At 33.6% G+C, this 72089-nt stretch overlaps 2 protein-coding genes and 1 long non-coding RNA gene across 5 annotated transcripts; 1 reads left to right on the plus strand and 2 right to left on the minus strand.

Annotated features, from left to right (window-relative positions):
* Window positions 1–36152: 36152 nt before the first annotated feature.
* Window positions 36153–37599, minus strand: LOC139882968 (uncharacterized). 3 transcript variants are annotated; one of them, XR_011771826.1, is made up of 3 exons: window positions 37487–37599; window positions 36646–37401; window positions 36153–36574 (listed from the first exon to the last, which is right to left on the minus strand). It is a non-coding gene; the product is annotated as an uncharacterized lncRNA (long non-coding RNA). The 3 variants fall into 3 exon arrangements; XR_011771827.1 differs by having other exon boundaries at window positions 36646–37404; window positions 37487–37519; XR_011771825.1 differs by lacking the exon at window positions 37487–37599 and having other exon boundaries at window positions 36646–37480.
* Window positions 37600–39535: 1936 nt separating this feature from the next.
* Window positions 39536–41301, plus strand: LOC139846428 (heat shock 70 kDa protein 3-like). The gene is made up of 2 exons (XM_071835956.1): window positions 39536–39755; window positions 39877–41301. Exons 1-2 carry the CDS (start codon window positions 39536–39538, stop codon window positions 41265–41267), a joined length of 1611 nt encoding a protein of 536 aa, XP_071692057.1. The 3' UTR covers window positions 41268–41301.
* A 1787-nt stretch (window positions 41302–43088) lies between these two features.
* LOC139846444 (uncharacterized) lies at window positions 43089–45332 on the minus strand. The gene is made up of 2 exons (XM_071835957.1): window positions 45247–45332; window positions 43089–44028 (listed from the first exon to the last, which is right to left on the minus strand). The coding sequence occupies exons 1-2, from the start codon at window positions 45330–45332 to the stop codon at window positions 43089–43091; spliced, it is 1026 nt and encodes a 341-aa protein (XP_071692058.1).
* Between the last annotated feature and the right edge of the window lie 26757 nt (window positions 45333–72089).

The following is a 72089-nucleotide window of genomic DNA, read 5'->3' on the forward strand; positions in this document are numbered from 1 at the left end:
TACCTTTAATAGGATCTGTACTCTATTTAAAATAAGAGAAGTGGAGGATGAACAGATATATCTCATGTTATTTCCCTGGACTTTAAAGGGAGAAGCCAAAGATTGGTTAGAATCGTTATCTGAAGGGGCGAATGATACATGGGATGTTTTAGTTGAAAATTTTCTTAAACAATTCTTTCCGGCATCTAAAGCCGTGAGACTTCAAGGAGAAATTGTTACGTTCACCCAAAAGCCAAATGAAATTCTATATGAAGCGTGGACAAGATTTGAAAAGTTATTGAGAGGATGTCCGCAACATGGTTTAGACACTTATCAAATAGTACAAATATTCTACCAAGGATGCGACATCACTACACGAAAAGACATCGATATAGCAGCTGGTGGTTCCATTATAAAGAAAACCGCAACTGACGCTTACAAAATTATTGATAACACTGCTTCCCACTCACATGAGTGGCATCAAGAAAAAGATATCGTTAGATCATCTAAAGCAGCTAGAGCCGATTCTAGCCATGACTTTGATTCCATTTCTGCAAAGATAGATGCTGTCGAGAGACAAATGGAAAAGATGACTAAAGATATCCACTCAATACGAATTAGTTGTGAGCAGTGTGGAGGACCACATTTAACAAAAGATTGTCTCAGTATTGAACAAACAATGGAACAAAGAAAGAATGTTTCATACATGAACCAAAGGCCTGGAAATAATTATCAAAATAATTATCAACCGCCAAGATCAATTTACAATCAAAATCAGAATTATAACCGAAATGTTCCATACAACAACCAACAAGGTCCTAGCAATCAACAAGTATCCAATAATACTTACAATCAGCAAAGACCTATTTTTCAAAACAAACCACCACAAATCGATGATAAAAAGCCAAATTTTGAAGATATGATGTCTAAGCTAGTTGAATCTCAAACGCAGTTTTTCACATCTCAGAAACAAACCAATGAACAAAATGCTCAAGTATTTAGAAATCAACAAGCTTCTATTCAAAATTTGGAACAAGAAGTAAGTAACCTAGCAAGGTCAATAGGTGAAAGAAAACCGGGAAGTCTACCTAGTGATACAAATGCTAACCCCCGGAATGAAACAGCTAAAGCCATTACCACAAGAAGTGGTATTACACTTAAACCACCTGAAATACCTGTAATTTCTGATGATTCTATTCCTAATCCACAAGAACCACAACCTGAGCAAGATAAGGAAACAAAATCGGTAGTTGAAAAGGTTAATGAAGATAACACAGTTAAGGCTAAACCTTATGTTAAACCATACCAACCACCACTTCCTTACCCGAGTAAAATGAGAAAAGAGAGACTTGAAGCCGAGCAATCCAAATTCTCGGATATGTTTAAACAAATAAATGTACATCTTCCTTTCATTGATGTGATTTCTGGAATGCCTAGATATGCTAAATTCTTGAAAGATCTAATCGCAAATAGAAAGAAAATGGAAGAACTCTCGGCTGTTACTATGAATGCTAATTGTTCTGTAGTACTGTTGAATAAGATACCTGAAAAATTATCAGATCCAGGAAGTTTCACAATTCCATGTTTTCTGGGTAGTCTTAGTTCAATAGAAGCATTGGCAGACTTAGGTGCTAGTATAAATTTAATGCCATATTCAGTATACGCTAAACTAGACCTTGGAGAATTGAAACCAACACGAATAAACATACAACTAGCCGATCGTTCAGTAAAATATCCTAGAGGAATAATGGAAAACATGCTAGTTAATGTTGGTACTTTAGTATTTCCAGTAGATTTTGTTATTCTGGACATGGAAGAAGATTCTCGAGTTCCTCTCATATTAGGAAGACCATTCTTAAACACGGCTAAAGCAATAATAGACGTGTTTGGTAAGAAACTGACCCTAAGTATAGAGGACGAGAGTGTTACCTTTTCTGTTGATAGAGCCATGCAACAACCGCAATCTGCAGATGATACATGTTATTATATTCAAACTATAGATTCACATGCAGAATTGTTAGAAGAATTTCCAGAATTACAAGGAACAGGAGAATGTTCTTTAGGAGAAGGAACTGAACCAATTGATGAAACTAAAATGTTAGCTACACTTATGGCTAATGGATATGAACCAACAACAGAAGAAATTCAAATGCTAAAAGAAGAATACAGATATCGATATAAATCATCGATAGAAGAACCACCGACATTAGAGTTAAAGCCACTTCCAAACCATTTGGAATATGCTTATTTACATGGTGAATCTGAATTACCTGTGATAATATCGTCTTCTCTTACTGAAAATGAAAAATCTCAACTCATTTCTGTGCTAAGAGCTCATAAACCAGCTATTGCATGAAAGATTCATGATATTAAAGGAATAAGTCCTTCATATTGCACACATAAAATCCTTATGGAAGAAGGTCATAAAACGTATGTGCAACGCCAACGAAGACTAAATCCTAATATGCAAGATGTTGTTAAGAAAGAAATAATTAAACTGCTAGATGCAGGTTTAATTTATCCAATCTCTGATAGTCCATGGGTAAGCCCAGTTCAATGCGTACCTAAGAAGGGTGGCATGACTGTCATCACAAATGAGAAAAATGAGCTTATTCCTACTAGGAATGTAACAGGATGGCGTGTTTGTATTGATTATAGAAAATTAAATGACGCCACCAGAAAAGATCACTTTCCCTTACCTTTCATTAATCAAATGTTGGAAAGATTAGCCGGGAATAGTTACTATTGTTTTCTTGACGGTTTTTCCGGATATTTTCAAATTCCAATAGCACCCGAGTACCAAGAGAAAACCACGTTCACGTGCCCTTATGGTACTTTTGCTTATAAACGCATGCTATTTGGACTTTGTAACGCCCCTGCAACCTTTCAAAGGTGCATGATGGCGATTTTTCACGACATGATAGAAGAATGCATGGAAGTTTTCATGGATGACTTTTCAGTTTTCGGTGATACATTTGAATTATGTCTAGTTAATCTTGAACGAATGTTTATTAGATGCGAACAATCAAATCTAGTACTTAATTAGGAGAAATGTTATTTCATGGTTAAAGAAGGCATCGTTCTTGGTCATAAAATTTCAAAGGAAGGAATTGAAGTGGATAGAGCTAAAGTAGATGTAATTGCAAAACTTCCACATCCCACCAATGTTAGAGGAGTTAGGAGTTTTCTAGGGCATACCAGTTTTTACTGACATTTCATAAAAGATTTTTCTAAAATTACCACTCCTATGAATAAACTCCTAGAAAAGGATGCTCCATTCATCTTTTCAGATGAATGCATCAAATCTTTTAATATTCTTAAAGAAAAACTCACTAATGCGCCGATCATGATAACTCCAAATTGGAATCTACCATTTGAACTTATGTGCGATGCAAGTGATTTTGCAATGGGAGCCATTTTAGGACAAAGGATTGAAAAACGATTTCAACCTATTTATTACGCTAGTAAGACATTACAAGGAGCACAAACAAATTACACAACTACTGAAAAAGAAATCCTTGCTATTGTCTTTACTTTTGACAAATTTCGTTCATATTTCATTTGTAACATCCTCAATCGGGCCTAGATGTAAGATTGCTAGATTGCCCTTAAGTTTGTTTTGTGTTATTATATGCTTATATTTTTATTTAATATTTATTATCATTTAATGATGTGGTTAGGACCAGTTTGTGACAAGGGTCACAGAACATGTTTGTTTATTTAATTTGGACTTCGTTTGGGTTGCCAAATGATGTACGAAAGATATCAGATAACTGATAAATACCCGTGTGTTGCACAGTGTAGGATTTAACCCACTTTAAGTGACTAGTGCTCCCATTTTCTTCTTTTGGTTTCCAGAAATTTCTCACACACAAACACACCCGTACTTCATCTTCTTCATCTACCAAAATCCTAAATTCTAATCCTTGTTCTTGAGCTCAAATCTTTTACATTATCTTGTTCCTTTAGATTTACTGAGTCTATCAAGGTAAGATTTGTAGCATTTCATGCTTTAATCATTGAGAAAATTGAGTTTTTGTGTTAGTTTTTACAAAGTGTGTATTTTGGGTCAAAAGATTTAGATTTGATGTTGTTTGAGTCTAAATCTTGTGGGTTTATGTTTCTACGTGCTTAGTGTCTTTGATTTGGTCAGTTTTGAGGTCGTAATCGAGCTCTAGAGCAAGAATTGGTCGATTTTGGGTGAAACCCGTCACTTTGTCTCCAGCTTCTGCAGATGAACACGGTCGGCCGAGTGTCTCCTGACACTCGACCGACTGACTCGACCATCGACCGAGTGTGTATGACCCACGGCCGAGTGTGTCTGCAAGAGACCATCGACCGAGTGACTAGACACTCGGCCGAGTGAGTGTAGACAGTCGGCCGACTGTCTCTGACAGTCGACCGAGTGTCTTGGGCAGTTAATATTTTACCAAGTGTTGATTTCTAGCCGTTATGCTGCCCGTTTGTATTTTGATGGTCAGATGTAAATTTTGAAAGTGCACAAGTGTTAAGCAAAAATTTTTAGCGGATACTTTTTCTGACAAAAATTTCAGTATTGTGCTGTTTTGTGCTATCGGATAGAAACTAACTTGTGTATATGTTTTCTCAGGAGAAAAGGAGAAAGAGAAGGTTCAGTGATTAGATAGCTGAATACCTTCTCGTTTGCTGGTAATTGGTGAGTGGGACTAACTGGAGAATATAGTATATAGAAGCATGTTATATTATGATTGCCATACTTGTTAGATATACTTATTGTTGTGTTTAGTTAGTTGTTGTGATGACTGCATGTTAGTTGATGCTTGTCCGCTGGAGCCCAGTGCGTCCCTATTGTATGGTAGCCTCGGTAGGAGAGATCAACCTGCGGGTTGGGTTCCTCTGTGGTAGCCTAGACAGCCGTGGTGTATATATATGTGAATGACGCGTCCGTCGCGTGTGGATTATGTATATACATACGGTGGTGGAGGAACTTCTGGTAAGCCCTAGTCTGATCAGCTAGTGGTTAATGGTTTGGCCGAGCCGCCAGAGTCTCTGTACACGGCACTTGGGTGATGTTTGTGTGTTAGGCTATGTGACATGATTAGTATAACACTTGTGTATGCTATGGCCTGTAGTTAGTTGTACTCACTTAGCTTCGTGCTAATTCCCCTCCATCTCCTCCCTGCAGGTTGTTAGCTTTTGTAGATAGTGCTTTTGGGAGAAGACGGGCATGATGATGTTATGTTTGACAGGTTTAACTATGATGTGGTCGTTTAGAATATGAACCGTGTACTTTTGAAAACATAATATATTTACGTCTCTTCCTGTTAATATGTAAATTGTTTTAATGACACGTGACATCGGTTTGTACAAATGTCGATATGATATTTAATTAATATTATGCTTCCGCCACGTATTTATTATATAAAAAAAAATTAGCGGTGTCACATCGTTCTAGCTAAAACGGTGGTCTATACCGACCATTCTGCTCTTAGATACCTATTTTCAAAACAAGATGTTAAACCAAGATTAATCCGTTGGATCTTACTCTTACAAGAGTTCGATATTGAGATCCGAGATAAAAAGGGAGCAGAAAATCTCGCCGCTGATCATCTTTCTCGTCTTGAAAATCCTGAATTAGAAGTTCTCAATGAATCAGCCATACAAGATAACTTTCCTGATGAATATCTATTGAAGATAGATTATAGTGAAATTCCATGGTTTGCAGACTATGCAAACTACTTAGTATGTGGATTCCTCGAAAAAGGGTTGTCGTACCAAAAATGAAAGAAATTCTTTAGTGATATAAAACACTATTTTTAGGAAGATCCACATTTGTTTAAAAGTTGTCCCGATGGAATAATACGCCGATGTGTATTCGGGAAGGAAGCCAGTCAAATCTTAAACCATTGTCACACAGGACCAACAGGAGGGCATTATGGGCCTCAACTCACAGCAAGAAAAGTTTACGATGCTGGATTCTATTGGCCAACAATTTTCAAAGACGCACACCTTCTTTGCAAATCCTGTGATGCTTGTCAAAGGGCCGGAAAAATAAGTCAACGTGATGAAATGCCACAAAATGTCATTCAAGTATGTGAAGTATTTGACGTTTAGGGTATTGACTTTATGGGTCCATTTTCAAAATCTCATAATAATCTCTACATTCTCATTGCCATTGATTATGTATCTAAATGGGCGGAAGCACAAGCTCTCCCAACTAACGATGCACGAGTTGTAGTCAACTTTTTAAAACATCTTTTTGCTAGGTTTGGAACACCGAAAGCTTTAATAAGTGATCGGGGTACTCATTTTTGTAATAATCAACTTGAGAAAGTTCTTAAAAGATATGGAGTAACTCATAAAATCTCAACCGCTTATCATCCACAAACAAGTAGACAAGTTGAAAATACCAACCGAGCATTAAAACGTATTCTAGAGAAAACCGTAGGATCAAATCCAAAGAAATGGTCCATGAAATTGGAAGATGCACTCTGGGCTTTTAGAACAGCCTATAAAACTCCAATTGGAACCTGATAATGCTAAAAAGAAACATATATTTAGTATCAATATCCTTCCAATATGTAAAGCTTTTAGTAGCAATTGTTCTATTTTTATGTAATATTCGTTTAAATAAATAAGTGCGAAGACAAAAGAAGAAAACGACGATTTGAAGACGCAAATGACCAAAAAGCTCAAATGTACAAGATATAATTCAAGTGGTTCAATTTATTGATGAGAAACGTCTCAAAATTACAAGAGTACGAGCCGCAAAACGCAAAGTACAAGATATTAAATTATACGAAAGGACGTTCGAAAAACCGGAACCGGGACCTGAGCCAACTATCAACGCGCGATGCAACGGAGCTAAAATTACAAGTAAACTATGCAAAAGAATATAATATAATATTTAAATAATTATATAAATTATTTATATATTATATATTATATTAAATAACGTCGACAAACTAGCAAACAAAAAATATGTGAGCTGGATCTGACGGCCATGCGATTGCATGGAAAATAGGCATAAAACTCATGCGAGTGCATGAGCCCATGCGAGTGCATGAGATTTGCACTAAAATCTCATGCGACCGCATGAGTTACTGTAGCAGGCCACATCCTATAAATTCGCAAGTTTTCTGCGAGTTTTAAAACATCTTTTTCTATTTTCTTTCTCTTATCTCTCAATTTATATTTATATTTATATTTATATTTTAATTATAATTTTAATTTAAATTAATAATAATAAGGTTATGGTAGTGAATGTTGTAAGTTTGTAAGTCGAAACTCTGTCCGTGTAACGCTACACGATTAAATACACTGTAAGCTATGTTCTTCCCTTTTAAATTAATGTCTCGTAACTAAGTTATTATTATGCTTATTTAAGCCGAAGTAATCGTGATGTTAGACTAAAAATTAAGATTGGGTTATTGAATTTTGTACCATAATTAAGGTTTGGACAATAGACTACACTTGTGGACATTGGACTATTGACTATTAATAGATAGGGGGTATTGTCTAATCGAATGACAAATCATTAGAATCTGTCGAACCTATCTTCAAATTAGTTAATCTAATAATTATTAAAATGATTATGTATGTTCTATTTAGTGACGTTTATACAACATCTTTTACGATCATTTAATTAATTATTCGGGTTGGGTAATTGATTATTCATTCTGATCAAGTGGGTAAATTAATATTCATATCTCATTAAAACAGGGGTGCATTACATACAAGGATAATTGGTGTAATTGTTAACAAAGTATTAAAACCTTGGATTACATGCAGTCGATAACCTGGTGTAATTATTAACAAAGTATTAAATCCTTGTTACAGTTCGAATCCCTAATTAGTTGAAATATTTGACTTCGGGAATAAGGTTAATTTGACGAGCATTTTATAATTATGACCGATGGACTATTATGGACAAAAACCAGATAGGTATCAAATAAACCAGGACATAGGACAATTAACCCGGATAATAAATTAAAATCAACACGTCGAACATCATGATTACGGAAGTTTAAATAAGCATAATACTTTTATTTCATATTTCATCGTACCTTTATTTACTGTCATTTTAATTACTGCAATTTACTTTATCGAAATTTAAATTCTGTCATTTATATTATCGTCATTTATCTTTACGCTTTATTTAAAATCGACAAACCGGTCATTAAATGGTAAAACCCCCATTTATAATAATATTACTATATATAATTATATATATTATAGTTGTTAAAAATATAGGGTTAAACTCAGCTAGCTCCCTGTGGAACGAACCGAACTTACTAAAAACTACACTACTCTACGATTAGGTACACTGCCTATAAGTGTTGTAGCAAGGTAAATAACTTGTGTAAATTATATCGTATTTAGTAGTAAAAATATAACTATTTCGTATACACCTCGCATAACATCAGTACATCTCTCTCCGTAAATGATCAGTGGCTCACCGTCTTCGTGTGGTATACGAAGAGCTTTATCTCCACAGTTAATGTCGGCTCTTACTTTGGCCAACCAATCCATACCGACGATCACGTCAAAACCTCCCAATTTAATGGGTATCAAGTCAATCTCGAAATCTACACCAGCTATGCTGATAATGGCTCCTCGACTAATATGGTCAACTTTCTCAAGTTTTTCATTGGCTACCTCTACAAGCATACTCTCCTTTAAAGGAACATACGACCAATTAATCTTATCGCAAAAGTGTCTACATACTACCAATTAATCTTATTATACGGGCCGAAGCTGTTCGAAGCCTGAATGAATTCTGGAATTGTTGGGCCATGCGATCGCATGACCCAGAAGACAAAAACCCATGCAGTCGCATGAGCTGTTCTGACAGGCCAAATCAGAGGCATTTATTACGCAGCTAGGGTTTTAAATTTATTATTATTATTTAGTTTTTAGGGTTTAATTAAAATATTAATTAGTAATTTAGTTTTATTTTTAGTATTAATTAGTTTTATTAAGTTTAATAATTATTATTAACTATATAAATTAATACTTTTATAAAATAATAATATAAAAATAATATTTTTATAAAAATAAGTGATTTTATCATTTTTTTTGTTTCTTTTTATAATTTGTATATTTTAAACATTTAATTCGTAATTTTATAATTTTTCATTCGTAATTAGTTTTAAGATTAGTATTTTACCGTAGTTAATTTTTATTTCTAGATTTTAAGACTTTGCCGTAAAATCCCTTAAGTGCTTTTTCTTTAGATTAAGATTTAGGCGCTTTAGAATTTTGCGACGCCGTTTATATATTTTAGTGCCTTTTAAGTTATTACCGTTTTGGATATAGAATTTCTTTTAAGCTTTAATACCTTTAGATCGCATGACCCAGACGACGTTTTTAGATGCGCTCTTTTTCTTTCTTATTTCTCGACGCTCTAGTTTTTAGGACATAGATTTTTATTTCAAAATTTCGACGAAAAATTGCTTTAAGTGGTTAAATTGATAGACATCCAAAATTTTCTGGTTCGTAGTAATAGTTGGATTTGGTAGTGGCGAGTTGTGGGCTTCCGATTTAAAGGGTCCTGGCTACCTGCTGCATCTATTGGCTATTCGAAACGTGGACAAAATTAGAAAAGTCTATTAATTTGATAACTTATATAATTTTTTTTTTATTTTTATAACTAATAGGATATTCAGTGAATGTACCGAGCAAAACGTTCACCACCTTTCATACGTTCACCACCTGTAACTCGATCAAGACATCTAGCCAATATTATCGCGGTTTATTTTTCTTTAGAATCATCATCTAGTCGACTAAGTACTCAAATTCAAATTTCCGATAATCCATTTTTTGAATCCGACCTCACAATTAACTCGGAGGATATTCAAGGACAATTCAGAGATCCTGAACCATTAATCATTCCTCCTGAACCACAAATTATACAACCAGAGATTGTCGAGGAAGAAACCATTAATTCAGAATCCTCTAGTGATTCAGATTCAAGAAATTCAATCATGGAAAATCCGGAACCTCTAAGTATGAAAGATCGAATGAGAGCTTCACGCACTGGCCAAGGACACGCCATTATTAAGCCAGACATTAATGCGCCAGATTATGAAATCAAAGGGCAAATCCTACACATGGTAACTAATCAATGCCAATATAGTGGTACGCCAAAAGAAGATCCAAACGAACATCTTCGAACCTTTAATAGGATTTATACTCTGTTCAAAATCAAAGAAGTTGAGGATGAACAGATCTATCTTATGTTATTTCCCTGGACTTTAAAGGGAGAAGCCAAAGATTGGTTAGAATCATTACCTGAAGGGGCGATTGATACATGGGATGTTTTAGTTGAGAAATTTCTTAAAAGATTCTTTCCGGCATCTAAAGCCGTAAGACTTCAAGGAGAAATTGTTACGTTCACGCAGAAGCCAAATGAAACTCTATATGAGGCGTGGACAAGATTTGGAAAGTTGTTGAGAGGATGTCCTCAGCACGGTTTAGACACTTATCAAATAGTACAAATATTCTACCAAGGTGTCGACGCTACACGAAAAGACATTGACACAGCAGCTGGTGGTTCAATTATGAAGAAAACCGCAACTGAAGCTCACAAAATCATTGATAACACAGCCTCCCACTAGCATGAGTGGCATCAAGAAAAAGATATTTTTCGTTCATCTAAAGTGGCTAGAACCGATTCTAGCCATGACTTTGATTCCGTTTCTGTAAAAATAGATGCTTTCGAGAGACGAATGGAAAAGATGACTAAAGATATTCACGCAATACGAATCAGTTGTGAGCAATGCGGTGGACCACACTTAACGAAAGATTGTCACATTGAGCAAACCATAGAACAACGTGAGAATGTTTCCTACATGAACCAAAGGCTGGGAAATAATTATCAAAATAATTATCAACCTCCAAGGCCAAACTTCAATCGAAATCAAAACATTCTTTACAATCCAAATGGGCCAAACAATAACTCGTACAACCAACAAGGTCTAAATAACCAACCAACTCAAAACAACACTTTCAATCAACAAAGACCTAGCTTGTATAAACCACCACAACAAACCGAAGAGAAAAAGTCAAATCTAGAAGAAATGATGGCAAAACTAATGGAATCTCAAACACAATTTATTACATCTCAAACCCAAACAAATGAGAGGTTTGATCAGTCATTAAGAACTCAACAAGCTTCCATTTTGAATCTAGAAAAACACGTAGGTACTCTTGCTAGCATGATGAGTGAGAGGGAACAAGGAAAGCTACCAAGTAATACTAAAGTAAATCCTCGGAATGAGAATGTTAATATGGTTTCAACAAATTCTGAAAAACCAGCATCAGAAGATGGGAAGGTTTTAGATGTGAGTAACAATGAAGAAGTTACAACACCACCACCACCCGAGTTTGTAAAGCCAGTGGTGGCACCATACAGACCACCTATCCCGTTTCCAAGAAAAGGAGTTGAGTATGAGCAAGTGATAGGTAATAAAGTTTGTGATACCTCTGGAAAGAAGAAGAAGAATAAGAAAGTGCAAGAAACAAAAATTGTAAAAGTAAACCCGGTGAAGACAGTTCCACCAAAACCTCCACCTAGGTTGGGTGATCTGGGTGAATTTATTGTTCCTTGTCTACTTAGTGATTGTGTCATGTATGATGCACTAGCAGATTTAGGTGCGAGTATAAGTGTTATGCCTCTTTCATTATATAAGAGATTAGGAGTAGATGAGTTAAGTCCAACAGAGATGAGTGTTCGACTCTTTGATCAAACCATTAAGCACCCAGTTGGAATTATTGACGACCAACCCTTTCAAGTGGGTAATTTAACCTTTTTAGTCGAATTTATTGTCATTGACATAGAAGAGGACCCAAACATTCCTCTAATTTTAGGTCGACCATTCTTAGCATCTACCGGGGCGTTATTCAATGTAAGAGAGGGTAGAATGACACTTAGTAATGATGAAAAATCGATCACCTTTGTAAGTCGAAAGTCTAAATCTCCACCAACCAAAATCGTTGAACCAACAAAAATGATTGGTAAGAACCATGTTGTTTTACCAACTCCAACGGTAGTGCTTAACAATAATAAAATGCCTAAGTGTGTGGAAGATGAAGTAACGCCTAATGATGACCTGATAACAAAGAACCCCGTTGTTGGTACGAAATTAAATGATCCCATTATTAACAGTTCAATGAAGAAACTTATTAAACGGATTCGCGATGCTAGAACCAAGGGGAACTTTAAGTTATGTAACCGGTTAGTATCCAATCTTTCGCCTAAAGAAAAGGCGAAACTAATTGAATTTGTGGATATTACACATGAATCCGACCAATGGCTTAAAGCAAAAGTCACAGATATGCAAGTTGATTATGGTCCAAGAGAAACTGACAATGAAGTTAATCACAATTTCGACACCACAATTACCTAAGTGTGGAGAGATTCAAATGTTCTAAAAAGAATACGTTGTCTAGAGTTAGTTATTATGTTCTCGTGTAGTTCCGAGAATGGAATCCGATTGGTCTTTTCTACTAGCAGACACTAAAGAACTAATTTTCTCCTTCCATTCTGAATTTTTGTTTTGTAGGTTTTGTATGAAATTTATATGCATTTTTAAATTTAATTTTTGTGTGATTTTTAAAAAACAAAAATTACTTTATTTCATTAAGTTTAAAAAATGATTTCTAAAATTCATTGTAAGTTGAAGACTAGGTCATGGAACCGAAATTGCTTTACCCAAGGACGGGGCGAAAAATTTTGTTATCATTATTTTTAATATTATTGATCTAAAGTATACCAAAAAAATTAAAAAACCCAAAAACCTTTGCTTTTAAAACAATCGCTTTAAAAACGACAAATTATAAATTTTGTCGAGGGACGGAATAGGTAAACATACAGAAACTACCTAAAGTAAAAGGAAACAAAATTTTAAAAAAATTATTCATTTAAATTGTTTTAATAAATAAAGGTTTATAAAAAAATAATAATATATATTTATATATATATTATATATATGTTTGTAGTTTATCTTATATACAAAATAGGGTAAAACAGCGCACTTTCAAAGACTGACATTAAGTTCAGCAAAAGCTACTAATTTTGACGACAAGACGCAAAATATCAAATGTGATATAAAATAATATGTTGCAAACTCGTTATTTTTAATCACTTTTCTACACTAATCACCCTCATGAATTTATAATTATAGTCTGATTTCATGCAAATGAGGGCATTGCATGATCTCAAGTGTGGGGAAGGGTTATAAATTCTCTCAGGTTTACACTTAGTTAAATCGCCAAATTTTGTGAAAATTTGAAAAATTTTCAACTAAATGAATTCAAAATCATGTTTATACATATTTATGAACGATAAAACTAGGTGTTAATGCCGAAATTATTGTTACCTCGGAGAGAACATAAATGGAGAAACAATCCAAAACGTTAGAATTCATTTAAAATGGAATAGAGGAGAATAAAAAGGCAAAAGAAAAAAAAATAATAAATAAAAGCTAAGTGTGGGAAGAATTTACCAATTTCTTGAAAACACATATCACATATTTGTTACAGATTATTGCAGGTACTTTTGCTTTGGACTAAACTAATTAGTTTTACCCAATTTATTGTAATACCTTTGAAAGAATAGATGGATCTACACGATGAATCAATTCCATCATTGAAAGGAAGTAAAGTCTTCCAAAAAAGACACGCACTTCTGGATTTAGGTCAGGAAGTTGTCGTCCAGGCCAGCTGTAGGTTGACAAAAAATCTAGAAAAGTCATCTCTAAAATCAGCAGGAAATCCACGGACCTCAGCATCAAACAGGGTCGCCAAGTGGTCAGACTTATCCTAACCTTGAGAGGATCTGTCTCGTAAAATGGGGAGGGCGCCGTGCAAATTAGCTTTATAAGACTAATGAATCAGACCCCCAGAAAGGATAATCTCCTTAAAGATTAAAAATCAACTTTTAAGACTGATATTACTCAATCCTTGAGATTGAATTTAAAGATTGAGAATTACAAACTCATGGAATTCAATGATATCTAAACTCGAACTTGAACGAGAAAATATTTTGATCAAAATTAAAACCGATTTGTTTTCTGAAAACCCATTTTCAATGCGTTCATTACCATTGAACGTAAAATCCTAGGAATTCACCTGGAATTCATTAGGTCACCTGAACCAAATCGGGTGTCAACCGTAAGAACGGTGGTTGCATGGCATGGTCGAAGACAGGACCTTGTGCCAGACCGAAAAATTATAGGGTGATCTTTACTATTGCTCCTACAAAGGATAGTAATTGCATCCGACACGTTTTAGACCATGAACAAAAGCATGTCACGGGACATTGCCTTAACAGTTGCTTGTTCAACGCTTTCCTTTACAACCGGACGGTAGTTTACCGAAAGGTAATATACGGAGCAAGTATACTGGACGTGTTGCTTTCCCAATACAAGGTTAGCAAGTGGGTGACACAAAACCATAAGTTTTGAGCTAAGATTTTCAAATCTGAAACCCACCAAACCCACAAAAATAATTTGCAAACACCGGTGAAGGGTTATTCCGGAAAACTTATCTAGGGTAAAATCTAGAATGAATTTTCAAAAGATCAAATGTTGTCATAAAGATACAATTTCCTTAAAGGATCTAAATTTTCATAGTCATGTGGGACTGTAAACCACATCGTTACTATCATTGTTCATACCACCGTATCAAAATCACTGATGTATAAAGTGTGAAAATAAAAAAGTGATTCGAGTGAAGTGTGATTTAATTTCAAATTCTGTATTGCTTGAGGACAAGCAACGTTCAAGTGTGGGGATATTTGATAATGCTAAAAAGGAACATATATTTAGTATCAATATCCTTCCAATATGTAAAGCTTTTAGTAGCAATTGTTCTATTTTTATGTAATATTCGTTTAAATAAATAAGTGCGAAGACAAAAGAAGAAAACGACGATTTGAAGACGCAAATGACCAAAAAGCTCAAATGTACAAGATATAATTCAAGTGGTTCAATTTATTGATGATAAACGTCTCAAAATTACAAGAGTACGAGCCGCAAAATGCAAAGTACAAGATATTAAATTATACGAAAGGACGTTCGAAAAACCGGAACCGGGACCTGAGCCAACTATCAACGCGTGACGCAACGGAGCTAAAATTACAAGTAAACTATGCAAAAGAATATAATATAATATTTAAATAATTATATAAATTATTTATATATTATATATTATATTAAATAACGTCGACAAACTAGCAAACAAAAAATATGTGAGCTGGATCTGACGGCCATGCGATCGCATGGGAAATAGGCATAAAACTCATGCGACTGCATGAGCCCATGTGAGTGCATGAGATTTGCACTAAAATCTCATGCGACCGCATGAGTTACTGTAGCAGGCCACATCCTATAAATTAGCCAGTTTTCTGCGAGTTTTAAAACATCCTTTTCTATTTTCTTTCTCTTATCTCTCAATTTATATTTATATTTATATTTATATTTTAATTATAATTTTAATTTAAATTAATAATAATAAGGTTATGGTAGTGAATGTTGTAAGTTTGTAAGTCGAAACTCTGTCCGTGTAACGCTACGCGATTAAATACCACTGTAAGCTATGTTCTTCCTTTTTAAATTAATGTCTCGTAACTAAGTTATTATTATGCTTATTTGAGCCGAAGTAATCGTGATGTTAGACTAAAAATTAAGATTGGGTTATTGAATTTTGTACCATAATTAAGGTTTGGACAAAAGACCGACACTTGTGGACATTGGACTATTGACTATTAATAGATAGGGGGTATTGTCTAATCGAATGACAACTCATTAGAATCTGTCGAACCTATCTTCAAATTAGTTAATCTAATAATTATTAAAATGATTATGTATGTTCTATTTAGTGACGTTTATACAACATCTTTTACGATCATTTAATTAATTATTCGGGTTGGGTAATTGATTATTCATTCTGATCAAGTGGGTAAATTAATATTCATATCTCATTAAAACAGGGGTGGATTACATACAAGGATAATTGGTGTAATTGTTAACAAAGTATTAAAACCTTGGATTACACGTAGTCGATAACATGGTGTAATTATTAACAAAGTATTAAATCCTTGTTACAGTTCGAATCCCTAATTAGTTGGAATATTTGACTTCGGGAATAAGGTTAATTTGACGAGCATTTTATAATTATGACCGATGGACTATTATGGACAAAAACCAGATAGGTATCAAATAAACCAGGACATAGGACAATTAACCCTGGTAATAAATTAAAATCAACACGTCGAACATCATGATTACGGAAGTTTAAATAAGCATAATACTTTTATTTCATATTTCATCGTACCTTTATTTACTGTCATTTTAATTACTGCAATTTACTTTATCGAAATTTAAATTCTGTCATTTATATTATCGTCATTTATCTTTACGCTTTATTTAAAATCGACAAACCGGTCATTAAATGGTAAAACCCCCTTTTATAATAATATTACTATATATAATTATATATATTATAGTTGTTAAAAATATAGCGTTAAACTCAGCTAGCTCCCTGTGGAACGAACCGGACTTACTAAAAACTACACTACTCTACGATTAGGTACACTACCTATAAGTGTTGTAGCAAGGTTTAGGTATATCCCATCTATATAAATAAATAAATAAACTTGTGTAAATTATATCGTATTTAGTAGTAAAAATATAACTATTTCATTCCCTTCTGCTTTAACATCAGAACCACACCTTTTAGACTCGTTTACGGAAAAACATGTCACATTCCAGTAGAAATTGAACACAAAGCATTTTGGGCTTTGAAGACATGTAATCCTGATTTACATGAAGCCGGACGTCTACGGTTAAGTCAACTAAACGAATTAGAAGAATTGAGACATGAAGCATATGAAAATTCATTAATCTATAAAGAAAGAACGAAGAAATGGCATGATAAAAGAATCAAAAGTTCAAAAAAATTTAAAAAAGGAGACAGAGTTCTTCTTTTCAATTCCCGATTCAAGCTATTTCCTGGAAAAATGAAATCAAGATGGTCTGGACCATTCATAGTCAAAAGAGTTTTCCCATACGGAACAGTAGAATTAATAAATTCAAATGGGGTTGAATCTAAGGTTAACGGTCACAGAGTTAAACATTACATAGATAATTCAATGGAAGTTGAAGATGAAGTTAATCACAATTTCGACACCACAACTAACTAAGTGTGGGAAGGTTCGAATCTTTTTAGGGTAATATGTATTTCTGTTAGAGTTAGATATTCTGTTTTCATGTATTTTTCGAGAATGGAATCCGAATGGTCTTTCCCTAGCAGACCCTAAAGAACTAGTCTTCTCCCCCCATTCTGAATTTTTATTTTTTTAGGTTTTCCGAGATGAAGAATTCCTTTTATCTGAACCATGGTCTAATGCTACACGCTATGATTACTAAACGTAATAATGACACCCTTCCGAGTGAATTGGTATCATTCATAAGAAGCAAAATGGAAGGAGTAAGAAAAGAACTCAGAAAAGATCATCATAAGATACATTTTGGTAAAGGAAAATCAAAATCCGCAACAAAAAGAAGAGTACGACACCTTGAAAGATGTTATAAATGCGGAAAATGGTGACACGAAGGTAAATGTTCAAATAATCAAACATATTCAAATACTGAATTTGTTACTCTATGCAGAGAAGGACCGTTCATATGTTTAGAAGAAAAGATATTGAAGAATCGAGGTTATGCTTATGTAGCTATGGAGATCCAAATCACACAACTCTCCTATGAGTCGGCTAAAGCAGGTCTCTGAGAATTCTATCTCACAGGTTTTATTTTTATTTTTATTGCTTTTAACCTTTTAATAATAAACGCTGAATCGTTCGCTATAAATTATTAAATTGGTATTCAATAAAATTAGGTATGCGTAACCGAAATTATTGATATCATACAAAAATTTATTACATCACTGCGAAATTTACCGTTTATTCTTAAGGTATAAATATCTTTAATCAATCAACCCAAAATATTTCAGAAATTCGTCAGGAGTAAAGCTAGGTCGTTGAACCGAAATTACTTTACCGAAAATAGGGGCGTATATTTTTGATAATATTTGATTGATTAAAGTGGGATAAAAGACCAAAAAGATTTTGAATTTTAATTTTTACCTTGTTTTTAAAATTAATATATAAATATTAAATTATTATTGTAAACTTTTTAAAATCAATATATTTAAGTTTGTACCTATTTGAAAAATTAATATTTTTAATATAAGTGTATTCGAGACCCAAGAGGCTTTGTTAATATCCCTTACTGTGTTAGTTTTTATTTGTCTAAGATGGTGGAAGGAATACAGGAAGGGGGAGTAATAGGAGGAGGTATTTTTGTTACTCTCATTGGAGAGTATTTGGGTGTAGATAGGGATCAAGGGAGTCCACTTTTGGTATGTAGGGAACATGTTGAGCCTTTAGGATTGAGGGTCTATCAGGGTGCTAAGGTATTAAAGAGCAGACGCAACCAGGCAGTACCCTATGATGGTAATCATCCAGAGGTAGAGAGAGGTTCAGATGAGGAAATGGAGGAAGCGGATGACATGAAACAACCCAACCCGTATTCCATACGATAATTTTTTTTTATATAATACACATTTACGCGCCAATTAAATATGTAAACCATTCCACAAGTTCCATTTAAACGTACATCAATTTAAATGTTTACAAAAGACAAGAAGGCCTTTAATTAAGTTTAATACAAGTTTTACCCACTACAATGATAGTTTATAATCCAAACGACACTCGAGTATGGTTTGGGGCTAAACTACCCAAAACGTTAGGCCAACTTCAAAGAGTTAACACCAAAAGCACCCCCCGACAACATAAGTGGAGACCACTAGTCCAAACGTATGCCCTTACCCTTGTCCAAGCCGGAACCTATAAAATGGTAAACAACGAGAGGGTAAGCAATGCTTAGTGAGTGCAACAATTATGCATACATATATATAACCTATCCATTTGCAATCACATTACCAAATACCTCATACGAACTTGTGACTCAAATAACATGTCAACATACCCGTAACACTAACAAGTCGTACATTATCACACCACTTCATTAGCATATACTCAACTCAATATATTATATGCTAAACAAACAACAATCTCAATATGGTTAACCAATAACGCTATGGTGCTACCGGCTCGTGGTTCACACCATACGCTTTTGAGTCATACTCGTTTATAGTGCTACCGGCTCGTGGTTCACACTCGATGCTACCGGCTCGTGGTTCACATCTTAGTTTATAGTGCTACCGGCTCGTGGTTCACACTCGATGCTACCGGCTCGTGGTTCACATCTTATCGCACACATGTTATGGCACTACCGGCTCGATGGTTCACACCATAACACCCACAAATAAACACGTCATATACACATACGTATAATTACTCCACTCACCTTGTCACAAGGATGATGATTTAGCACTTCCGAGCTTCAACGCAATGTATCTAAATCATTAAGTGCACATTCAATTTCACAACTAGTGGGATTAACCACAATACTCCCACTTGAGCATTTAATGTCCCAATTTGCATTAAATGACTCAACTACTCACGACCGCCCATAAATAGCCAAGACTCGACTTTAATCACTAAGACTAGTGAATTAAAGTCTATTAACCTTAATTAACACAAAACTTAGGGTAATCCATACCCATTTCATCTAATTAGGTTAACTAGTACATTTTGACCCATTTTATATTACTTAGACTCACAATCAAGTCAACTTACCCATTAACACTTCTTTCATAAATCTTAAAGTGCATTAGTGACTAACAACACCAAATGACACTTACAACCTCAAATCACAAGGCCAAAACCCTAGATTGTGGCTATTAAGGTTTCATTACAACAACATAACCCAAACTCACCCATTTTACCCTCAAATGGGTCATACAAATCTCTAGTAACCAAAACCCTAGCCATTAACCAATTAAAACTTAAATCATAAGGTTAGAACTTACTGAGACTACCAACGCGTAGCTAGAGACACAAGGAACAACTTTAATTCTTGCTCCAAAGATCAACCCTCAATCCTTCACTCTCAAATCTCACTTTTAATCCAAATGGGTTTTAAGTTTTGGGAGAGAAATTGGAAAGAAAAGAGAAAAGAAATTAAATGAAATGGATAAGTGGTTGGGATTTAATGCTCCCATCAGATTTATACGCCAAATTACCACTTTGCCCCTTAAAGTCATTTAATTTGAGCTAAAACCGGAATCTGTCCAGCAGATTTGCCGCGGCGCGGCCCAAATGTCGCGGCGCGACGTATCGAAGGAAAAACAACCCCATTTAACCCAACTTTTGATCCAGATTTGCTTGATATGCCGCGGCGCGGACCCAATTGTCGCGGCGCGGCCTAAGGCTGTATCTGAACAGCTCGACCAACTTAAACAATTTTCGATTTTATTTAATTTGTACATTCCAAACCCGCTTCCTATATTCACCTAGCCTTCAACAATAGTCTCACAAGACTTAATGCTAACCAAACCCATGTTTAAAGTTATAAATGCACACATTATCAAGTATACATATATGTATATATATATATATATATATATATATATATATATATATATATATATATATATATATATATATATATATATATATATATATATATATATATATATATATATATATATATATATATATCTACACATATATTCATACATTTACGCATAAGCTAACGAGTTATAAACGTACAAATGATTAAGTAAGTACCTTTCGATACGTACGGGAAAACGGGATGTTACAACTCTCCCCCACTTGAATCGGAGCGCGTCCTCGCGATCCAAGCCGCATGACAAGAAGGAAGATAAACCAACACAAACTCTTCGGGCTCCCAAGTAAACTCGGAACCCTTACTACGACGCCATTGAACTTTAAAAGTCCTAACCTCTTTATGTCTCAACCTTTTGACCTTCTCATCAAGTATGGCAATCGGTTCCTCGATATACACTAACTTATTATTTAGCTCAATCTCGTCTAATGGCACCCAAGATGATTCATCCGCAAGACACTTACGGAGGTGGGAAACATGAAATGTATTATGGATCCCCGCAAGCTCTTCGGGCAATTCCAAACGATACGCGACTTCACCAACATGAGCTAAAACCTTAAACGGCCCAATAAACCGAGGAGCTAACTTTCCTCGTTTCCGGAATCGAATAATACCTTTCCATGGCGAAACCTTAAGCATCACCATGTCACCTTCTTGAAATTCGATCGTTCGTCTACGCTTGTTGGCATACGACTTTTGCCTATCTTGAGCCTTTTTCAAATGTTCTCGAATCATATCAACTTTGCTATTTGTCTCTAAGACCAAATCGGTACTCCCGATTTCCTTTTGTCCTACTTCACCCCAACAAATCGGGGTTCGACATCTACGCCCATAAAGCATCTCATATGGTGGCATCCCAATACTAGTATGGTAACTATTATTGTACGAGAATTCCACCAAAGGCAAATGCTCATCCCAACTACCACCGAAATCAATAATGCACGCACTTAACATATCTTCCAAAGTTTGATTCGTACGTTCGGTTTGACCGTCCGTTTGAGGATGATACGCCGTGCTCAACTTCAATTGCGTACCCATATCTTCATGAAACTTTTCCCAAAACCGAGATGTAAAGCGAGTATCTCGATCCGAAATAATAGATATAGGAACACCGTGTCGAGAGATGACTTCCTTGATAAACAACTTAGCCAAGGTCTCCGACGATATCGCTTCCTTAATGGGAAGAAACAAAGCGCTCTTCGTCAGTCGATCAACTATAACCCAAATCGAATCAAACTGGGTTCTCGCCGTTTTAGGTAACTTTGTGATGAAATCCATGGTAATGTGCTCCCATTTCCATTTCGGGATTTTCAACGGTTGTAACTTACCATACGGCTTTTGGTGCTCGGCCTTAACTTGCAAACACGTGACGCATTGCTCAACATACTTCACAACATCACGTTTCATGCCCGGCCACCAATAATCTTTCCTTAAATCAAGATACATTTTCGTAGCGCCCAGATGAATGGAATACTTTGACTTATGTGCTTCATCGAGTAGCACTTGTCGGTAATCACCCATCTTAGGCACCCACACTCTTCCTTGAAAAGACAACAAACCACGCGAGCCCATAGTAATGAACTCCGATTGCCCCACAATTCGCTCCGCATGCTTGTTGTGAATGTAAGCCTCTATTTGAATCACACAGAGTTTTTCAAGAAAATCGTTAGTAATAATCATACGTAACAATCCCAATCGTAACGCCGGGTGATGACTCTTTCAACTTAACGCATCCGCGACCACATTCGCCTTGCCCGGATGATAAAGTATTTCACAATCATAATCTTTCACCACATCCATCCACCAACGTTGACGATAATTCAAATCTCGTTGATTAAAGAGATGTTTCAAACTCTTATGATCCGAATAAATCGTACTCTTGACACCATACAAGTAATGGCGCCAAATTTTCAACGCATGCACAACCGCCGCCAACTCAAGATCATGAGTCGGATATCTCGTCTCGTGTTCCTTTAATTGTCGAAAGGCATAAGCGATGACTTTACCTCTTTGCATTAGAACACACCCGAGTCCATTTAACGAAGCATCACAATAAACCGTCATGTCTTCCACTCCTTCAGGTAACACTAACACCGGAGCTTGACACAACTTCTCTTTTAGCAATTGAAAAGCAATTTCTTACTCGTCCTCCCAATTAAATCTCGCGTTCTTCCTCGTCAACTTCGTCAATGAAGAAGCGATTTTAGAAAAGTCTTGGATAAATCGACGATAATAACCGGCCAATTCGAGAAAACTCCGGATTTTCGAAGGCGTAGTCGGTTGTCTCCAACTCTTCACCGTCTCTATCTTCCCCGGATCCACTTGAATGCCGTCTTTGTTCACAATGTGGCCAAGGAATTGAACTTCCCTTAGCCAAAATTCACATTTGGAGAACTTAGCATACAACTTCTCCCTTCGTAACGTCTTCAAAACTTCGCGCAAATGGCGTTCATGTTCGTTCATACTTTTCGAGTAGACAAGTATGTCGTCAATGAACACAATTACCGACTTGTCCAAAATAGGTTGGCACGCTCGGTTCATAAGATCCATGAATGCCGCCGGTGCATTCGTAAGACCAAAAGGCATAACTACAAACTCAAAATGCCCATAACGTGTTCGAAAAGCCGTTTTCTCAATATCTTCCTCACGGACCCGCATTTGGTGATAGTCGGACCGTAGGTCGATCTTAGAGAAATACGTCGCACCTTGGAGTTGGTCAAACAAATCGTCAATCCGAGGCAATGGATAACGATTCTTGATCGTCACCTTATTCAACTCCCGGTAATCGATGCACATCCGCATGCTACCATCCTTCTTTTTCACAAATAAAACCGGAGCGCCCCATGGCGAAGCACTCGGTTGAATAAAACCCTTCTCGAGCAACTCTTGGGTTTGATTTAACAACTCTTGCATTTCCGTCGGTGCTAAACGATAAGGAGTTTTAGCAATGGGAGTAGCTCCCAGAACCAACTCAATACGAAAGTCAACTTGTCTTTCCGCCGGAACACCCGGTAACTCGTCCGGAAAAACGTCTTCGAATTCACTAACCACCGGAATTTCACGAATAGGTGGTGACTCATCGCGAGTATCAACAACATGGGCAAGAAAAGCCATGCCATCACTAACAAGAAAACGGCGTGCCCGTGCAAAAGAACATATCGGCACAAGTCTTCTTCGTTTATCGCCGTGAATAATTAACTCTCCCCCACATGGGGTCTTCACACGGATAAATTTCTCATGGCATGCAATATCGGCTCTATTTCGATCGAGCCAATCCATACCAATAATGATATCAAAGTCGCCCAAAGTCATCGGGATAAGATCAATTTGAAAGTTCTCGGCACCAAACACAATATCACAATTTTTACACACATCAACCACTAGCACCGTCTTGCCGTCTGCTATTTCGACTTCTACCGGACGACTTAACTTAGCTAACGGTCTATCAAGTTTAGGCACAAATTTTGGAGACACACACGACAAATTTGCACCGCTATCAAAAAGAATCCTTGCCGGATTAGAATTAACCAAGAAAGTACCTGAGACAACTTCGTTGGATTGCTTGGCTTCGTCGTTAGTCATCAAATAGTTGCGACCCCTAGCCGTACCCGCCGCTTTCTCTAACCGCTTAACGTTATCATTATTCAAATCGGGGCATTCCGGCCTCTTGTGCCCCTCTTTACCACAATTAAAGCAAGTGACTTTGGTCGACGTCTTGGTGCAATCACGGGCCATGTGCCCTCTTTGGTTACAATTATAACATGTGGGTCCGAAACCCCTGAAAGTACCCTTCTTCACACTATTAACGCTCTCGGAGCCTTTCTTGTTCTTTTTATTTGAAAAATTCGAATGACTCGAACCTTCAAACTTTCTCTTTGAAAAAGTGAAATCACTCTTCCTTGGAACCTCCGGCTCAAAACCCCGAGCCAATTCAAATAACTCCTCAAAAGACTTAGCCATACCCCGACTAATCTTACCCTTTAACTCATCATTCAAGGTACGGTAGAAATCTTTCATTAGCTTGTGATCGTCACCAACATATTCCGGGCAAAAACGAGTCTTTGCCAAAAAGGTAGACTTGAGAGTAACCAAGTCCATTGAACCTTGTTGCAAATGATGCAACTCATCCCGAATTCTATCAAGGTCGGAAGAAGTTCGGTATTCTTGGAAGAATTCCTTCTTAAACTCCTCCCATGTCAAGCTCATGCATTGCTCTTCACCATATAAATTGATTTTATCGTCCCACCACAACTTGCCTTCTTCACATAACATGCTAGAACCATACCTCGTCTTCTTCTCAGGAGGACACTCCGAGGTACGGAACGCCCCCTCGATATCGGAAATCCAACAAGTGCTTTTCAGTGGATCCCTCACCCCATTAAACATCGGAGGTTGAGTATCCTTGAAATTTTTGTAGTGGAAGTCCCGTCTTGCTTCACCTCCTTCACCACGAGGATAAATGTTTCTAGCTTCAAGAGCCTCATCGACAGTGGCCTTCATTCATTCATTAATTAAATTGGTTATTTGCTCGTCAACCGATTCCTTGAAAACCTTTCTCACGCTAACAAGAAAATCCTCCTTGTAGTTCTTCAAGATGGCCTCAACTTTGGCCGTGAAATCGGGGTCCTCGCTTGTACCACCGATATCATTATCGTGTCCGTTTCTCGTCTTCATTCTATAAAACGAAAAGGGTTAAACCATGGACAAAAGGCATAACTCGTAAGTATATACATGCGTACCACACTACCCCATCTTGCTCAACAATCATCGTACATTACTTGTTTGACACGATTTGCACCCGTAACAACGGTAGCTAATCGTTGTTACGCGAGCACGTCGCATTAACTTGCTAGTACAACGTCTGTCTTGCTTGATGATAGCTAAACACAACACAAAACAATTAGCACAAGGTTAGTTCACATAAACCAAAGCACTAACAGTTCCCGATTAGACCCAAAGTCCTACAAGTCCCGCATAAAGCGCTCACACAATAAAGTCTAAGTCTAGGCACCTATCTCGAGTCGCCTAAATTCCTTAAACCATGCTCTGATACCACTTGAAACAACCCAACCCGTATTCCATACGATAATTTTTTTTTATATAATACACATTTACGCGCCAATTAAATATGTAAACCATTCCACAAGTTCCATTTAAACGTACATCAATTTAAATGTTTACAAAAGACACGAAGGCCTTTAATTAAGTTTAATACAAGTTTGACCCACTACAATGATAGTTTATAATCCAAATGACACTTGAGCATGGTTTGGGGCTAAACTACCCAAAACGTTAGACCAACTTCAAAGAGCTAACACCAAAAGCACCCCCCGACAACATAAGCAGAGACCACTAGTCCAAACGTATGCCCTTACCCTTGTCCAAGCCAGAACCTATAAAATGGTAAACAACGAGAGGGTAAGCAATGCTTAGTGAGTGCAACAATTATACATACATATATATAACCTATCCATTTGCAATCACATTACCAAATACCTCATACGAACTTGTGACTCAAATAGCATGTCAACATACCCGTAACACTAACAAGTCGTACATTATCACACCACTTCATTAGCATATACTCAACTCAATATATTATATGCTAAACAAACAACAATCTCAATATGGTTAACCAATAAAAACGCTATGGTGCTACCGGCTCGTGGTTCACACCATACGCTTTTGAGTCATACTCGTTTATAGTGCTACCAGCTCGTGGTTCACACTCGATGCTACCGGCTCGTGGTTCACATCTTAGTTTATAGTGCTACCGGCTCGTGGTTCACACTCGATGCTACCGGCTCGTGGTTCACATCTTATCGCACACATGTTATGGCACTACCGGCTCGATGGTTCACACCATAACACCCACAAATAAACATGTCATATACACATACGTATAATTACTCCACTCACCTTGTCACAAGGATGATGATTTAGCACTTCCGAGCTTCAACGCAATGTACCTAAATCATTAAGTGCACATTCAATTTCACAACTAGTGGGATTAACCACAATACTCCCACTTGAGCATTTAATGTCCCAATTTGCATTAAATGACTCAACAACTCACAACCACCCATAAATGGCCAAGACTCGACTTTAATCACTAAGACTAGTGAATTAAAGTCTATTAACCTTAATTAACACAAAACTTAGGGTAATCCATACCCATTTCATCTAATTAGGTCAACTAGTACATTTTGACCCATTTTATATTACTTAGACTCACAATCAAGTCAATTTACCCATTAACACTTCTTTCATAAATCTTAAAGTGCATTAGTGACTAACAACACCAAATGACACTTACAACCTCAAATCACAAGGCCAAAACCCTAGATTGTGGCTATTAGGGTTTCATTACAACAACATAACCCAAACTCACCCATTTTACCCTCAAATGGGTCATACAAATCTCTAGTAACCAAAACCCTAGCCATTAACCAATTAAAACTTAAATCATAAGGTTAGAACTTACCGAGACTACCAACGCGTAGCTAGAGACACAAGGAACAACTTTAATTCTTACTCCAAAGATCAACCCTCAATCCTTCACTCTCAAATCTCACTTTTAATCCAAATGGGTTTTAAGTTTTGGGAGAGAAATTGGAAAGAAAAGAGAATAGAAATTAAATGAAATGGATAAGTGGTTGGGATTTAATGCTCCCATCAGATTTATACGCCAAATTACCACTTTGCCCCTTAAAGTCATTTAATTTGAGCTAAAACCGGAATCTGTCCAGCAGATTTGCCGCGGCGCGGCCCCAATGTCGCGGCGCGACGTATCGAAGGAAAAACAACCCCTTTTAACCCAACTTCTGATCCAGATTTGCTTGATATGCCGCGGCGCGAACCCAATTGTCGCGGCGCGGCCTAAGGCTGTATCTGAACAGCTCGACCAACTTAAACAATTTTTGATTTTATTTAATTTGTACATTCCAAATCCGCTTCCTATATTCACTTAGCCTTCAACAATAGTCTCACAAGACTTAACGCTAACCAAACCCATGTTTAAACTTATACATGCACACATTATCAAGTATACATATATGTGTGTGTATATATATATATATATATATATATATATATATATATATATATATATATATATATATATATCTACACATATATTCATACATTTACGCATAAGCTAACGAGTTATAAACGTACAAATGATTAAGTAAGTACCTTTCGATACGTACGGGAAAACGGGATGTTACATGACATTAGGGATGTCATTAGGGAGGCTATGACTGACGTCTACCAGCGTATAGATGAGGTAGAAATGACAAACGAGGATAGATTTAGTCGGTTAGAGCAGTGGCAAGCCCGGAATGAGTACGAGCATTCTAGGCAACGACAGCATGATAGATGGGACTATCATCGGCGTCAGATCATGAGTCGGCTATCACCTCAGGATCACTACGTACCGACCTGACCCGCTTACTATCCTCCACACCAGCCCGAGATGAGACCACCATTTACTCTCTACGACCCTAACCAGGCCTACCAGTACACCAGTACACCAATCACCAACCATGGAACCCGACCGACGACATGAACTGGAACCCCTATCCAGATTGATATAGTTCCCGTTGGTGATTTCTATGATTTTTATTTTTTTATTATTTCTATTTATTTATGTTTAAACCTATGATATTGTGATACTTTTATTGTAATGTTTAATATTTTTATTATATTGTACTAATATTTCATATTTGATTTGAAAGTGGGATGTTAAGTCCCATTTTAAATTACCATGCATGTTATTATTTGTATGTATGTATATTGTCAATTGTACACAACAGGGTAAAACAGCGCATTTTCAAAGACTGGCATTAACTTCAGCAAAAGCTACTAATTTTGACGACAAAACGAAAAACAAATGTGATGTAACAACAAGACGGAATGAACAAATGATGTGCACCATTTATCATTCAGCAAACAAACGCCAATATGTTTGAAAACTTTGATAAAATTTAATCATTTTTCTACGCTAATCACCCTCAATAATTTAAATTGTTACTGATTTCTTGCAAATGAGGGCATTGCAAGATCTTAAGTGTGAGAAGGGGTTAAATTCTTTCGAATTTTTAAAATTTTAAATTTAAACACTTGGTTACCATTAAAAATACTAGTAACGCAGTAGTTGTATTAGAATCTAGTGCTCTCTGATAATAAAGAACAGCCCTAGTCTTATATACTGACTACCCAATTCTAGTAAAATTTTTTAAAACTTTCAAATAAATGAATTCAAAATCATGTTTATACATATTTATGAACGATGAAACTAGATGTTAACACCGAAATTATTGTTACCTCGGAAAGGACATAAATTGAGAAACAACCCAAAATGTTAGAATTCATTTAAAATGGAATAGATGACAATAAAAAGGCAAAGAAAGGAAAATAAAAGCCAAGTGTGAGAAAAATTTACCAAGTTATTTAGAACATATGTCACATATTTTTGTACAAATAATTGAAGATACTTTTGTTTTGGACAAAATTAACTGTTTTACCCGAAAAATTGTAATATATTTGAAAGAAAGATGGATCTACATGATGAATCAATTCCATCATTAAAAGGAAGTAAAGTCTTCCGAAAAAGACACGCGCTTCTTGATTTAGGTCAGGAAGTTGTCGTCCAGACCAGTTGTAGAGTCTACGAAAAACCTTGAAAAGTTTTCTCAAAAATCAGCTGGAAATCCACGGACCTCAGCATCAAACAGGGTCGCCAAGTGGTCAGACTTATCCTAACCATGAGAGGATCTGTCTCGTAAAATGGGGAGGGCGCCGTGCAAATTAGCTTGATAAGACTAATGAATCAGACCCCCAGAAAGGATAATCTCCTTAAAGATTAAAAATCAGCTTTTAAGACTGATATTACTCAATCCTTGAGATTGACCTTAAAGATTGAGAATTCAAACTCATGGAATTCAATGATATCTAAACTCGAGCTTGAACGAGAAAATATTTTGATCAAATTACAAACCGATTTGTTTTCTGAAAACCCTATTTTCAATGCGTTCATTACCTTTGAACGTAAAATCCTAGAAATTCACCTGGAATTCATTAGGTCACCTGAACCAAATCGGGAGTCAACCGTAAGAACGGTGGTTGTATAGCATGGTCGAAGACAAGACCTTGTGCCAGACCGAAAAACTATAGGGTGATCTTTACTATTGCTCCTACCAAGGATAGTAATTGCATCCGACACGTTATAGACCATAATCAAAAGCATGTCACGGGATATTGCCTTAACAGTTACTTGTTCAACGCTTTCCTTTACAACCGGACGGTAGTTTACCGAAAGGTAATATACGGAGCAAGTATAATGGACGTGTTGCTTTCCTAATACAAGATTAGCAAGTGGGTGACACAAAACCGCAAGTTTTGAGCTAAAATTTTCAAATCTGAAACCCACAAAACCCACAAAAACAATTTTGCAAACACCGGTGAAGGGTTATTCATGAAAACTTATCTAGGATAAAAGCTAGATTGAATTTACAAAAGATCAAATGTTTTCATAAAGATTCAATTTCCTAAATGATCTAAATTTTCATAGTCATGTGGTACTGTAAACCACAACGTTACTTGAAAGTATGTTTTTACTTAAAAAATTTGAGAGTAAAATGAGAAAATGGAAATGATATGAATGAGTGTTGATATGAATGTCTATATATAACGGAATGGTGCCAAAAACTTAGTTTCTCATGTGATATATTGTCTAAAGTTGTTCTAATGACTCATTAACAAGATAAATGATGCTAGGATACAAAAATGGGGCTGCTAAAGAGTGTATTTTCCAATAGTTATACATCTAGAAGTTTATATATAATACGCGTATAAATACTGTATAAATACGAGTAAAATATTTGATGAAAACGAATGGGAATACGGGTTTGCTATCTTTAATAAATATATGTATGTTAAGGTATGTATTCAAGGCTTTTAAGTATGTATTTATATTCACAATACAATATATGTATATATAAATATGTTTTTATAGTAAGTATTATTACATCGTAAAATATCTAACATATATCTTGTTTGAAAACTACCAAGTTTGTAATATGAAAATGTATGTATAATACTTTGTTAATATAGTTCTTGAGATACTTAATTCTTATTGTTTCAAGTTTTATATATATATATATATATATATATATATATATATATATATATATATATTATACGTAATAATGTTCGTGGATCGTCGGAATAGTCTAAAGGGGTGAATGACTTCATAAAACCTTTCAAAATTTTTGAGACTTATAATAACTTAGCACATTATAGAATTTAGGTAACCGTCGTTAAGTTTAAGAATAGAAATTCTTATCATCGTTATAGTCCTCAAATAAATATTACAAATAATATTTATAACTAAATAATAACATAGAAATGTTATGTAATCATCGCAAGGCATTAGAGTCAAGTAACAGTTTTTATATAATTAATGGAAAGTTAACGGTAAAAGTAGGGTTGTTACAGTGGCTGCGATGGTGGCACTTGCAAGGTGATGAAGAAAAGCTAGAAATAGATAAAGAGAATGTATGGATATAGACCATAATTTGTTTTGTTTACAAAAATAAAAGAAAACGCAAACACATATAAGATCATGAGATGTAAGATGATAAAGTGAGTTTTGTCGAAACAGTTGGCCGTCTTTTGAGATTACCAAAGTTGTTTGAGAGGTGATCCTCATACACTACTTTTTGATCCATGTACACCTAATTACCTATTTTATCCTTAATTATACTTTTTGATCCATGTATTATTATAAACATGATTATAATATATTACACTCTCCACATGAGTGTCATGCACCCATTTAATCCCTTTCTATTTTAGGACTTCCTGTGATTCTAAATTTATTAACACATATCCTTTTTCATGCCCATTTTATTCAGTTAATTCCATATAATAAAACCATGCATCCAGTCACATGTATCATTATTAGAATTACCATGATCAAACTAGAAGATATTCATACCATGTTAGATTACATGTTAATTATATTAACATATATATTTCATGATATGATATTAATCCTTATCCTTATATATGCATAACAATAAAATTAAAAGATAAGAAATTGTGTACTTGTGTGTTGATTATTCCACCGTTTATATCTTCACCAAACAATCGTCGGGGGTCGCTTGCTTTTGCAGTAGATGTACACAAATGTAAATTTCCCATTAATAAAATCAGTCACCAAAGGAACCGATCCCAACCAAGCACCAATTAAATTATTACAATGACATACAGAACCATGTACCAAAGTATTGAAAAATCTTGGTCCAACCGTAACAATTTATAGAACTGATCAGTTGTTGTTCCTTTTATTAAACAAAATTTCTTGAATGCCTTTATAATCAAATTCACATATCACTTTCATAAAAAATATTCCGTGAATATTTTTCAACAACTTATCCCTTGTATTTTCCACGGTTCATCCAAGATTAATCCATTCGAAAGATACTTTATAGATTTGTTAGAAATCGGGTATGAATTGACTGCCGGATTCGTTCTTGAATCGTGTGTTCACTTTCTCTATAAAGTATTTCGACCCTACAATTTCCTCGGTTGCACGAAATCTTTACAGGGATAAGACAAGAATGTAATCAGTGTTTTTGGCAACAAAATCACTGATCAAATTGTAAGAGAGTATGTGTATGTTTTCCATTTTTTAGAATGAAAGCAAAGTCCTCTATATATAAGAGGTGAAAAGGTGCGACGAAAGGATGTAACCCTTCAATGTAAATATGCAACCTTTCAACTAAAAGATGCAACTCTTCGTTTACACCTTTTAGAAAATGACATCACTCTTCATGAAATGATATAACCATTCATGGTTACCTTTCATCAAAAGATGTAATTTTCAAGACCTTATTGAATTAACTCGAAGGAGCGTGCACTCTGCACTCTCCAAACTCGTCATTGAGCTTAATTCGATAAGCCTTTGCTTTCTAGTAAATCTCAATTAACTAAAATGATTGTTGATAACACTAAAATCACCAACATATTATTTAACAGTTATGCTTCATGTTGTTAATATTATCTAGTTACTGCATAAAGTATTATAATACTGTACAAATTAATAAGTTTCTAATGTGTTTACATATCCGTTTAAATAATAAAAGGTGAAGACAAAAGACAGATTTGACGATTTGAAGACGCAAACGATCAAAAAGATAAAAAGTACAAAGTACAATCAAAGTGGTTCAAATTATTGGTGAGAAACGTCTCAAAATTACAAGAGTACAAGCCGCGAAACACAAAATACAAGATATTAAATTGTACGAAAGGACGTTCGAAAATCCGGAACCGGGACCAAAGTTAACTCTCAACGCGCGACGCAACGGAGATAAAATTACAAGTCAACTATGCATATAAATATAATATAATATAAATATAATTATATAAAAATTATATATATTATATTTATATTTATAAGTGTCGGCAAGCTAGTAGCCAAGAGTACCTGAGCTGAAAAAAAAGGTCATGCGATCGCATGGCCTGGAAGTGAAAAACCCATGCGATCGCATGGTGAACAGTATCACGTGACATCCTATAAATTTCGCAGTTTTTGGTTGAACTTAACACATCTTTTTCTTTCTTCATCTCTCAACGTATTTATATATATATATATATATATATATATATATATATATATATATATATATATATATATATATATATATATATATATATATATATATATATATATATATATATTATAATTTTAATTTTAATTTTAATTTTAATTTTAATTTTAATTTTAATTTTAATTTTAATAATAATAAGGGTATGTTAGCGAATGTTGTAAGGGTGTAAGTCGAAATTCTGTCCGTGTAACGCTACACTATTATTAATCATTATAAGTTATGTTCAACCTTTTTAAATTAATGTCTCGTAGGTAAGTTATTATTATACTTATTTAAGCCGAAGTAATCGTGATGTTGGGCTAAATATTAAAGACAGGGTAATTGGGCTTTGTACCATAATTGGAGTTTGGACAAAAGAACGACACTTGTGGAAATTAGACTATGGGTTATTAATGGGCTTTATATTTGTTTAATTAAATGATAGTTTGTTAATTTAATATAAAGATTTACAATTGGACGTACCTATAAATAATCATATACACTCGATCGGACACGATGGGCGGGATATTTATAAGTACTAATAATCGTTCATTTAACCGGACACGGGAATGAATTAATAGTCTATGGACTTATTAAAACAGAAGTGAATTATATACAAGGAAAATTGGTGTAATTATAGTTTAAGTCCACAATTAGTTGGAATATTTGACTTCGGATATAAGGATAATTTGACGAGGACACTCGCACTTTATATTTATGACTGATGGACTGTTATGGACAAAAACCAGACGGACATATTGAATAATCCAGGATAAGGGACAATTAACCTATGGTAATAAACTAAAATCAACACGATTACGAAAGTTTAAAAAAGCATAATTCCTTTATTTCATATTTAATTGCACTTTTAATTGTCGCATTTTATTTACTGTCATTTTATTTAATTGCACTTTTTTATCGTATTTTTTTAATTATCGCAATTTTATTTTATCACACCTATTTATCGCAATTTCATTATCGTTATTTATTTTACACTTTAAATTAAGTCTTTTATATATTTAATATTTTACATTAGGTTTTAACTGCGACTTAAGTTTTAAAATCGACAAACCAGTTATTAAACGGTAAAAACCCCCTTTTTATAATAATAATACTACTTATATATATATATTTATATTTTTACAAATATAGTTTTTAAAAATATAGCGTTAAACTTGGCTAAGATCCCTGTGGAACGAACCGGACTTCCTAAAAACTACACTACTGTACGATTAGGTACACTGCCTATAAGTGTTGTAGCAAGGTTTAGGTATATCCACTCTATAAATAAAAAAATAACTTGTGTAAAATTGTATCGTATTTAATAGTATTTCCTAGTAAAAATATAACTATTTTGTACCCCTTCGCTTTAACATCACTATTATTTATGAATGATATTTTATATAATATAAAATTAATTTGCAGTTCGTGCATAAATTTAACAAATTACGTTAATATAATTTTGTAAAATATTATATAAATGCACGGGCTCATGTTATCAATTGAAGTTAAAATAGTTATTTGATAATCCATATATATATATATATATATATATATATATATATATATATATATATATATATATATATATATATATATATATATATATATATATATATATATATATATATATATATATATATATATATATATATATATATATATATATAGGGGCAGGATCAATGGGGAAGTAACCAATCGGGGGGAAGCGGGGGAAAACAAATTTTTCTTACTTTTTCGTTTTTTTTTTATTTTTTTTTTCCGGCATCAAGATCACACGAAAATATGAACATTTAGAAGAGACACCTCGTGATGAATGTTATTATTTAGGCGGAAAAACGATCGACAAAAATAACATTCAAGATAATATTGTTCGTGAAGAATATGAACGTTTTTTTTCTTCTTCATGTTTTGTGAAGTAAAATTTAGCCCGGTTTAGAGTTTAGGGTTTGGTGTTTTAGGTTTATGGAATAAACCCAAAACACCAAACCCTAAACCCTAAACTCTAAACCGTTCGTGTTAAAAATTCAATCTAAACCCTAAACCCTAAATTTCTAAACCCTAATATCTAAACCCTATAAACCCTAATATCTAAACCCTAATATCTAAACCCCAATAGCTAAAACCTCAAAATACGCTCGAAAAACACGATAATTGTTATATATTACTTCTTCGAGCGTTTTCCCGCCAAAATAAAAACATTTATCACAAAGTGTCTCTACTAAATGTTCATATTTTCATCTCATCTATAATGTTCGTGAACAAAGTTTTTTCAAAAAACGAAAAAAAAAAAAGTTTTTGCTTCCCCCGCTTCTCCCCGAATGGTTATTTCCCTCTTGATCCTACCACTATATATATATATATATATATATATATATATATATATATATATATATATATATATATATACTGTACGATTTACACAAAATCACTAGCATACAGCCACAAACTTGATCAAATGAAGAAAAAGGTAATAAATTAAAATAAGGTGTATACAACCGAATGAAGAAGGAAGAACAGTCACGATGATTAAACACTCACAAGATCACTAAATCAAACTGATGTGAAGATCTAAACTCACAAAAGAAAGATCTAAACTCACAAAAGAAAGAAGTAAAAAATCACACCATTGATTTGAGAATAAAAAAGTGAATGGAAGATGTAGTAGAATTGTGTCTGAAGCAGCCTAAAAGGCGTGGATATATGCACATCCAAACTTTCACATTGCCCCTTGAAGAAACATCATCTCAGCAACCCTAGCACAAACTTTAGCATCCAAAATAGCAACAAACTTTGCTTTATTCAACTAAGGACACCAACCTACAAATACAAAATAATAAAATAAGAAGGGAAATAAAGATAAGATTGCAACAAGAATTAATTTTAACATATACTAGTGAGCTTCATGCTGTGCATATGCACGGCCAGATTGCAATTTAACAAGTTGACAACACCTGTTTTGATCATGCCAAAGTAACTTTATAAATAGACTGAAAACATACTAAAGAATATTAAACTAATGCTTTCTTCGTCAAATTAAGATTAGGGGCCTTCAAGATCTTGACTTTGGAGAGGAATACGTTCTGCAATGGGTCAATGGCTGAGGAGCTACAGGAACTTAGGATGGAGTAAAATTAATACCTGTATACCTCATGAGAATCTGCAACAACTTCCACTTCAAGTATGCTGCTTCGATCAAGAAGTAAACTGAGAGTATGGGGTGATAGTGGTGGACTGGACTAATTATGAGAACACTTTTTAAGAGGCTATCCTCTATTAGCAAGACTAATAGTAATCTTTTGGGTGAGGGTAGCTCTATATATATACCCTCAAAGACATGAAGAGAGACCTCCGTGCTATTCCTTCCTATCACACAAATTAATTTCATTACAGATCACAATTCACAATAAAACAACATAAGGGGATTGAAAAAACACCTCGTAGTTTATAGAACCACTTTCTGAAACCATTGATTCTGCTCCGCGAATACTACCTGTATCCGGCTACTTAACATGTTCACCAGCTACTTGAGAAGAATAATCATGTGTTGCTTGTGATTTCGATGAAGAGGTCATCTCAATTGTGCTTCTCAATTGTTCACCATAACACATGAACTGTACAACTTTTCTAAACCATTTGATTTGAAAGAAAGAATGGTCATGAACTAATCTAATTGTGAGTCAGCTTGGATATAACAATTATTTCTATTCATGATGCCATAATTCAATAGAGGTTAAACCATCGGTCATCGTAGTAAGACCATGAGGGGCATTGGTTAAATAGCATGACTCTTAAAATACAAACAAACTAAATAGCAGGGATTTTGGTTTTGCATAAACTAACCTGGTATGAATCAATATCAATAAAATAATGAAATATGACCTAGAGCCATTTTCTTTTCTGTAGTCTTAACGATGGAATCTAAAAAAAAATTAGAATTAGAAATCGCTTCTAAAACAAAAAATTTAATACATCATAAGCTTGTAATCCCAAATCAAAAAACACCGCATCAAAAACCAAATTCGAATTTTATGTAATTGACAATATGTATGCAAAGGAGATGATAAACAGAACACATAACTGACTTAGTTAATACACCCTGAAACATAAAGATACCCAAATTAACAAGACAATATGAAATTAAAGTTACCAACTTTATGCCGGAGTACGACCAAAATCCAAACACCCAACATCTGCTATTTGTAAGATGACAAAAGAAAACAAGATTTATAGATGTTGAATAGAAGAAAGGTACAAAAGGGGAAAAAATACACATACCTACGATCATTTTTGAGTTTACAGTCACAAATAGATAAAGATGAGGAGGTTTCAACCTACCGGTGATATATGTAATTTTGTTTGGTGTAGAAAGTTTATTTATTTAAGATAAGGATGAATGGAGATGAGTGATGAATCGTTAAAAGCCACACGTTTGATTGAGGTGAGGCTATGGTGTGAACAAGAAGTCAGATAAGGATATTTCTGTAGAAGAACATATAAGACAAAAGATGAACATAATGTTTTTCATGAATGGGTAGTTTCGAACCTTGACTTTTGAATGAATTAAAAATGTTTTTATCATATAGCTGGGTGAAAGACGACAAACGTGAACAGTAAACAAATAGGCCTTCTTATGAGTATATATATATATATATATATATATATATATATATATATATATATATATATATAGATCCATGTCTGCTTTGCTTCGTTTGAAATTGTAATATAATGGAATTAGTTTGTACTAAAAACATATACAATTAGAGATGTACATAAAAATATTATTCTTAAAGATCGTAGTTAAAACAACTTTTTAGGGGTTCATGTTAGGTGTTTTATAGATTATTTGTTAATTGAAGTTAAAATGATTCAAACGGACGGCCTCACAATCTATGCGTTAGTATTCAACACTAATGTTTTCGATACAAATGTTATCAGTAATAAAAGATTTTTTTTATTGTAATTGTATTATACATTTGAGAAGTATCAATATTCACGTTATCGACTACTAATTTATATAAATGTCGTACAACGCACGGGTTCATAGAACTAGTTTTAAATAAAGAAATAAGAGAGTTTTGTTTCATAAGTTAAAAAAAAGCAAATATATATATAATTAAAATAAATACGTTGATTGGTGTATTCTAATTCTAATTTTAATTCTAATTCTAATTCTAAATAAGTATAACAGCCAACTATATGACTAGTAATTTGGGCATTTTAGCCATTTCACCTCTGCCTATATCATTTCACAACTATATGAATAGTAATTTGGGCATTTTAGCCATTTCACCTCTGCCTATATCATTTCACACGATCTTCCAGACTCTTCACTTCACCTTCACCGCCATTTTTATTTCCCACCAACACTCCCACAAGGTTCTGGCGATTTTAGCCATTGAATATATATAGAATGTTACGAGTATCTAGATTTATACAACAACACTTAAATCACACTTGAAATAGTGTGAAAACTCTCTCTTTCTCTTCTGTATTTTGTCTTGGAAAGTGACACAAAACGGTCCTCATGCAAAACCAAAACCCCAATTTTAATTCACAAAACCCTAATTTAACCTCCCTCCATCTTCGCTTATTATGTCTTCTTCTGCTCATCTCTTCAATGGCATCCACCTCACATGGCTCACTCAAATCTCTCGTTATAATTTAAATACGTTGGTAGGTAGTAGGTATAATTTTTTTTTTTTTTTACTTTTTTGGACTTCTAAGCTCAAAATTTGCATTATGTAGTCCAGCCCATTACAATTAAAAAAAATTTAATTCTAAGCCAAAATTTGAATTATGTAGTCCTTCCCATTTGACACTCAATGAAGTAAACAAAGGCGGAGGAAAACAAAAATCAAAAAACTCCTTAGAGATTCAAACTCTGAATGTGCCGGTTAAGAGTCAAAGGTGCTAACCATCTACGGTGGACAACACATCTAATTAAAAACCTAAAAACTCGTATTTATTAAGTAGAACAAATGGTAATTTAAGCATTAAAAAAATGCCATGAACAATAAAAGTATATGTCTAATTGATATATATATATATATATATATATATATATATATATATATATATATATATATATATATATATATATAATTTACTAGTTGGTCGTAAGTATTGATTCTCTATGTAAAGTGAAAACCATTTTAAGACGTAAGTATTGATTCTCTATGAATATTTACTAGTTGCTCGTAAGTATTGATTCTCTATGAATATTTACTAGTTGGTCGTAAGTATTGATTCTCTATGTAAAGTGTTTAAAAACCTGTATTTGTTTCAATTTTATTTTGTGTCTACAGAAACGTATATCACGAGATGACTAGTAAAGTTAAACCTATAGCCATTGGTATTGATCTGGGAACTACATACTCATGTGTTGCTGCCTGGTTTGATCAACACGAACGTGTTGAGATCTTTTGTAACGAACAGGGTAACAAAACTACTCCATCATGTATAGCTTGTACAGAATCTGAACTTTTAGTTGGGGAGGGTGCCAAAAATCAAATCACCAGGAACCCTACGAACACAGTTTACGGTAAGTGACTAGATCACCAATTTGCATATATTCTATAAAAATCAAAGTTTTATTTCTTTAATTAATTATTCAACCTGTTATGCCATGGAAGTATGTTACCAATCATCTTTGGTCATTTCAGATGTTAAGCGATTGATCGGAGGTAGATTCTGTGATAGCCAAGTGCAGGAGGAAATCAAATCATTGCCTTTTAAGGTAGTCAAAGGATGCGACGATAAGCCAATGATCCTCCTTGAACACCGTGGCATAAACAAGGAATTTTCAGCTGAAGAAATTTCTTCATTGATTCTAAAGAATTTGAAAATGGCTGCTGAAGCATTCCTTGGAGCACTCGTCACAAATGCCGTCATCACTGTCCCTGCGTATTTCAGTGACAAGCAACGACAAGCAACAAAGGATGCTGGTACGCTCGCTGGACTCAACGTTTTGCGATTGATTAGTGAGCCTACAGCAGCTGCAATTGCCTATGGTCTAGACAAAAGTGCTGATAAAAACCGCCCGAAAGAGAAGAATGTGCTAGTATTCGATTTGGGTGGTGGGACATTTGATGTGTCCCTTCTAACTATCTGTAAAGAGGGAAATATTAAAGTTAAAGCGGTAGGTGGTGACACTCATTTGGGTGGAGAGGATTTTGATAAAGCTATGGTTAATTACTGTGTACAAGAATTTAAGAAAAAACAAAACAAAGATATTGGTAAAAATGCAAGAGCAATGGGGAGATTGAAAGTAGCATGTGAGAAAGCAAAAAGGGATCTATCCTCAACAGCTGGGACGTCGATTGAAATTGATTCCTTGTACGACGGAGCCGATTTTTCAATGAAAATTACACGAGCAAAGTTTGAGGAGCTAAATGCTGGATTCTTCAAGAAGTGCATTGAGCATGTTAAGAATTGTTTGAGTGATGGGAATATGCACAAAAATAATGTTGATGATATAGTCCTTGTCGGTGGGTCGACTCGTATTCCCAAGGTACAAAACATGTTGATGAAATTTTTTGATGAAAAACCACTTTGTAAGAGCATTAATCCGGATGAAGCGGTGGCCTATGGTGCAGCAGTTTTGGCTGCAAACCTAAGTGGTTATGGAAATAAAGTTGTGAGGGATTTGGTACTTTTAGATGTTACCCCTTTGTCGCTTGGCACCGACCTCGAAGGTGGAATAATGAGTGTTCTTATCCCGAGGAACACCCCAATACCAACATTCAAGGAGCACATATATATTACCTCAAAAGATAACCAAAAGGCGATACATATTGGAGTGTATCAGGGCGAGAGTAGCAACTACATGGATAACATCTTACTTGATGAATTCTCTCTTCACGGTATACCGCCAGCTCCTGCAGGTAAAGAAAAGGTTAAGGTTTGCTTTGACATAGATGCGGATGGTATTTTATATGTCTCGGCTGAGTTGTTATCCAATAGTAATAACAAAAGAAGTATAGCAATTGCTCGGAGGGAACAATTGTTCTCTCATGACGACGTTGAGAAGATGATAAGAAAAGTTGAGCTCTGATTTCATTTGCTGACAAAAATTAGTCGCTAGCATCATATCCGTATAAGAGATTGACAGCATGTTTTGGTACAATGGTAGAGCTATCCATATTTTGATTTGTAGCTATTTATTATTATTATTATTATTATTATTATTATTATTATTATTATTATTATTATTATTATTATTATTATTATTATTATTATTATTATTATTATTATTATTATTATTTGAGCTATCCATATTTTTGATGTATTCAAGGCTTTTAAGTATGTATTTATATTCATAATACAATATATGTATATATAAATATGTTTTTACAGTAACTATTATTACGTCATAAAATATCTAATATAAATCTTGTTTGAAAACTACCAAGTTTGTAATATGAAAATGTATGTATAATACATTGCTAATATAGTTCTTGAGATACTTAATTCTTATTGTTTCAAGTTATATATATATATATATATATATATATATATATATATATATATATATATATATATATATATATATATATATATACACGTAATAATGTTCGTGGATCGTCGGAATAGTCTAAAGGAGTGAATGACTTCATAAAACCTTTCAAAAATTTTGAGACTTATAATAACTTAGCACATTATAGAATTTAGGTAACCGTCGTTAAGTTTAAGAATAGAAATTCTTATCACCGTTATAGTCCTCAAATAAATATTACAAATAATATTTATAACTAAATAATAACATAGAAATGTTATCTAACCGGCATTAGAGTCAAGTAACAGTTGTTATATAATTAACAGAAAGTTAACGGCAAAAGTAGGGTTGTTACAGTGGCTGCGATGGTGACACTTGCAAGGTGATGAAGAAAAGCTAGAAAATAGATAAAGAGAATGTATGGATATAGACCATAATTTGTTTCGTTTACAAAAAATAAAAGAAAACGCAAACACATATAAGATCATGAGATGTAAGATGATAAAGTGAGTTTTGTGGAAACAATTGGTAGTCTTTTGAGATTACCAAAGTTGTTTGGGAGGTGATCTTCACACACTACTTTTTGATCCATGTACACCTAATTGCCTATTTTATCCTTAATTATACTTATAATAATAATATAAGTTCAACTTTCTTGGGGCATAATTGTAATTTTATAGAATAAAAGTGTACATTGATCAAAAAGTAGTGTGTGAGAATCACCTTCCAAGTTGTTTTCTATTTTTTCATTCTTTATACTATGTAATATAGTAAATACAAAATTCGCCATCAAGAAGTGAACAAATATTGTAACTTTTTATTAATGATAAGTAATTAATGGAACCTTAATTTTTTTTTTTTTTTTTTTTTGTTATATATTACTACTTTTTAAAATATACAGTATAATATTAATAATTAAAATTAAAAATTAAAATAATATCAAAAATAGAAGTGACTTTGAAAAGGACACCAAAAGAGTACATTTCCCTATGATGGAGTTGAAATATTCAATTAATATCCTTTTTTCTATACATGTTCAGTTCAAATTCGATGAAAGTGACGGTGTCTAAATTAAATTTCAATTCTGCCAAAATGCAATTGATTCCGTGAACAAACAGGACATAACTCTTATATTCATAAGAAATGCCGGTGTATTTATGTCACCGTCAAAACATTGTGACCGGTAAACATTGAAACCCGCGTAAGAACGCCTATTTTTTTTTTTGAAAAGCAAAATATGATTTTATTGATCACCAACACAAGAATACAGTAGCCTAATGGCATCAGTACATGCTCGATCTACATGCTTACATACAAAATAAGGAAACACGAAGAGATGCCAAGATAGCAACTCGATCTACATACGCGATACAACTAAACTTAAGAAAGAAAAGTATGCGGATTATGTAGCCAAGTATGCCAGTCGATTGATTTTTTCTTACATCTTTTCGCAATCCACTCAAAGCTTTTTACTTGAATCTCGTTTAGGGCAACCGGGATATTCCAACACTTATTTGAAAACACCTTTTGGTTCCGGTTTTTCCAAATCAAATAACAACACGACCATGTAACCGCTTGCCAAATGCTTTTGCCGATATCTGAGCTTCCTGGATTCGTATTACTTAGTAACTCCTCAATTTGCACCGACGGGAGCCCGTTGAGTCCCCACCATTCAAAGACTTTACGCCAAATTCCACTCACTTGCTTGCATAGGATGAGGGAGTGATTGACCGATTCAATATCGTCGTCACAAAGCGGACAACGAACTGAGTTTAGATCAATCCCTCTCTTGTCCAACTCGACCAAAACCGGGATACGCTTTTTCCTTGCTCTCCATGAAAACACTTCAATTTTTTTCGGGACAAGATTGTTCCTCAAAGTCTCTCTATTATTCTGACCCGCATGTAATATTTTCAAGTTAATGAGATCCGATAAACAACCTGTCGTGAAGTACCCATTGCTGCTTAATGACCAAATCCACCCATCGTCTTTGTGGGGCTGAATAGAAGCTGATTCCACCAGTCTGGCTAATTCAGTTAACTCTCCATTAGCTCTACCAGTGGGTTGCCTCGTCCATGACCAATTACCAATGCACTTGGAGCCGTTTTGTTTCACCCGATCTTTAACTGTCACTTGTAGGTTCTCCTCAAGCCTTGCTAGTCTTTTGAACTTATTTTTCAGCACCGTGTCGCCGATCCACAAGTCATTCCAAAACGAAGTTGCCGCACCATCTCCTATTTTTTTTACAAAGGAGTTTTTAAAGCTCAGTCCTAAATCTTCAATATCGCTTCCTGTTTTGATGATTTCTTTCCATGTTGAACTATAAGAATTACCACAAGAAACATTGGTGAAGCGCGGGGTAAATCCACTCGTTGAGAACAATTATGAAATACTTAATGATTCTATATAATATATTCGTATAAAATATTAATATAACAATTTCACATCATTTGAAGTGTTCATTCAGAATTATTATTAAACAAGTTACTTTTTTAACATAGAAGAGAAAATTACAACGGATTAGAGAGTCAAGAAGTGCAACTGACAAGTTTCCGACTTCTAAATTTTGACAAGACGAAAATACTAATGGTTATAATGCAAGGCTGTGTTAGGCACTGGGCGATAGCCATATACGTCACAAACAAAGGTCATCAAGTGTTAATAGAGTCAAATTTTAAGCATGTATGAATTTGAAATTTTATGATGGGTAAAAATTGATTTTAAACAGTTAATATCAACCATGTGATATACCCTTGTGTATAATGCAAGTTCATATAGTTAAGATTTTAAATTTTTGAAAGAGCGTGTTGTTTGTGTTGTTTATAAAAGTTCCAAGAGGCTTTCAATCTTTTCGCCCAAAACATTTACATTGTTGGAACCGGCCTTGAGGATAGAGAGTCAAGAAGTACGATTAAAATGATTCTGACCTCTAAATTTTATACTACGTATGCACTAAAGGACGTATAAAATTTCTCGGGGGTAAATTTCTCAGGGGTAAATTTCTCAGGGGTAAAACGTAAAATTATTATTTAATTAAAAACACCACCCAAATTTTTAACGGGACGTATCTTCATGTTCGTCGCGAGTAAATTTTTCAGTCATCACTGTTCAACTCAACTTTACGAACACAACGCAACTGAGTATACGCAAAACGGACGTTTTTTAAAAAACGTTAAATATTCGAGCTATATTTCATACAGAACACACCCATAACAACGCGTTTTTATTCCATAAATACACAACGCTACATTAACGAGTATGCAACCCAAAAAACTCCGCTGCATCGCGCGTGCCAATCCGAATCTTGTTTAGACTAAAAGAAAACAACAATTAAAGTTTTAGTCATAACTATTGAATTACTTTATGATTTGCTAAGTACTTAATCATTTGTTTTATTAAACACATCTTTAAATGAATGTGCACTGAAAGAGGTAAGCATAAACCTGGCCTCCCCCGACATGAAACTGGACAATTAAGAGCTCTAGGAGTCGAAGGTTTTTTCGCCGTTAAAGGGATTTAACGGTGGGGACGGTGGTACCGTCGACTCCCCGCCGGCGTTAAACCGGCGTTAAAACTCGTCGTCGCCTCCCACCGTCGCATGTATAACGCTGTTTTTTTTTCCATTTTTTTCTCTTGTTTTTTCTTCTTTTACTCCGTATTATTTTCATTTTTTAATTTTTTTTCATTCTTTTTCTGTTTTTTTTGCAGGTGTATTGAGATGAAGAAGAAGAAGAGGTAGGTGAAGAGAGTAGGGAAGAAAGATGAAGAGTACGGAGAATTAATTAGGGTTTTTTTTTTTTTTTTTTTTTTTTTTTTGGCCATTGTTATTTATAGTATTATTTGGGTCAATTTTTTTTTCTCATTTTCTTTCATCATTTATTTGGGCCAATTTTTTTGATAATAATTAATCTAAATAATCAATAAAAAACTAAAATGATAATTGATTTAACACTGAATCATTTTCACTGTTTTGGCTTTAGTGTTTAAATCCAGTGTTAAATTTAACACTCAGATTTAACACTGAATGACTCCTAGTGCCCTAACCGTCAAAACCTGTGTTACTAACGTCAAAGTCACTTGAAATGTCCCGTTCTTATTGATTAAAAACGTTCCATATTAATTGATTTCGTTGCGAGATTTTGACCTCTATATGAGTCGTTTTTTCAAATACTGCATTCATTTTTAAAACAAACCATAACCTTTATTTCATAAATAAAGGTTTAAAAAGCTTTACGTAGATTATCAAATAATGATAATCTAAAATATCCTGTTTACACACGACCATTACATAATGGTTTACAATACAAATATGTTACATCGAAATCAGTTTCTTGAATGCAGTTTTTACACAATATCATACAAACATGGACTCCAAATCTTGTCCTTATTTTAGTATGCAACAGCGGAAGCTCTTAGTATTCACCTGAGAATAAACATGCTTTAAACGTCAACAAAAATGTTGGTGAGTTATAGGTTTAACCTATATATATCAAATCGTAACAATAGACCACAAGATTTCATATTTCAATACACATCCCATACATAGAGATAAAAATCATTCATATGGTGAACACCTGGTAACCGACATTAACAAGATGCATATTTAAGAATATCCCCATCATTCTGGGACACCCTTCGGATATGATATAAATTTCGAAGTACTAAAGCATCCGGTAATTTGGATGGGGTTTTTTAGGCCCAATAGATCTATCTTTAGGATTCGCGTCAATTAAGGTGTCTGTTCCCTAATTCTTAGATTACCAGACTTAATAAAAAGGGGCATATTCGATTTCGATAATTCAACCATAGAATGTAGTTTCACGTACTTGTGTCTATTTTGTAAATCATTTATAAAACCTGCATGTATTCTCATCCCAAAAATATTAGATTTTAAAAGTGGGACTATAACTCACTTTCATAGATTTTTACTTCGTCGGGAAGTAAGACTTGGCCACTGGTTGATTCACGAACCTATAACAATATATACATATATATCAAAGTATGTTCAAAATATATTTAAATTACTTTTAATACATTTTGATGTTTTAAGTTTATTAAGTCAGCTGTCCTCGTTAGTAACCTACAACTAGTTGTCCACAGTTAGATGTACAGAAATAAATCGATAAATATTATCTTGAATCAATCCACGACCCAGTGTATACGTATCACAGTATTGATCACAACTCAAACTATATATATATTTTGGAATCAACCTCAACCCTGTATAGCTAACTCCAACATTCACATATAGAGTGTCTATGGTTGTTCCGCAATATATATAGATGGGTCGACATGATAGGTCGAAACATTGTATACGTGTCTATGGTATCTCAAGATTACATAATATACAATATAAGTTGATTAGGTTATGGTTGGAATAGATTTATTACTAACTTTCACGTAGGTAAAATGAGTAGTTTTTATCAATCTTGTTTTACTCGCCATTTCTTCGTTTCTAATCCGTTTTGAGTGATTCCAGTGGCCACGGTTTCGTATTGAACTTAAATTTATTAATCTAAATAGAAAAAGTATAAGTTTATAGTCGGAAATACAAGTTACAAGTTGTTTTTGAAAGAGGTAGTCATTTCCGTCGAAAGAACGACATCTTGATGACCATTTTGAAAAAACATACTTTCACTTTGAGTTTAACCATGAATTTTGGATATAGTTTCATGTTCATAAGAAAAATCATTTTTCTAGAAGTATAGCTTTTAAATCAAAGTTCTTCTTAGCTTTTAATTATCCCAACCAAAACAGCCCCCGGTTTTACTACGACGGCGTATATCCAGTTTTATGGTGTTTATCGTGTTTCCGGGTTTTAAATCATTAAGTTAGCATATCATATAGATATAGAACATGTGTTTAATTGATTTTAAAAGTCTAGTTAGAAGGATTAACTTTATTTGCGAACAAGTTTAGAATTAACTAAACTATGTTCTAGTGATTACAAGTTTATAACGTTGAATAAGACAGCTTTTTATGTATGAATCGAATGATGTTATGAACATCATTACTACCTCAAGTTCCTTGGATAAACCTACTGGAAATGAGAATAATGGATCTAGCTTCAAAGGATCCTTGGATGGCTTGAAAGTTCTTGAAGCAGAATCATGACACGAAAACAATTTCAAGTAAGATTTCCACTCGAAATAAGATTGTTATAGTTATAGAAATTGAATTAAAGTTTGAATATGATTATTACCTTGTATTAGAAAGATAACCTACTGTAAGTAACAAAGGTTTCTTGATCTTGGATGATTACTTGGAATGGATTTAGAAAACTTGGAAGTAAACTTGCAATCTTGGAAGTATTCTTGATTTTATGAAACTAGAACTTTTAGAATTTATGAAGAACACTTAGAACTTGAAGATAGAACTTGAGAGAGATCAATTAGATGAACAAAATTGAAGAATGAAAGTGTTTGTAGGTGTTTTTGGTCGTTGGTGTATGGATTAGATATAAAGGATATGTAATTTTGTTTTCATGTAAATAAGTCATGAATGATTACTCATATTTTTGTAATTTTATGAGATATTTCATGCTAGTTGCCAAATGATGGTTCTCACATGTGTTAGGTGACTCACATGGGCTGCTAAGAGCTGATCATTGGAGTGTATATACCAATAGTACATACATCTAAAAGCTGTGTATTGTACGAGTACGAATACGGGTGCATACGAGTAGAATTGTTGATGAAACTGAACGAGGATGTAATTGTAAGCATTTTTGTTAAGTAGAAGTATTTTGATAAGTGTCTTGAAGTCTTTCAAAAGTGTATGAATACATATTAAAACACTACATGTATATACATTTTAACTGAGTCGTTAAGTCATCGTTAGTCGTTACATGTAAGTGTTGTTTTGAAACCTTTAGGTTAACGATCTTGTTAAGTGTTGTTAACCCAATGTTTATAATATCAAATGAGATTTTAAATTATTATATTATCATGATATTATGATGTATAAATATCTCTTAATATGATATATATACATTAAATGTCGTTACAACGATAATCGTTACATATATGTCTCGTTTCAAAATCATTAAGTTAGTAGTCTTTTTTTTACATATGTAGTTCATTGTTAATATACTTAATGATATGTTTACTTATCATAATATCATGTTAACTATATATATATATATATATATATATATATATATATATATATATATATATATATATATATATATATATATATATATATATATATATATATATATATATATATATATATATATATCCTTATATATGTCATCATATAGTTTTTACAAGTTTTAACGTTCGTGAATCACCGGTCAACTTGGGTGGTCAATTGTCTATATGAAACCTATTTCAATTAATCAAGTCTTAAAAAGTTTGATTGCTTAACATGTTGGAAACACTTAATCATGTAAATAACAATTTCATTTAATATATATATATAAACATGGAAAAGTTCGGGTCATTACAGTACCTACCCGTTAAATAAATTTCGTCCCGAAATTTTAAGCAGTTGGAGGTGTTGACGTATCTTCTGGAAATAAGTGCGGGTATTTCTTCTTCATCTGATCTTCTCATTCCCAGGTGAACTCGGGTCCTCTACGAGCATTCCATCGAACCTTAACAATTGGTATCTTGTTTTGCTTAAGTCTTTTAACCTCACGATCCATTATTTCGACGGGTTCTTCGATGAATTGAAGTTTTTCGTTGATTTGGATTTCATCTAATGGAATAGTGAGATCTTCTTTAGCAAAACATTTCTTCAAATTCGAGACGTGGAAAGTGTTATGTACAGCCGCGAGTTGTTGAGGTAATTCAAGTCGGTAAGCTACTGGTCCGACATGATCAATAATCTTGAATGGTCCAATATACCTTGGATTTAATTTCCCTCGTTTACCAAATCGAACAACGCCTTTCCAAGGTGCAACTTTAAGCATGACCATCTCTCCAATTTCAAATTCTATATCTTTTCTTTTAATGTCAGCGTAGCTCTTTTGTCGACTTTGGGCGGTCTTCAACCGTTGTTGAATTTGGATGATCTTCTCGGTAGTTTCTTGTATTATCTCCGGACCCGTAATCTGTCTATCCCCCACTTCACTCCAACAAATCGGAGACCTGCACTTTCTACCATAAAGTGCTTCAAACGGCGCCATCTCAATGCTTGAATGGTAGATGTTGTTGTAGGAAAATTCTGCTAACGGTAGATGTCGATCCCAACTGTTTCCAAAATCAATAACACATGCTCGTAGCATATCTTCAAGCATTTGTATCGTCCTTTCGCTCTGCCCATCAGTTTATAGATGATAGGCAGTACTCATGTCTAGACGAGTTCCTAATGCTTGCTGTAATGTCTGCCAGAATCTTGAAATAAATCTGCCATCCCTATCAGAGATAATAGAGATTGGTATTCCATGTCTGGAGACGACTTCCTTCAAATACAGTCGTGCTAACTTCTCCATCTTGTCATCTTCTCTTATTGGCAGGAAGTGTGCTGATTTGGTGAGACGATCAACTATTACCCAAATAGTATCAAAACCACTTGCAGTCCTTGGCAATTTAGTGATGAAATCCATGGTAATGTTTTCCCATTTCCATTCCGGGATTTCGGGTTGTTGAAGTAGACCTGATGGTTTCTGATGCTCAGCTTTGACCTTAGAACACGTCAAACATTCTCCTACATATTTAGCAACATCGGCTTTCATACCCGGCCACCAAAAATGTTTCTTGAGATCCTTGTACATCTTTCCCGTTCCAGGATATATTGAGTATCTGGTTTTATGAGCTTCTCTAAGTACCATTTCTCTCATATCTCTAAATTTTGGTACCCAAATCCTTTCAGCCCTATACCGGTTTCCGTCTTCCCGAATATTAAGATGCTTCTCCGATCCTTTGGGTATTTCATCCTTTAAATTTTCCTCTTTTAAAAATCCTTGTTGAGCCTCCTTTATTTGAGTAGTAAGGTTATTGTGAATCATTATATTCATAGATTTTACTCGAATGGGTTCTCTGTCCTTCCTGCTCAAGGCGTCGGCTACCACATTTGCCTTTCCCGGGTGGTAACAAATCTCAAAGTCGTAATCATTCAACAATTCAATCCACCTACGCTGCCTCATATTCAGTTGTTTCTGATTAAATATGTGCTGAAGACTTTTGTGGTCGGTATATATAATACTTTTGACCCCATATAAGTAGTGCCTCCAAGTCTTTAATGCAAAAACAACCGTGCCTAATTCCAAATCATGCGTCGTATAATTTTGTTCATGAATCTTCAATTGTCTAGACGCATAAGCAATCACCTTCGTTCGTTGCATTAATACACAACCGAGACCTTGCTTTGATGTGTCACAATAAATCACAAAATCATCATTCCCTTCAAGCAATGATAATATAGGTGCCGTAGTTAGCTTTTTCTTCAATAACTGAAACGCTTTCTCTTGTTCATCCTTCCATTTAAATTTCTTCCCTTTATGCGTTAATGCAGTCAAGGGTTTTGCTATTCTGGAAAAGTCTTGGATGAACCTTCTGTAGTAACCAGCTAGTCCTAAAAACTGGCGTATGTGTTTCAGAGTTTTCGGGGTTTTCCACTTTTCAACAGTTTCTATCTTTGCCAGATCCACCTTAATACCTTCTTTGTTCACTATGTGACCGAGGAATTGAACTTCTTCCAACCAAAATGCACACTTTGAAAATTTAGCGTACAATTCTTCCTTCCTCAATACTTCTAACACCTTTCTCAAATGTTCACCGTGTTCTTGGTCATTCTTTGAGTAAATAAGTATGTCATCAATGAAAACAATGACAAACTTGTCAAGGTATGGTCCACACACTCGGTTCATAAGGTCCATAAACACAGCTGGTGCATTAGTTAAACCAAATGGCATGACCATAAACTCGTAATGACCGTAACGTGTTCTGAAAGTAGTCTTTGGAATATCATCTTCTTTCACCCGCATTTGATGATACCCGGAACGTAAGTCAATCTTTGAATAAACAGACGAGCCTTGTAGTTGATCAAATAAGTCGTCGATTCTCGGTAGTGGGTAGCGGTTCTTGATGGTAAGTTTGTTCAACTCTCGGCAGTCGATACACAACCTGAATGTACCATCTTTCTTCTTGACAAACAAAACAGGAGCTCCCCACGGTGATGTGCTTGGTCGAATGAAACCACGCTCTAAAAGTTCTTGTAATTGGCTTTGCAGTTCTTTCATCTCGGTGGGTGCGAGTCTGTAAGGAGCACGAGCTATTGGTGCAGCTCCTGGTATAAGATCTATTTGAAATTCAACGGATCGATGTGGGGGTAATCCCGGTAATTCTTTTGGAAATACATCGGGAAATTCTTTTGCGACGGGAACATCATTGATGCTCTTTTCTTCAGTTTGTACTTTCTCGACGTGTGCTAGAACAGCATAGCAACCTTTTCTTATTAGTTTTTGTGCCTTCAAATTACTAATAAGATGTAGCTTCGTGTTGCCCTTTTCTCCGTACACCATTAAGGATTTTCCTTTTTCTCGTATAATGCGAATTGCATTTTTGTAACAAACGATCTCTTCTTTCACTTCTTTCAACCAGTCCATACCGATTATCACATCAAAACTCCCTAACTCTACTGGTATCAAGTCAATCTTAAATATTTCGCTACCCAGTTTAATTTCTCGATTCCGGCATATATTATCTGCTGAAATTAATTTACCGTTTGCTAATTCGAGTAAAAATTTACTATCCAACGGCGTCAATGGACAACTTAATTTAGCACAAAAATCTCTACTCATATAGCTTCTATCCGCACCCGAATCAAATAAAACGTAAGCAGATTTATTGTCAATAAGAAACGTACCCGTAACAAGCTCCGGGTCTTCCTGCGCCTCTGCCGCATTAATATTGAAAACTCTTCCGCGGCCTTGTCCATTCGTGTTCTCCTGGTTCGGGGAATTTCTAATAATGTGGCCCGATTTTCCACATTTATAACAAACTACATTGGCATAACTTGCTCCGACACTACTTGCTCCGCCATTACTCGTTCCGACACCATTTGTTCCTTTCGTTCTGTTAACCCCTGGTCCGTAGACCTCACACTTCGCCGCGCTATGACCATTTCTTTTACACTTGTTGCAAAATTTGGTGCAGAGCCCCGAGTGATACTTTTCACACCTTTGGCATAGCTGCTTCTGATTGTTGTTGTTGTTGTTGTTGTTGTTGTTGCGGTTGTTATTGTTGTTGGGATGATTGTTGTAGTTGCTGTTGTTGTTGTTGTTGTTGTTGTTGTTGTTGGGCCATTTGTTGTAGTTGCGATTGATGTTGCGATTGTTGGAATAATTGTTGCGATTATTGTTGTAATTGCTGTTGTTGTTGTATTGGTGATTCTTATCACCGTTTTCCTCCCACTTTCTTTTGACTTGCTTCACATTGGCCTCTTCAGCAGTCTGTTCTTTAATTCTTTCTTCAATCTGGTTCACTAGTTTGTGAGCCATTCTACATGCCTGTTGTATGGAGGCGGGCTCGTATGAACTTATATCTTCTTGGATTCTTTCCGGTAATCCTTTCACAAACGCGTCGATCTTCTCTTCCTCATCTTCGAACGCTCTCGGACACAATAGGCATAATTCTGTGAATCGTCTTTCGTACGTGGTAATATCAAATCCTTAGGTTCGTAACCCTCTAAGTTCTGTCTTGAGCTTATTGACCTCGGTTCTGGGACGGTACTTCTCGTTCATCAAGTGCTTGAATGCTGACCACGGTAGTGCGTACGCATCATCTTGTCCCACTTGCTCTAGATAGGTATTCCACCATGTTAACGCAGAACCTGTGAAGGTATGCGTAGCGTACTTCACTTTGTCCTCTTCAGTACACTTACTTATGGAAAACACCGATTCGACCTTCTCGGTCCACCGTTTCAATCCGATCGGTCCTTCGGTTCCATCAAATTCCAAAGGTTTGCAGGCAGTGAATTCTTTGTAGGTGCATTCTACACAATTTCCTGTACTGCTAGATCCAAGGTTATTGTTGGTATGTAGCGCAGCCTGTACTGCGGCTATGTTTGAAGCTAGAAAAGTACGGAATTCCTCTTCATTCATATTCACGGTGTGTCGAGTAGTCGGTGCCATTTCCTTCAAAATAGTCAAATGGAACAAGTTAATCATACAAAATATTAAGAGTAGTTAATAGTATTTCGTAGCATAATATGAACTCATTTATAAAAGTTTTTTCTTCATATTAGCGTTTTATAAGTTTAAATTCAGGTAGTACCTACCCGTTAAGTTCATACTTAGTAGCTAATATACAATTCAACTACTACAATTCTATATGAAAAACTAATTATAATAATATTTCGCGTTCAAACTTTTATACAATATTTTACAAACTTACAATACCGCTTATTTTACATAAAGCATGAAATATAGCACAAAATAACTTTGATACAAGATAGTTGTGAAGATAATTCTAGCTAGTACACAAGTCGTTCAGCAAAGGCAATAAAGACACGTAATTCATACGTCCAGAAACAAGTCATGCATTCTGGTTTTACTAGGACTACTTCCCATCCTTGGTCTTGTGGAACATAACCGTTATGGCTGTTGATAAGACAGCGTGTTGTAACGTCGTCAAAGGGACGAGGGTTACGTAATGTCCAACAGTCCCGTAAAAATCTAAAAACCTTGTTTCTCACCCCAACTACTGAGTCTGTTACTTGTGGAAATGTTTTGTTTAATAGTTGTAGCCCGATGTTCTTGTTCTCACTTTGGTGAGAAGCGAACATTACTAACCCGTAAGCATAACATGCTTCTTTATGTTGCATGTTAGCCGCTTTTTCTAAATCATGAAGTCCTATGTTCGGATACATTGAGTCAAAATAATTTCTTAACCCGTTGCGTAAAATAGCACTTGGGTTCCCCGCAATATATGCGTCAAAGTAAACAAATCGTAACTTATGGGTTTCCCAATGTGATATCCCCCATCTTTCAAACGAAAGTCTCTTATAAACCAAGGCATTTTTGGAACGTTCTTCGAATGTCTTACAAACTGATTTCGCCGTAAATAGTTGTGCCGAAGAATTCTGACCGACTCTAGATTAGATTTCATCAATCATGTCTCCGGGTAGGTCTCTTAAAATATTGGGTTGTCTATCCATTTTGTGTTTTTATACTGTAAAATAGACAAGAGTTAGATTCATAAAAAAATACTTATTAATACAAGCAATTTTTACATATATCATAAAGCATAAGCACACTATATTACATATATTACACTATACGAATACAACTATCTTATTTCGACTCGCTAGTTTCTTCTTCTTCGGTTTTGGTTTGTTTTGCCAAGTTTATAGGGATATATGATGTTCCCCGAATACTAGCTGTCGTTTTCCACAACGGTTTAGAAAAACCTGGTGGTTTAGAGGTTCCCGGGTCATTGTTACAACTTAAGGACTTCGGGGGTTGACGATACATATAAAGTTCATCGGGGTCGGAATTAGATTTCTCTATTTTTATGCCCTTTCCCTTATTATTTTCTTTTGCCTTTTTAAATTCAGTTGGGGTAATTTCTATAACATCATCGGAATTCTCGTCGGAATCCGATTCATCGGAGAATTGGTAATCCTCCCAATATTTTGCTTCCTTGGCGGAAAGACCATTGACCATAATTAACCTTGGTCGGTTGGTTGAGGATTTTCTTTTACTTACTGGTTTTATTATTTCCCCCACCGGTTCTATTTCATCCTCCGGTTCCTCCTCTTCCGGTTCTAATTCTTCTTCCGGTTCTGATTCTTCTTCCGGTTCTTCTTCGGGAACTTGTGAATCAGTCCAATATATATTCGACTCTTCGTTATTATTAGGTGAGTCAATGGGATTTGTACTAGAGGTAGACATCTATCACACAATAACAAACATGTTAAGAGATTAATATATCACATAATATATACATGTTAATAATATATAGTTTCCAACAAAAATGTTAAGCAATCATTTTTAAAGAAAACACGGTCGAAGTCTAGACTCACTAATGCATCCTAACAAACTCGATAAGACACACTAATACAAATTTTCTGGTTCTGTAAGACCAACGCTCGGATACCAACTGAAATGTCCCGTTCTTATTGATTAAAAACGTTCCATATTAATTGATTTCGTTGCGAGGTTTTGACCTCTATATGAGACATTTTTTCAAATACTGCATTCATTTTTAAAACAAACCATAACCTTTATTTCATAAATAAAGGTTTAAAAAGCTTTACGTAGATTATCAAATAATGATAATCTAAAATATCCTGTTTACACACGACCATTACATAATGGTTTACAATACAAATATGTTACATCGAAATCAGTTTCTTGAATGCAGTTTTTACACAATATCATACAAACATAGACTCCAAATCTTGTCCTTATTTTAGTATGCAACAGCGGAAGCTCTTAGTATTCACCTGAGAATAAACATGCTTTAAACGTCAACAAAAATGTTGGTGAGTTATAGGTTTAACCTATATATATCAAATCGTAACAATAGACCACAAGATTTCATATTTCAATACACATCCCATACATAGAGATAAAAATCATTCATATAGTGAATACCTGGTAACCGACATTAACAAGATGCATATTTAAGAATATCCCCATCATTCCGGGACACCCTTCGGATATGATATAAATTTCGAAGTACTAAAGCATCCGGTACTTTGGATGGGGTTTGTTAGGCCCAATAGATCTATCTTTAGGATTCGCGTCAATTAGGGTGTCTGTTCCCTAATTCTTAGATTACCGGACTTAATAAAAAGGGGCATATTCGATTTCGATAATTCAACCATAGAATGTAGTTTCACGTACTTGTGTCTATTTTGTAAATCATTTATAAAACCTGCATGTATTCTCATCTCAAAAATATTAGATTTTAAAAGTGGGACTATAACTCACTTTCACAGATTTTTACTTCGTCGGGAAGTAAGACTTGGCCACTGGTTGATTCACGAACCTATAACAATATATACATATATATCAAAGTATGTTCAAAATATATTTACAATACTTTTAATACATTTTAATGTTTTAAGTTTATTAAGTCAGCTGTCCTCGTTAGTAACCTACAACTAGTTGTCCACAGTTAGATGTACATAAATAAATCGATAAATATTATCTTGAATCAATCCACGACCCAGTGTATACGTATCACAGTATTGATCACAACTCAAACTATATATATATTTTGGAATCAACCTCAACCCTGTATAGCTAACTCCAACATTCACATATAGAGTGTCTATGGTTGTTCCGCAATATATATATAGATGGGTCGACATGATAGGTTGAAACATTGTATACGTGTCTATGGTATCTCAAGATTACATAATATACAATATAAGTTGATTAGGTTATGGTTGGAATAGATTTATTACTAACTTTCACGTAGGTAAAATGAGTAGTTTTTATCAATCTTGTTTTACTCGCCATTTCTTCGTTTCTAATCCGTTTTGAGTGATTCCAGTGGCTACGGTTTCGTATTGAACTTAACTTTATGAATCTAAATAGAAAAAGTATAAGTTTATAGTCGGAAATACAAGTTACAAGTCGTTTTTGAAAGAGGTAGTCATTTCCGTCGAAAGAACGACATCTTGATAACCATTTTGAAAAAAACATACTTTCACTTTGAGTTTAACCATGATTTTTGGATATAGTTTCATGTTCATAAGAAAAATTATTTTTCCAGAAGTATAGCTTTTAAATCAAAGTTCTTCTTAGCTTTTAATTATCCCAACCAAAACAGCCCCCGGTTTTACTACGACGGCGTATATCAAGTTTTATGATGTTTATCGTGTTTCCGGGTTTTAAATCATTAAGTTAGCATATCATATAGATATAGAACATGTGTTTAGTTGATTTTAAAAGTCCAGTTAGAAGGATTAACTTTATTTGCGAACAAGTTTAGAATTAACTAAACTATGTTCTAGTGATTACAAGTTTATAACGTTGAATAAGACAGCTTTTTATGTATGAATCAAATGATGTTATGAACATCATTACTACCTCAAGTTCCTTGGATAAACCTACTGGAAATGAGAATAATGGATCTAGCTTCAAAGGATCCTTGGATGGCTTGAAAGTTCTTGAAGCAGAATCATGACACGAAAACAATTTCAAGTAAGATTTCCACTCGAAATAAGATTGTTATAGTTATAGAAATTGAATTAAAGTTTGAATATGATTATTACCTTGTATTAGAAAGATAACCTACTGTAAGTAACAAAGGTTTCTTGATCTTGGATGATTACTTGGAATGGATTTAGAAAACTTGGAAGTAAACTTGCAATCTTGGAAGTATTCTTGATTTTATGAAACTAGAACTTTTGGAATTTATGAAGAACACTTAGAACTTGAAGATAGAACTTGAGAGAGATCAATTAGATGAAGAAAATTGAAGAATGAAAGTGTTTGTAGGTGTTTTTGGTCGTTGGTGTATGGATTAGATATAAAGGATATGTAATTTTGTTTTCATGTAAATAAGTCATGAATGATTACTCATATTTTTGTAATTTTATGAGATATTTCATGCTAGTTGCCAAATGATGGTTTCCACATGTGTTAGGTGCCTCACATGGGCTGCTAAGAGCTGATCATTGGAGTGTATATACCAATAGTACATACATCTAAAAGCTGTGTATTGTACGAGTACGAATACAGGTGCATACGAGTAGAATTGTTGATGAAACTGAACGAGGATGTAATTGTAAGCATTTTTGTTAAGTAGAAGTATTTTGATAAGTGTCTTGAAGTCTTTCAAAAGTGTATGAATACATATTAAAATACTACATGTATATACATTTTAACTGAGTCGTTAAGTCATCGTTAGTCGTTACATGTAAGTGTTGTTTTGAAACCTTTAGGTTAACGATCTTGTTAAGTGTTGTTAACCCAATGTTTATAATATCAAATGAGATTTTAAATTATTATATTATCATGATATTATGATGTATAAATATCTCTTAATATGATATATATACATTAAATGTCGTTACAACGATAATCGTTACATATATGTCTCGTTTCAAAATCATTAAGTTAGTAGTCTTGTTTTTACATATGTAGTTCATTGTTAATATACTTAATGATATGTTTACTTATCATAATATCATGTTAACTATATATATATCCTTATATATGTCATCATATAGTTTTTACAAGTTTTAACTTGGTTGGTCAATTAGATGAAGAAGGTAATGGAGTTACTTTCAAGAATCTCCAATGGGAGGTGATTAAGTATAACATTCACTTTTATGGCCTAGAATTTATAACTATCTCGATATAATTTTATATACTTTAAATATGATATTTAAATTATGGCTAATTGCTAGTAATTAATTAGAAAAGTGAAATAATAAATTATGTGTAAATAATTTATTAAGTTATCAAATGAATTCATTATTGACGATGATCACAAAAAATATCTCTTTGACTATATTGGGCTTCACTAGGACTGCCTAACGAAATTATTTATTGTGTTTTAGATTAATGGATAAATTTTCAAATGACAAATAATAAATTCTTGTTTTGCTAACATGATAACATATAAGATATAGATATTTACGTAGAGTTTCAATTAATATGATCATAATTAATGTTTAAAAACTAGTCCGAATGGGACTTTCGGCATGTGTGTTCATATTTAACGTAGTGTTGTGTATTTACAGAGGAAAAACGGCTCATGTCTTAAGCGCCATTTTAGATGTCGTTGTCTTAAGCGTTTTTTTAAAAAGTGTCCGTTTCGAACGTAGCTAGTTTCGTTTTGTTCATAATTTTTTTTCGAGTGTAACGGTGTTGTCGGAAAAATTTAACTTGCGGCGAACAGAAAGATACGGGCTGTCGTTGTGTTAAGCGTTTTTTTAAAAAGTGTCCGTTTCGCGTATAGTTAGTCCCGTTGGGATCGTGAGACTTTTTCTAGTTGAACGGTGGTCTCGAAAAAATTTAACTCGCACCGAGCGAGAAGATAGGGTCCGTTATAAATCCAGGGGAATTTAGTTTATTTCATTTTAATAAAATTATATGTTTACACTTTCTACCCCTGAAAAAGTGTAAACTTGAGGGGTTGTTGTGTAAATTGAGTCGAAGTTGAGGGACCGATTGTAGTGTGAACGCAAACTCAAAACTACAATCGAAAATAACTAACACTACATATTTGGTCATGACTTTTAGTATATAAGGGTACACTTTCTACCCCTAAAAAAGTGTAAACCTGAGGGGTTGTTGTGTAAATTGAGTCGAAGTTGAGGGACCGATTGTAGTGTGAACGCAAACTCAAAAATACAGTCGAAAACAACTAAAACTACATATTTGGTCATGACTTTTAGTATGTAAGGGTTAATATTTCATTTTAATAAAATTATTTGTTTACACTTTCTACCCCTGAAAAAGTGTAAACCTGAGGGGTTGTTGTGTAAATTGAGTCGAAGTTGAGGGACCGATTGTAGTGTGAACGCAAACTCAAAACTACAATCTGTGACAACCCAGAAATTTCCAATCAAATTTAAACTTTATATTTATATTATTCCGACACGATAAGCAAAGTTTGTTAAGTTAAATCTCAAGAATTTTAAATTGTGTTCATACATTCATTATAACCTCGACCAAATTCAGACGATTCACGAACCGTTATATATAAATAAATATGTATATATATGTGTATATATATATATATATTATAACTTGAGAATATTAATAAAGTATTAAACGTATAATACTTTACATGATCGTATTTGTTTCAATATGTTTATCGATGGAATTAGAAGATAATATCAAATTGTTAATTTATCAGATACATTATGATATGATTACGGGTCTATGTTATGAGGTCCACTGTGATTTAAGAAATCTATTCTTTTTGACAACATTCGGAAAATGGTAAAGTGATTTATAAGTAAGAACGTGAAGTGTAAATAACTTAGATGTTGGATATCGACAAGTTAAGTAACTCGACATTTTTCATTAAGATGATTTCATACGTTTATTTAACCTTTGAACTTTATCCCATGCTTCACCAACAAACTGTAATTTAAAAACTTGAAACCTATTATGAATATATATGATTCTACTTTTTTAAAACATTTTATGATATAACGATTTCCATTATTTTAACCTTTAAACAAAATGATTCTTAAAAATATATTTGGTTTTGGAAAACAAAATTATTATATTTATTTGATTTAGTTTCAAACGTACAAAAACGTTTTCAGTTTAAAAAGAACTTTATTATTAAAACGTATATAACTTTTATAAATATCTAGAACCACTTTTGACAACTCATTACTTAACCAGTATGATAAAGATAACGATATTTATATTTTATTTTATTAAATATATATAACGATTTAAATTAATATTATATATATTTATACGCGTATTATACGTATATAGTTTTATACTTTTACTATACTTAAACTTTACCTTTACTTTATTTTTACTTTACTTTAACTTTAATAATTCACTTTAATAATTCATACTTTAATAATTCACTTTAATAATTCATACTTTAATAATTCACTTTAATAATTCATACTTTAATAATTCACTTTAATAATTCATACTTTAATAATTCACTTTAATAATTCAAAAATCTATTATAAATAGAATTCAATAGGTTTCATTATTTCATAGAAACTTGAAAATATTTTTCTCTAAACTCTCTCAATCGATTTACATATATATATTTACTCCGTATTATTTCAAGATATTATTAGTATACATAAAATATTACGTCAGAGTGCTGTCCGAGTGATTTCGAAATTGTTTTTCAAGTGGGATTGGATTAAGGAAATTATGGGTTATAGCTATGGAGATGATTGGTATGGTTCATGGGTATGCTCGTGAGGTCAATATAGTGTTTATCATCTCCGTTGCGTCTACGTACCTTTCCTGCAATATTGAATCTCAATATTGATACGTGAGTACTCATAATTTAACTTTTACATACTAATAGTATATCCCTGACTAGTGCTCGAGTATATAGGATTATGCATGTTTGTACTTTTGATATTGCCTTTAGTTAGGTTATGTTGAATCCTGAATTAGTTATATATGCGACTGAGATAAGGTATAAGATATGCATGTCGTTGGAAAGCTAGCGAAAAATTAAGAACTTTTCATTTAGATATCGAATGATTTCGATGAACGGATTTGAAGTTATAGTCCATCGAATTTTTGTATTATTATTAAAAATGATTATTATTATCGTCGTTATTATCATCGTTCTAGTTTTTTATTATTATTATTATTATCTTTATTAATAAAAGGATTTATCATTAAAAATTGTTATTTTTTTATTATTACTATCGTTATTATCGTTAAAGTTATAATTAGTATTATTATTATTATCCAATTATTATTATTATTATTATTATTATTATTATTATTATTATTATTATTATTATTATTATTATTATTGGTATTATTATTATTATTATTATCATTATTAATATATATATCATTATTTAAAAATGGTTATTGTTATTGTTATTATTATTATTACTATATTATCATTAAGATAATTATTAGTATTATCGTTAATAATGTTATAGTAACTATCATTATTAATATTAGTGTAATTAAAACAAATATTTGTAACACCTAATTATTTTGATTACTATTATTATCATTATTACGAACACGATATAAAAGACGATTAAAAGCTATTAAACGAAACGATTAGGAAATAATGGGTAAGAGTATCATGATGAAATTAAAATATTATAAGATATTGATTTAGATAAAATTATCATTCTTATTATTTTTATCATTACTATTATTATTAAAATTATCGTTAGTATTAAAACTATCATTTTAACAAAAAATATCATTTTAATAGAAATGTCATTGTTACTATAAAATATCATTATTATTATTATTTTAAATAGAATTATTATTTTAAAGATAATATTAAAAATTATCGTAAATATTAAAGTTATCATAATTAGAATTATCGTTTTATCATAATGTCATCTTAGTAATTATAAATATTGATATTTTTATAATAGTAATTATTATTACAAAATAATACAACTTTTACTTACTATCATTATAGATATTATTTTATCAAATAAATATTTGATACAAACATATTTTACTACGTGTAATAACTTACTTTAATAATACGTATCATATTATCTTTATAATATTAAATGAACCCTATAAATTTTATTACTTAATATATATAAAAGTATATTTTATTATATAAATATAATATAAAATTTTATTTATTAATAAATAAATTATATTATTTACTCTAATAAATCTTTTAAAAATATTTAAAAATATAAAACGACGATATTTAAACTATATATTAATCATGTATAAATTTTTGGAAATTATTTTGAGTCAAATTTACTTTTGTTGACTTTTGCATATTAGTCTCGAGCATTAGGATTGTGGTACACTATGACTTGACCTAATTTGTTAGACAAATATTGACCAATACATAAATATATATAATTAATTTAGGTTCGTGAATCCGAGGCCAACCTTGCACTTGTTCAATGACGTTATATGTATTTTTACTACGAAATACAGTATGGTGAGTTTCATTTGCCTTTTTACCCTTTATATTTTTGGGCTGAGAATACATGCGCAATTTTTATAAATGTTTTTCGAAATAGACACAAGTAATCGAAACTACATTATATGGTTGAATTATCGAAATCGAATATGCCCCTTTTTATTAAGTCTGGTAATCTAAGAATTAGGGAACAGACACCCTAATTGACGCGAATCCTAAAGATAGATCTATTGGGCCTAACAAACCCCATCCAAAGTACCGGATGCTTTAGTACTTCGAAATTATATCATGTCCGAAGGAGGATCCCGGAATGATAGGGGATATTCTTATATGTATCTAGTTAATGTCGGTTACCAGGTGTTCACCATATGAATGATTATTTTTTGTCTCTATGCATGGGACGTATATTTATGAGAACTGAAAATGAAATTCTTGTGGTCTATTAAAATGATGGAAATAAATGATTATGATAAACTAATGAGCTCACCAACCTTTTGGTTGATACTTTAAAGCATGTTTATTCTCAGGTGTTAAAGAAATCTTCCGCTGTGCATTTGCTCATTTTAAAGATATTACTTGGAGTCTTTCATAGCATATTTCGAAGAACGTTGCATTCGAGTCATTGAGTTCATCAAAGATTACTATTAAATCAATTTATAGTTGGATAGTGGATATTATGAAATGGTATGCATGCCTGTCAATTTTTGATGTAAAGAAAGATTGTCTTTTTAAAAACGAATGCAATGTTTGTAAAATATATCATATATAGGTCAAATACCTCGCAATGTAATCAACTATTGTGAATCATTTATAATGTATATGAACGGGTCCTTTCAGTTGGTATCAGAGCGGTGGTCTTAGCGAACCAGGTCTGCATTAGTGTGTCTAACTGATAAGTCGTTAGGATGCATTAGTGAGTCTGGACTTCGACCGTGTCTGCATGTCAAAAGTTTTGCTTATCATTTCTAGTCGGAAATCATCTGCTTATCATCCATAGGAAATTACCTGCTTATCATTATTAGTCTAGACACGTCTTGCTACATTAATTACATGAGTAGTGTATAGACAAACTTCATATCTTAGCGTATCTGCTAAATCATATCTTGTCGTATGATAATGCTAAAAACGAACATATATTTCATAGCATTATTCCTCAAGAAAGACAAGCTTTTAGTTGCAATTGTTCTATTTACAAGTGATATTCGTTTAAATAATAAAAGGTGAAGACAAAAGACAGATTCGACGAATTGAAGACGCAAACGACCAAAAAGCTCAAAAGTACAAAAGACAATCAAAAAGGTTCCAATTATTGATAAGAAACGTCTCGAAATTACAAGAGTACAAGATTCAAAACGCAAAGTACAAGATATTAAATTGTACGCAAGGACGTTCGAAAATCCGGAACCGGGACCAGAGTCAACTCTTAACGCTCGACGCAACGGACTAAAAATTACAAGTTAACTAGGCATATAAATATAATATAATATATAATTAATTATATTAATTATATATATATTATATATATATTATAAAACCGTCGGCAGAGAAAGACTCCAAGGGTGTGAGCTGTAAATTCATTCTCCGCGACTCGCGGAGTTTGAAGAGGATTTTGCCGCGAGTCGCGGAGACCCAAAAAACGACTCTGCCTATAAAGCAAACCGAATTCTGATCATTTTTAATAATCTATTTTCTCTCTTCTCTCATATATACGTAAACGATATATATATATATAATTTATATTTTAATTTTAATTTTAATTCTAATAATAAGGGTATGTTAGCGAATGTTGTAAGGGTGTAAGTCGAAATTCTGTCCGTGTAACGCTACGCTATTTTTAATCATTGTAAGTTATGTTCAACCTTTTTACATTAATGTCTCGTAGCTAAGTTATTATTATGCTTATTTAAAACGAAGTAATCATGATGTTGGGCTAATTACTAAAATTGGGTAATTGGACTTTGTACCATAATTGGGGTTTGGACAAAAGAACGACACTTGTGGAAATTAGACTATGGGCTATTAATGGGCTTTATATTTGTTTAACTAAATGATAGTTTGTTAATGTTAATATAAAGATTTACAATTGGGCGTCCTTATAAATTAACATATACACTCGATCGGACACGATGGGCGGGGTATTTATATGTACGAATAATCGTTCATTTAACCGGACACGGGAATGGATTAATAGCCACTAGAATAATTAAAACAGGGGTGAAATTACATTCAAGGGTAATTGGTGTAATTGTTAACAAAGTAGTAAAACCTTGGTTTACACGCAGTCGATAACCTGGTGTATTCATTAAACAAAGTATTAAAACCTTGTTACAATTCGAATCCCCAATTAGTTGGAATATTTAACTTCGGGTATAAGAATAATTTGATGAGGACACTCGCACTTTATATTTATGACTGATGGACTGTTATGGACAAAAACCAGACGGACATATTAAATAATCCAGGACAAAGGACAATTAACCCATGGGCATAAAACTAAAATCAACACGTCAAACATCATGATTACGGAAGTTTAAATAAGCATAATTCTTTTATTTCATATTTAATTTTCTTTATTTTATATTTAATTGCACTTCTAATTATCGCATTTTTTATTGTTATTATATTTAATTGCATTTTTAATTATCGTACTTTTTAATTATCGTACTTTTTAATTATCGCAAGTTTATTTTATCGCACTTTTATTATTCGCAATTTCATTATCGTTATTTACTTTACGCTTTAAATTAAGTCTTTTATTTATTTATTTTACATTAGGTTTTAACTGCGACTAAAGTTTTAAAATCGACGAACCGGTCATTAAACGGTAAAAACCCCCCTTTATAATAATAATATTACTTATATATATATTTGTATTTTTATAAAAGTAAAACAAATATAGCGTTGAGCTTTGTTTAAAGATTTCCCTGTGGAACGAACCGGACTTACTAAAAACTACACTACTGTACGATTAGGTACACTGCCTATAAGTGTTGTAGCAAGGTTTAAGTATATCCATTCTATAAATAAATAAATATCTTGTGTAAAATTGTATCGTATTTAATAGTTTTTCCTAGTAAAATATAAACTATTTCGTATACCTTAGCTTTAACATCAAGTATTTTTGGCGCCGCTGCCGGGGACACTCTTAAACGCCGGAAGCGCAACGCTAATATATAAAAAAAAAATAATATTTTAGTTTACTTCTATTAAAAGTCGCTTTTATAAAAATACGTTTTAATTATTCAAAAATATAAAAAGAAAAACAAAAATATAAGTATTTTTTTTAAAATATTTAAGTTTTATAAGTTTCTTTATTTTTATTTTAATTTATAAAAATATAAGTTTTGTTAAATATCTTTTATATATAGAAAAAACAGAAAACAGAAAATAAAAAAAAAATAAATAAAGAAAAAACGCGTCGATTCAAACTGTGCCAGAATTGAATTTCTGAACCCCGCGACTCGCGGGGTTTTCTTCATTAATTACCGCGACTCGCGGAGACTTTCTGACACGCCGACAGAAGCCCTAATTCAGCATTTATTACGGATTATTATTAATTAATTATTATTAAACCCTAATTATTATTATTATTATAATTAATTTTACTTTAACTTTTACTTTTTATTTAATTTATGTATTTAGTATTAATAAGTTTAATTAAATTGTAAAATTAGTAGTTTTATTAAATAAATAATATAAAAATAATATTTTTATAAAAATTGTACTTTTTACAACTTTTTGTATATTTTTATATTTTGTCCCTTTTTAATCGTTGTAGCGTAATATTTGTATTTTTAGCTCATATTTAATTTTAAACTTAGTTTTTGCTATAGTTATTTTTACTCCTAGATTTTTAGGCTTTGCCGTAGAATTCCTTAAGTGCTTTTTCTTTAGACTAAGATTTAGGTACTTTAGAATTTTGCGACGCCATTTTAAGTTTTAGTTTCTTTTTAAGTTATTTCCATTTGGGATTTAGTTTTTCCTGTAAGCTTTAATATTTTTAGACACCTTTTACTATGTATCAATTATCATTCCAATTAGTAATTTCAATTTGCGATTATAATTTTAAGTTAGTTGTAGTAATAAGATTAGGTTAGTCAAGTATTTTTAAGTTTTTATAAGTTTCTTTTATTTTTCCGTCACCTTTTATTTTTCAACCATTTTTTTTTCTTTTTCGACCTTTTTCGACGAACTCTTTTTCTTTCTTATTTCTCGCTATTCTAGTTTTAGGACATAGATTTTTATTCTACTTCTTATCTAAATTTCTTAAAATTACGAAAATTTATTTTGAGTGGTTAAATTGATAGACATCAAAATTTTCTGGTTCGTAGTAATAGTTGGATTTGTACGTGGACCGGGTTATTGGAGCCAAACAGTCCTCAATTATATTGAGACCAAACGAATCCTGCCCCTCTGCTGCATCTTTTGGCTATTCGAAACGTGGACAAAATCAGAAAAGTCTATTAATTGGATAACTTATTATAATTTTTCTTTCCTTTTAAAAACTAATAGGATATTCAGTGAATGCACCGAGCAAGACGTTCATCACCTTTTGTACGTTCACCACCTGTAACTAGATCAAGACATTTAGCAAATATAACCGCCGTTGATTTTTCTTTAGAATCGTCATCCAGTCGACCAAGTACTTCAGTTCAAATTTCCGATAATCCATTTTTTGAACCCGACCTCACAATTGAGAATCCGGAGAATATTCAGGAACGGTTCGTAGATCCTGAACCATTAAACTTTCCTCCGGAGCCACCAATCATTCAAACAGAGATTGTTGAGGAACGAACCATTAAATCAGAATCATCTAGTGATACCGATTCAACAAAATCAATTATGGAAAATCTGGAACCTTTAAGTATGGAAGACCGAATGAGAGCTAAACGCACTGGCCAAGGTCACGCAATTACTCATCCAGACATTAATGCGCCAGATTATGAAATCAAGGGACAAATTCTACACATGGTGACTAATCAATGCCAATTTAGTGGTGCGCCGAAGGAAGATCCAAATGAACATCTACGTACCTTTAATAGGATCTGCACACTATTTAAAATCCGAGAAGTGGAGGATGAACAGATATATCTCATGTTATTTCCCTGGACTTTAAAGGGAGAAGCCAAAGATTGGTTGGAATCATTACCTGAAGGGGCGATCGATACATGGGATGTTTTAGTTGACAAATTTCTTAAACAATTCTTTCCTGCATCTAAAGCCGTAAGACTTCAAGCAGAAATTGTTACGTTTACACAGAAACCGAATGAAACTCTATATGAGGCGTGGACAAGATATGGAAAGTTGTTAAGAGGATGTCCGCAACATGGTTTAGACACCTGTCAAATAGTACAAATATTCTACCAAGGATGCGACATCACTACAAGAAAAGACATAGATATAGCAGCTGGTGGTTCTATTATGAAGAAAACCGAAACTGATGCTTACAAAATTATTGATAACACTGCTTCCCACTCACATGAGTGGCACCAAGAAAAAGATATCATTAGATCATCTAAAGCAGCTAGAGCCGATTCTAGCCATGACTTAGATTCCATTTCCGCAAAGATAGATGCTGTGGAGAGACGAATGGAAAAGATGACTAAGGATATTCACTCAATACGAATTAGTTGTGAGCAGTGTGGAGGACCACATTTGACAAAAGATTGTCTCAGTATTGAATTAACAATGGAACAAAGAGAGAATATTTCATACATAAACCAAAGGCCTGGAAATAATTATCAGAATAATTATCAACCGCCAAGACCGATTTACAATCAAAACCAAAATTATAACCGAAATATTCCATACAACAACCAACAAGGTCCTAGCAATCAACAAGTATCCAATAATACTTACAACCAGCAAAGACCTAATTTTCAAAACAAACCACCACAACAAACCGATGATAAAAAGCCGAATTTAGAAGATATGATGACGAAGCTAGTTGAAACTCAAACACAGTTTTTCACATCTCAAAAACAAACAAATGAACAAAATGCTCAAGCATTTAGAAATCAACAAGCTTCTATTCAAAATCTAGAACAAGAAGTGAGTAACTTAGCAAGGTTAATAGGTGAAAGAAAACCGGGAAGTCTACCTAGTGATACAAACGCTAACCCCCGAAATGAAACAGCTAAAGCCATTACCACAAGAAGTGGTTCAACACTTAAACCACCTGAAATACCTGTAACTTCTGATGAAACTATTCCTACTCCACAAGAACCACAACCTGAGCAAGATAAGGAAAAAGAACCGGTAGTTGAAAAAGTTAATGAAGATAACACAGTTAAGGATAAACCTTATGTTAAACCATACCAACCACCACTTCCTTACCCGAGTAAAATGAAGAAAGAAAAACTTGAAGCCGAGCAATCCAAATTTTTGGATATGTTTAAACAGATAAATGTAAATCTTCCTTTCATTGATGTGATTTCAGGAATGCCAAGATATGCTAAATTCTTGAAAGATCTAATCTCAAATAGAAAGAAAATGGAAGAACTCTCGGCTGTTACTATGAATGCTAATTGTTCAGCAGTGCTGTTGAATAAGATACCAGAAAAATTATCTGATCCAGGAAGTTTCACAATTCCATGTTTTCTGGGTAGTCTTAGTTCAATAGAAGCATTGGCAGACTTAGGTGCTAGTATAAATCTAATGCCGTATTCACTATACACTAAACTAGACCTTGGAGAATTAAAACCAACCAGAATAAGCATACAACTAGCCGATAGATCAATAAAATATCCTAGAGGGATAATGGAGAACATGCTAGTTAAAGTTGGTACTTTAGTATTTCCAGTAGATTTTGTTGTTTTGGACATGGAAGAAGATTCTCAAGTTCCTCTCATATTAGGAAGACCATTCTTAAACACGGCTAAAGCAATGATAGACGTGTTCGGTAAGAAACTGACCCTAAGTATAGAGGATGAGAGTGTTACCTTTTCAGTTGATAGAGCAATGCAACAACCACAATCTGCAGATGATACATGTTATTATATTCAAACTATAGATGCACATGCAGAATTATTAGAAGAATTTCCAGAATTACAAGGAACAGGAGAATGTTCTTTAGGAGAAGGTAATGAACCAATTGATGAAGCTGAAATATTAGCTACACTAATAGCTAATGGATATGAACCAACAACAGAAGAAATTCAAATGCTAAAAGAAGAAGACAGATATCGATATAAATCATCGATAGAAGAACCTCCGAAATTAGAGTTAAAGCCACTTCCGAACCATTTGGAATACGCTTATTTACATGGTGAATCTGAATTACCTGTAATAATATCGTCTTCTCTTACTGAAAATGAGAAATCACAACTCATTTCTATGTTAAAAGCTCATAAACCAGCCATTGCATGGAAGATTCATGATATTAAAGGAATAAGTCCTTCGTATTGCACACATAAAATCCTTATGGAAGAAGGTCATAAAACGTATGTGCAACGCCAATGAAGACTAAATCCTAATATGCAAGATGTAGTTAAGAAAGAGATTATTAAACTGCTAGATGCAGGTTTGATATATCCAATTTCTGATAGTCCATGGGTAAGCCCAGTTCAATGCGTGCCTAAGAAGGGTGGCATGACTGTCATTACAAATGAGAAAAATGAGCTTATTCCTACTAGGACTGTAACAGGATGGCGTGTATGTATTGATTATAGAAAATTAAATGACGCCACCAGAAAAGATCACTTTCCCTTACCTTTCATAGATCAAATGTTGGAAAGATTAGCCGGAAATAGTTACTATTGTTTTCTAGATGGATTTTTCGGATATTTTCAAATTCCAATAGCACCCGAAGATCAAGAGAAAACCACATTCACGTGCCCTTATGGTACTTTTGCTTACAAACGCATGCCATTTGGACTTTGCAACGCCCCTGCAACCTTTCAAAGGTGTATGATGGCGATTTTTCACGACATGATAGAAGAATGCATGGAAGTATTCATGGATGACTTTTCAGTCTTCGGTGATACATTTAAATCATGTCTAGTTAATCTGGAACGAATGCTAATTAGATGCGAAAAATCAAATCTAGTACTTAATTGGGAGAAATGCCATTTCATGGTTAAAGAAGGCATCGTTCTTGGACATAAAATTTCAAAAGAAGGAATTGAAGTGGATAGAGCTAAAGTAGATGTAATTGCTAAACTTCCACATCCCACCAATGTTAGAGGAGTTAGGAGTTTTCTAGGGCATGCCGGTTTTTACCGACGTTTCATAAAAGATTTTTCTAAAATTGCCACTCCTATGAATAAACTCCTAGAAAAGGATGCGCCATTCATCTTTTCAGATGAGTGTATCAAATCTTTTAATATTCTTAAAGAGAAACTCACTAATGCACCGATCATGATAACACCAAATTGGAATCTACCATTTGAACTAATGTGCGATGCAAGTGATTTTGCAATGGGAGCCGTTTTAGGACAAAGGATTGAAAAACGATTTCAACCTATATATTATGCTAGTAAGACATTACAAGGAGCACAAACGAACTATACAACTACTGAAAAAGAACTCCTTGCTATTGTCTTTGCTTTTGACAAATTTCGATCATATCTCGTTCTAGCAAAAACGGTGGTCTATACCGACCATTCTGCTCTTAGATACCTATTTTCAAAACAAGATGCTAAACCAAGATTAATCCGTTGGATCTTACTCTTACAAGAGTTTGATATTGAAATCCGAGATAAAAGAGGAGCAGAAAATCTCGCCGCTGATCATCTTTCTCGTCTTGAAAATCCTGAGTTAGAAGTTCTAAATGAATCGGCCATACAAGACAACTTTCCTGATGAATATCTATTGAAGATAGATTATAAAGAAATCCCATGGTTTGCAGACTATGCAAACTACTTAGTTTGTG

This window comes from Rutidosis leptorrhynchoides, chromosome 1 (assembly GCF_046630445.1).
Source record: "Rutidosis leptorrhynchoides isolate AG116_Rl617_1_P2 chromosome 1, CSIRO_AGI_Rlap_v1, whole genome shotgun sequence".
Taxonomy (NCBI): domain Eukaryota; kingdom Viridiplantae; phylum Streptophyta; class Magnoliopsida; order Asterales; family Asteraceae; genus Rutidosis; species Rutidosis leptorrhynchoides.

Excerpts from the sequence above, each read along its gene's own strand:
- LOC139846428 (XM_071835956.1), top strand. The coding sequence starts at position 39,536 with ATGACTAGTAAAGTTAAACCTATAGCCATTGGTATTGATCTGGGAACT. Across the intron at positions 39,756-39,876 it reads CCCTACGAACACAGTTTACG|ATGTTAAGCGATTGATCGGA; the intron begins GTAAGTGACTAG and ends TGGTCATTTCAG.
- LOC139846444 (XM_071835957.1), bottom strand. The coding sequence starts at position 45,332 with ATGGAAAAAAAAACAGCGTTATACATGCGACGGTGGGAGGCGACGACG. Across the intron at positions 44,029-45,246 it reads ACGCCGGCGGGGAGTCGACG|TTCAACATGGAAAGAAATCA; the intron begins GTACCACCGTCC and ends TAATTCTTATAG.